General features: G+C 32.1%; 3 protein-coding genes across 5 annotated transcripts in view; 1 reads left to right on the forward strand and 2 right to left on the reverse strand.

Annotated features, from left to right (window-relative positions):
* Positions 1-3476: 3476 nt before the first annotated feature.
* LOC108906243 lies at positions 3477-32742 on the reverse strand. The gene is made up of 6 exons (XM_018709457.1): positions 32600-32742; positions 20684-20818; positions 15748-15875; positions 12229-12445; positions 11693-12171; positions 3477-4573 (listed from the first exon to the last, which is right to left on the reverse strand). Exons 1-6 carry the CDS (start codon positions 32637-32639, stop codon positions 4319-4321), a joined length of 1254 nt encoding a protein of 417 aa, XP_018564973.1. The 5' UTR covers positions 32640-32742; the 3' UTR covers positions 3477-4318.
* A 7193-nt stretch (positions 32743-39935) lies between these two features.
* LOC108906285 (alpha-taxilin) lies at positions 39936-49820 on the reverse strand. 3 transcript variants are annotated; one of them, XM_018709508.1, is made up of 5 exons: positions 49734-49820; positions 48036-48380; positions 46505-47362; positions 43605-44169; positions 39936-40612 (listed from the first exon to the last, which is right to left on the reverse strand). In XM_018709508.1, exons 2-5 carry the CDS (start codon positions 48372-48374, stop codon positions 40521-40523), a joined length of 1854 nt encoding a protein of 617 aa, XP_018565024.1. In that variant the 5' UTR covers positions 48375-48380; positions 49734-49820; the 3' UTR covers positions 39936-40520. The 3 variants fall into 3 exon arrangements, with proteins under 3 accessions (XP_018565024.1, XP_018565025.1, XP_018565023.1); XM_018709509.1 differs by lacking the exon at positions 49734-49820 and adding an exon at positions 48552-48698; XM_018709507.1 differs by lacking the exon at positions 49734-49820 and adding an exon at positions 48502-48698.
* A 21088-nt stretch (positions 49821-70908) lies between these two features.
* LOC108906238 (cannabinoid receptor 1) overlaps positions 70909-72089 on the forward strand; it is a 35188-nt gene continuing 34007 nt past the window's right edge. The window contains exon 1 of the mRNA XM_018709451.1: positions 70909-70996. The gene's annotated coding sequence lies outside the window, so the exon portion shown is untranslated. The remainder of the gene's footprint in view (positions 70997-72089) is intronic.

Genomic DNA, 72089 nt, shown 5'->3' on the forward strand with positions numbered 1-72089 from the left:
GTATGTATGTATGTATGTATGTATGTATGTATGTAGTGTATGTACAGGGTGTCCAAAAGTTCGCGTCTCAGGCCCATAACAGACAAACGAAAAACCTCTCGAAAAACATTTTTCAAAATTCGGAAAATAAAAAAAATGGCGCCATAAACTTGTTTTTCCACGATGAAAATATATTTTCGTTAGCACGCAAAATTCATTCCAATATGGCAAATATTTTTGGGTTAACAGATTGACGCTCTGGATATCTCTCATGATATAAGTTAGCAGCTTTTCTGACATTTTTTTGACATTCACCATATATTAAAATCACGTCAACTTTTTCATTGTTTGTGAACATTTTTTAATTTTTAGCAACCACTTACTAGTTTGTTTATCATGCAAGAAATAGCATTTGACAGAAACTAATATGTAAACAGACTTATGACAGCAGTTTCAGCCATTGTTTTCACAGCAATGTTGATTAAATCATGCCTAATTCCAATACAATAGGATACATTTTTGTATAATGTTTGTTATTTTAATTGTTTAAGGAGAAGAGATAGAAAAACATTTTTGCACAAAAAAAGTTGATGACATTTTTTTATTTTCCGAATTTTGAAAAAACGTTTTTCAAGTGCAAAATGGACCTTAGCGAGTCCGGATTCACGCCATCTAAACAGATTTTTACTGTCGTTTTTCGTTTGTCTGTTATGGGCCCGAGACGCGAACTTAGGGACACCCTGTACACCTGTACATACTTTTGATATCTTGCGTGCAAATGTATATTCATAATAACCAAATTTTCTGAAGTAATAATTAATCCTAAATGATAAGACGGTATTAAGTGAATCAAGTATAATATCTTATAGAAAATTTATTTTAATATATTTATCCCTTATCCCATTTGAGTTAGATTATTCTTTAACTGATAAATCATTACTTGCTAAGGACAACGCTCACTGGAGCGCTACGGTTCCGCTCCCAAGACGACCACTGGAGCGTCACGTCACGCTCATTGCACATACAGTCCCTTTTGAGGTATAAAAGGGCCAGAAACTCCTCAGTTTGACATGTACCATCTCCAGTGACTGAAGAAAATGTCTCGCCTGCTGCCAGTTGTTGACAACGCTCTACCGTTCCTGCCCATTGAAATTTGGATAATAATATTGAGGTATGTTTTTAACTGTGTTTTATTTTGAATTTGTTTTAATATTGTTTTTTTATTACAGGTTATTGGATCCTAAATCTCTCTTGGCGGGAATCAGGACTTACAGCCTTTGGATGACGATCTCCCAAGGCGACCCAGTCTTAAGAAAGACGCTCCGTCGTGCTGTTAAAGAAGAGGAGACGATGGTGAGGAACTTCATCTTGTACCCCAAGATGTCAGTACGAGTTTCCAGGACACCTTCTAGTATCTTTGCGACCAATGTTAGGAAGACAGTTGTTGCTGTTGCCAGACCAACAATTGGTGTTCTTCCTAACTTTACTTCCCACGCTAAGGACAAGCAGAAGGATGTTGGAAAATCTTCTAGACGCCATGGCAACAATAGGTTTTGCCCTTATCGTTTGTAAGTATAAAATAATATATGATAATACACAATACAATTATATGAAGATTATTGATATACTAGTAATATGTACAAATTGACTAAATCTAAAATAGATGTTCTTGTGATTTAATATTTGACTTATAGCTGACAATATTTAAATACACATTAAATGACCAATATTTATAGGTAGGTACGATGTAGGTACGACAACTTACCTTGGCAATATTTCTTTGGCTAAATTAAATTTTTTGTCACTAGCTTCTATAAATTTGTAGCAATAGTCAAAGACGTCCTGATTAGAACTTGGATACAGGGAGTAACTTCGCCACGGGTCCCATCATCCCACAAAAACAAAAATTTATTCCTTTTAAATAACATAAACTATGAAATAGTACCTAACAAGTAATATCACGATAAATGAAATACACAAAAATAAGTAAATAATCCGTATTCACCTAATTTTTACAGCATATGACATACTTGAAGTCTTGTGGCTAACACAACTCCACAAAAAAATCGAGAGAATTACCCCTGGAGTCTGACTATGTCTGTCACATGTTTTCGGGGTCGCTGAATCCAAATTCGGGGTCCATTTAACCCCATCACGTCAGGATTTTTCATAACCTCAAACAATAGGCCGAAAAACGCAATAAATCCTCTATCCATTGACCACTCAATCCCATTAACCCCTTAACCCTTTAATCCCTTAAATACTTAAACCCCAAAATCCCAGAACCCGGTAAGAAAGAGACTTTCATTCCGGGTTCTAAGTTTCTAACCCTCTGATTTTGTTTCCTTCCAACATTAGGATACTGACGTTCAAAGTTCCCATAATCTTAAATATTAAATCAATCTTACGAACATTTTCTTATTAAAGTAAAAATGTAACAAAATGAGGCGGTTTCGCCGACTTACAGTGGCAGTTTGTTTTTATTACTCATTTACCATCCCATCATATCATACCAGGTGTGAACTCAACTGGCCGTAGCGGCAATACGGCATTTTAACTGAAGGTTAATCTCCCTTGCCCTTCGTAAGCGTTCGGAACAGAATTGGATTCTGCTTAAATTTAAACTGTTAATTTTGTTGGCGTTTTGTTTATTTTGGATTCATTTAATCATCTAGCTTCGATTGGCTGCTAAAATGGCTATATAAGAGCAAAGTGTAAAAACCCTATTTTGTAACTTTTTAATATTAATTTAATTTTACTACAGCTTTTAATAACATTTCAACAAATAAAAGAGCAGACAAAGAATAATAAATTAATTTATTACAATATCAACAATAAAAATTATTTCGACACAAATATATTAACAAAATCGAAAATCTATACACATTTGGTAATAATACCTACAGAAGAATAGTATAATATCCATCAATATTATACAAGAAAAAAATAATACAAATCCCAAAGTCTACATTGACTATCAATATTTTAATTATTTATAGAAATCAATAATTATCATATTCACGTATTATAGACTATTGCTGCCTTATAAACTGAAAATAATAAATAAATGAGAACTTGTTCAACACGGACATTTAAAAAAATGTTAAAATAAATAGAAAAATTTCATTAAAAAGTATGCTATGCATTAAAAAGGTTTATACAATAAAAACGAAGTGCTAGGAATATAAATCCGTGTTATATAAATAAAGATAAAATGCTATGCCACTGGATTTTACGAGAAAATTTCGGAAAAATCTAAGATCATATTCGATGCAAAGTAGAGCAAACGCGTAAGATGAACCATTTCAAATTAATGAATGTAAAATCTGAAATACCGCATCATACGCATTGTGTTCTGGTAGTAGCTGTAGTCGTCCATGTGCATCGAGTGTACGAAATGGTCGGTTATACGTCAAATACTAACCTGGCGAGCTTGGTCGTAAATCAAAGACCGCCTCCATAACATGCATAAAGAAATTATTAAATTTCTAAACCACTTAAAACCGTACTGCACTGGATCCCTTGACAGGTAATGATTTATTACTTTGCATCGAATATGATCCTACTATATACTGAAAAACAAATTATGGAACAATTGAATTAAACTAATAGATTAAAAGAAGAGGTTGCGCAATCCAATCTATTCATCAACCGAGGCTGTGTATACAGTGTGTTAGAATCTGGCTGTCATATTTTCAATAGACGACAGTATACATCAAAATAAGCAAAAAATAAAAGAAGGCTGTTTGAATTACTGAGTTATCCTCCTAACACTCAGTATAAGAAAATATCCGTGTTGAACACGAAATTCCTAAAATGAATACAACGGCTCCACTCGGATATACAAAAAATAACCTTAATTAAAATACATTTAAGACTTAGTTAGATTGAGCTGAAAGTCACAAGGAGAAATAGTTCGAAATGCCCTTATTTTTATTCCTATGTAAACATCTTTCAATATCATTCTCTCACAGGTACATAGAACTTTCAAGTGCTAACATCCAAGGTCTCCTGTTTCTCGATAATTATACTTAATATTAATACAGAAACCTCGTATAAATAGCGCTGATTTAATTGATTAACGGATATATTCCGCGTGTACGGTTTACTTTCCATTCTGCAGCATAAAATTATATAATTTAGTATTTATTCTGTTACAGTTACGAACGTAAGTGGTCGGGAGAAGAAACAACCACTTTCTCGAACAGTTTCGAGAACAGCGATTGGAGGAACGACAAAGCAAATGTTTACAAGTTAAAATAAAAACCACACAACGCCAACTAGACCCCTTGCAACTATATAAATAAAAGGTTAAAAAGTCTATTTTTCACGGGCGATATCAGTCTTTGTCCTTGGTTTTCGGGGTGGTCGACGTACTGTCCTTTTTATAAGCTGAGAAAAAGGTGAGAGCCTTCATGAGTTGGTAGCTCTTCGAAATTGGGATGTTGGAGTCGTATAACTTTTTCGAGTTCTTACAGTCCACGTAGAACCACCAGTTGCACTTCAGAATCGTCTGGTCGAACAATGTGGATTCCGGACACAGGAAGCTTTTCATGATAAGGCCGTCGTCGGTCAGAGCGCAAACATGGAAAACCTGAAAACATAGTAGTATAGCGATAGATGATAGAAAATAATAGTTTATGTAACAAAATTTCATTTTACGCGCTACTCTCTAATTTCGTTTTGCACGCTAGTGCCCAACACTAGAACGTACAATTCCATGTTACGCACTAATGCCTATCACAACAGCGTTAAGCTTCATTTTCCACGGTAATGCGTAACAGCGGACCGTAAATCTTCAATTTACACACTTATGCACAATACTAAAGTTTGAATTTAATTTTTTGCGTCAATGTCTAACATTAGATGCCTAGCACTAGAGTCTAAAACTTCGTTTTACGTATTAATACCTAATACTAGAGCGTATAATTTCATTTTACGCGCTAATGCCTAACACTAGAGTCTAAAATTTCGTTTTACATGCTAATAGAGCGTTAAATTTTATTTTACGCACTAATGCTTAACATTAGACCACCAAATTTCGTTTCACGCCTTGATGCCTAGCACTAGAGTCTAAAATTATGTTTTACGTATTAATGCCTAATACTAGAGCGTATAATTTCATTTTACGCACTAATGCCTAGCACTAGAGTCTAAAATTTCGTTTTACATGCTAATAGAGCGTTAAATTTTATTTTACGCACTAATGCTTAACATTAGACCACCAAATTTCGTTTTACGCATTATCCCTAGCACTAGAGTCTAAAATTTCGTTTTACGCATTAATGCCTAATACTAGAGCGTTTTGTAAGTTAACGCTAACACTAGAGCCTTAAATTTAATTTTACACAATAATGCCCAAATTAAATATCATTTTATGTCCTACTGCATAATTTATTTTTTCGGGTTAATGCCTAACACTAGCTTAAAATTTGCCTAAACAGAGCGTTAGTACCTGACACTAAAGCGTTATATTTCATTCTGTATGTTAATGCCTAATACTAGAGCGTAATTTTTTTGACACCAAAATGCGAGTTAACGCTAATACTAAAGCGTTAAATTTCATTTTACACGGTACTAGAGCGCAAAAATTCAAATTATACGCTAATGCCCAACACTAAAGTGATAAATTTGATTTTGCGAAGTAATGCTTAACACTAGAACTTAAAATTTCGTTTTATACGCTAGTGCCTAACACTAGAGCGTTAACTTTCATATTACCCACCTAATAAGAGAGAGCCAAATTCCGTTTTGCGAGTTAGTGCCTCACATTAGAGGGTAAAATTTCATTTTACGCACCAATGTTGAACACTAAAGCTTTAAATGCCTAAGGCTAGGTGTAAAATTTCATTTTATGTGCTAATGCCTAACACTAGCGCATACAATTGCAATTTACATACTTATGCCTAATACTAAATTTCATTTTGTACGTCAACGCCTTACATGAGATCCTAAAATTTCGGGTTGCGTGCACTAGAGCGTATAATTTCATTTTATGCACTAATGCTTAAGAGAGATTTTCATTTCGTTTTAAGAGTTAATGCCTAACACTCGAACGTTAAATTTAATTTTACACACTAGTGCTTAAGACTAGAACGTTAAATTCCGTTTTGTACGTTAATGCCTAATACTTGGGCGTAAAATTTCATTTTACGCACTAATGCCTAACACTAAGCCTAGACACTAGTGCGTAAAATTTCATTTTTCCCACTAATAGCCAACAAGAGAGGGTTAAATTCCGTTTTGCGAATTAACGCCTAACACTAGAAATAATCTCTGATATAAGATTTTTAAAATAAATAGTATATCTATTAAATATCCTGCAACTAACACGAAATAAAGATATGAAATTTCGCATATATTTTTTCTAGTTCACTTCTGCATTAATTTCTATATTTCTAAGGCTTAAAAGTCTACCCAACCTTATGGATTACCGAGTTGGTTTCAGTAAATAAGTTCTGTCTTATAAATCACCAACAACTAAGTTGAATCACCTAGTATATTTACAATTTTGAATGTACAAACATTAGGAAGTGAGACACATGGCGTAAAATGTGTTGTATTGCTTAAACATATGTATAAGGAAGCTTATATAATAAATAATTAGCAATAGAATATGCAAAATGTCCAAAATAATGAGAAAATATGATGTTTCCGATCTCTTCGCTAATAAACTTTCGAAACCGCGAAGAAATGTTGCATGGCTTCGTAATTAAACAACGCAGCGGAGCGAATTTTAAATTTTAATGAAATCGCAATTAAAAGCGAAAATTAACAAAATCTAGCTGGGAGTTATTTCGCTTGCGCAATTTTCAGAAATGTAGGTCAATATTAATCGACGGCTGATTTGTTACACATTTCAATAAAATATAAACAACATAAAGATTTCTTTAGTTACCTTTGAGAAAAAAATGCGGTATTACCATCTATTACCAACTATTTAATAAATAGTTAACAAACGTATAATTAGATGAGGTGATTATTTAAATATATATTTGTTATACAATACTTCGTTTACATATTCCCAATAACGAATATTGATGCAGAGATTACAGAAAGGTCTTTCATTAATGTAAAAAACGGAACTATGATACAAAAATTCCCAAGCGCGAGAAGATATCTGGGTTATTAAATGAAAAGGTCAGAATTAAAGATCTGAAATAATACTATAGGCGTTTCGAGTTTCGATTCGTATAGACATTCGTTTGCAATAATTATATTGACACTTAAAGTGTGCCATTGTATGAATAACAACTGTTTTTAACGGGCGTGAAAAATTGTTTCTTAAAAAAATATTTGTCCCCATTACAAGTGCTTTGGGCAAATAGAAAATACGCGCATTAGGTAATGGGAAACAATGTATCAATTTTGTAATGTATGATTAGTTACGACATTGTTTTTAAAGATGAGATCCGTATTTTCTGTATCGTTTATCTCTTTAATCTTTGTTAAACTATCTGACCTTTCAGTTATTTTACACTTACAATGTTCCAAAAAGTTTCTTTGAACACGAGTTTTGGTGTCAATTTTATAAAAAAAAGGTTACAGGCAATTTTTTTGTAGCAAACAATCATCAAACTACCTACGCCACTGTAATGCATAAAAAATTGGTAACATTACAGCTATTAAGACTATTGTATATAATTAAAATGTCAAGAAGATACCATAATTTTGTTGTCATACCCAACATCTAAATATATATTTTATTAAATGTAAATGTAACCATCGTAAATAGGCAGGTAGGTACTTAACACTATTAAATACTACTTTTAAAAAATTATGCAACTTATAATTTGATATTAATTCAAGTACTGCACTTGAACTTGAGCAGATTCTAATGCCACTATTTATAAGAGTTATTTTTGTGGTTTATATTATTAGAAAAATAACAATTCAGTTACTTTTTTTTACTACTGTGCATAAAATATTAATTTTACGCATGCTGGACGATATGCAGAATCCAATTTTTCGCACTAGTGTGTAAAGTAAATATTTTATACACTAGTGTACTGACAAGTATACTGTTATTTGATGTCAGCTTGTAGCCATTTTTTAGAAAAATATGTGTGCAGCTAACGACTTTTTCTACCCTTTTCTAAAATATTACGGTACACGGACTCCAGTTTTCGCACGAGTGTGTAAATAGTTTATACACTAGTGTACTGACAGATATGTTGTTTGATGTTAGCTTGTCACGGCCTTTTAAATCGTCAAACTGATTAATAAACGGTAGTATTTTCATAAAATTATTAAGTACTAATGAGTAAAATGATACACTTTGTGCACTAATGCACTTATTTATAATCTAATTTATAACATATACTTTTTATGTTCGCAGAATTTAAAATTTAAATTTATTTCCAATAGTGCTTATCGTTTTAAAGTAATATCTCTGTTTTATTTATTATTAAGTACTAATGCGTAAAATGGAATACTTTGAGCGCTAGTGCACTTATTTATAATTGAATTTATAACATTTACTTTCTTATGGTGGAAAAATATGTGTGCCACTAACAACTGTAATTGCCTTACTATTCTATTAAGTACTAATGTGTAAAATCAAATATTTTGTGCACTAATGCACTTATTTATAATTTAATTTATAACATATATTTTTTTATGGTGCAACTAACGACTTTCTGCCACTGTGCGTAAAATATTAAGTTTAAGCACGCTGTACGGTACGGACAGTTTTTGCACGAGTGTGTAAATAGTTTATACACTAGTGTACTGACAGCTATGTTGTTTGATGTTAGCTTGTCACGGCCTTTTAAATCGTCAAACTGATAAATAAACAGCAATATTTTCATAAAATTATTAAGTACTAATACGTAAAATGAAATACTTTGTACACTAGTGCATTTATTTATAATTTAATTTATAACATATATACTTTCTTATGGTGGAAAAATATGTGTGCTGCTAAAAACTGTAATTGCCTTACTGTTCTATTTAGTATTAAGTACTAATGCGTAAAATGAAATACTTTGTGCACTAGTGCACTTATTTAATTTAATTTATAACATATATTTTTCTGTGGTGGAAAAACATGTGTGCAGCTAACGACTTTTTCTGCCACTGTGCATAAAATAGTAATTATACACACGCTGTATGGTACACGGACTCCAGTTTTCGCACGAGTGTGTAAATAGTTTATACACTAGTATACTGACAGCTATGTTATTTGATGTTAGCTTGTCACGGCCTTGTAAATCGTCAAACCTGATAAATAAACAGCAATATCTTTATAAAATGATTCACTTTGTGCACTAGTGCACTTTTTTATAATTTAATTTATAACATATACTTTCTTATGGTGGGAAAATATATGTGAAGCTAACTTTGTCTGCTACTGTGCGTAAAATATTAATTTTACGCATGCTGTACAGACGCGGAATCCAGTGTTTCGCACTAGTGTGTAAAATAAATAATTTATACACTAGTGTACGGACAAGTATGTTGTTTAAATGTCAGCTTGTACCCACGGCCCTTTAAACCGTCAAATTGACTATTACACAGCAATATATTTATAAAATCGAATTTAAAATTTAAATTTAATTCCAATAGCGCTTATTCTTACTGTTTCTGCAATAGTACACTTATTTAATTTTCAACTTACATTAAATAAATCTGTGTACAACTAGTGTCTAAAGTATCTCTTCGGAGTAGACAAAAGTGATGATATCACCCTGTACATAAAAACACGAAAAACATATACCGAAAATTGTGGGATTTTTCTATAACATCGTAATTTCCTCAATCATTTAAATATTTCGTAAGGCTATTAGTTCTCACTTTTATAAACGGTGCTTGTTAAATTTCTCAAATTTTAGTTGAGTCTGTGTCGAAATTATAGACTATTTAGTGGAGTAAATCTAACGTAACAGCAATTAAATTATATATTATAGTGTCGAAACTAGGATCGCCAAATACATATTCAAATATATGCCGTCATGTTTTAGATTTATATAGCTATTTTATTTTTATTACTGTATTAAAAAGGATTAGGAATTGCTATTTATGAATTTGGGGGTCTATATAATAATGCCTCCACGCCACTGAACTTGTATTGGTAGTAAGTTGAAATAAGTGTCGGAAAAATTTTGACATCACATATCAAACGAAAATGTACGTTACTAATAACTTCAGAGAAAAATGACAGTTACAAAATTAATAGACAAAGTAATACCATGTTAAATTACATCGACATCTGACGTGAAATGTAATTGCAAATAACTGTTTTCACTTATAAAGTTTAGGAGTTAAATTATGTTTAAATTATTAAGTCACGTAAGAAGTGTTGCCACAGTGATAAACGATTTACAAGCCGCAAAAGGCTCGGCTTTTTTCAGGGCAAGTGCCTTGTAGAAATCATTTACAGTTAACATCGAAGAACTCCTGAATTATAAATATAAACATTAAATATTTATACAGTCAATAATCACTTCCAAAATAACAAAGAATTTTGTCTAAAGTTATTGGTTTGTCAATTAGATCTAATTTATTTATACTTAACTGCCAATAGTAATCAATGACTCATTCAACATGAAGAGTGGCCCATTGCGACGAGAAAAGGCGTGCGGGAAATACGATCCCATGGGCGTGTCATTACAGAAGATTTCAAAAATTGTTAAATATAGAACAACAAATATCGATTTTGGTAAAAACCAGATTATCCTTACAAATTTACGCACACCAAAGACTAATACCTAAATTACAGCATTAAATTTCATATTACGCATTAATGCCTAACACTAGAACGTTAAATTTCGTTTTACGCACTAATGTCTAACACTAGAGCGTTAAATTTCGTTAACTGTCTAACATTAAAACTACTGCCTAACATTAGAGTGTTCAGTTTCGTTGTGCGCGTTAGTGCCTAACACTAGAACGTAATATTTCATTTTATTCCCCTAACCTAACACCAGTGCGTTAAATTTCATTTTTTGAGTTAATGCCTGACACGGTAGCGTAAAATTTGCCCAAACTGGAGGGTAAATTTTATTTGCCTAACACCTGAGTGTTACACTTAGTTTTCCGCTTTAATGCCTAACACTAGAGCGTTAAATTTCGTTTTGCGCATAAATGCCTAACACCAGAGCGTAAAATTTCATTTTATGTTACGCACTGAACACAATAGTGCTCATTAGTATCTAACACTAGTGTGTAAAACTTAATTTTACTCACTACTGCCTATCACCAGTGCCTTAAATTTCATTTTGCGCGTTAATGCCTAACACTGTAGCGTAAAATTTGCCTAAACTGCAGGGTAAATTTCATGTTGCGCACTAGTGCCTAATACTAGAACGTTACACTTAGTTTTCCGCTTTAATGCCTAACACTATAGCATTAAATTTGATTTTAAGCACTAATGCCTAGCACTAGAGCATTAAACTTCGCTTTTTACGCACTAAATACTAGCACGTTATATTTCATTTAGCGCATTAAAACCTTATATTGGAACGTAAAATTTTATTTTACGCGATAATGCTTAAGACTAGAGCGTATAACTTAATTTTAATCAATAATGCCTAACACCAGGTTAAATTACGTTTTGTCCGTTAATGTCTGACGCTAGACCGTTAAATTTCATTTTACGAACTAGTGCCTAACACAAGAGCGTTAAATTTCGTTTTGTGAGTTAATGCCTAACACTAGAGCGTAAACGTTCATATCTAGTGTATATCTAAGAATTAATAAAAAATTCGCTTACCATGCATCCGAGGTCTTCATCGGCATACAATCCAGGAAAATGTTTTTGATCCCCGCAATAAAAGGACGTTTCTGGCAGTTCCACCCTTGAAGCAAAATTGTCGTCAAAGTTCTTATCATAGCCCACAGGATAATACTCCTTAGGCGCGTTCATAACTTTACCAACGCTATTGGCATACTTCGAAGTAGATCTATACGTGGTAGTAGTGGTTGTAGTCGTCTTCATCTTCGCCAACATCTGCTGCCTCTGCAGCATCGCCAGTTCCAACATCTCTTCCGTGACGTTGTTGGCAGCTAGAATAGCTTGAATGGAGTTAGAAGAGTGTTGTGGTATGGATGCTGGAAGGTCGTTATTAGGAGTGGGTAGAGTTCTAACGGCGAAGTTAGTACTACTTATTTTATCTTGGCCTTGTACTTGAGTCTTTGGTACTCCTACTACAGCCATCACCTTAGCATCGGAAGGGCTAACTGGAAGGTTACCTACGGAAAAACGAGAGATAGAGGCAGGCATAGCAGAAAAGGCGGGAATAGCAATACCCATTACAGTAGGTTGACTAGAACTAGATTTAGAGATAGTAGGTCGTTCGTCTGCGGGTGGTATGGGTTTGAATGGAGGTATTACAGGGGGGGTTGAAGATGGCGACTTCTTCTTCGACGATTGCACTGATCCAGATGCCAAAGGTGTCACTACTTGCACCGGGACTGCTTCCACCGATGCTACTGGCGATGGTGAGCGCACTGTTAACGAATTAGCCTGGAAAAATGAAAAAATTACTTCATATAGCACACACTTTGACGGAAAGAGAAGAAACAAAGAAATAATATGATGACTATTGGTGGATGATGTTTATTGGGTACTGTTTGTTTCAACAGTACATTTACTACAAGGAATAAAATTAATTGTTTCTTAACTGTCTAAATTATAGTAATATTGGGTAAATGTATTAGTGATTCTACCGGGCAAAATGAAAGGAACAAAACATTTTCATGATTTTCGAAAACACGTTTTTCAAACATTTTTTGATTTTCCTTTACGCCTGTTACAATAACTATTCTTTTTCCAAATCAATCGATCAGTCGACTATTACATATAAAATGACTGCACGTTTATATAGTATTAAATATAATGTAGTAAATATTGCATGCACGTTACGTTTTCCAAGGGCGACTATAATTTACTGCAACGACTGTAGAAAACAATGCAATAAGGAATGTTTGCACATAGTATTTTTATATTTAACTAGTTTATATACTAATTAGCAAGACATCTGCAGTAATTAATTATTTAAATCTTGCTTAGTTGCTGCCGAGGTATCGATAAGGATAAATATACAATGTTAGTTTTTTTATAATTTAAATAAATATCGGACAGAAAGAATAGTAACAATTTGGCTCATTATAAACAAAAAATAAAACACGTTTTGGATAAGCTAGCAAAGTGTGTTTATAGTATTTCAAACTATTTTTCAAACATCCTGTAAAAAATTTAAATTTCATATTTTCATTAGCCATAAAAATAAAATGTATTGTTTTTCAATATAGATTTTTAGACAAAAAAATTTTTCCGCAGGGAGGAACATTTAGCTGTACTTTCAAAGCAATTATTAAGGCAACATATCCTTTATTTATGAAATAATGGATTGTAGCTACATTAAACCTACTAACACAAAATATTATCTGTCATTGTTGTTTACACAACTTAATTAAGCATCCATATTTTATTGCATAAAACGAAGTGGTACTCACAAATTATCTGTTTTGCAATTTGGTTTCAACGCGTTTATGTGCTGTTTGTGTTTGTCAATTATTAGATAGACAAAATGTGTTTTCAATTAATTTATGAGGTTCCTAACGAGAATGGAACTTTTTTCCAATTTATAGTTAGTTTCGCGTTACATAATGTTACTTTTAGTAACATGCATGTCATTCAAGTGTAAAGTAAACATTTTTTCTTGAAAAATATGTGCTAAGTATTGATTAATATTAATAAAATACTAATTTCTCTAGGACATGTCCTTCAATGTTGGTTTTTTAGTCACTTTTTACACGTTTACCTGTTCTACAAAAACTGTACAGTGTAATATTTTATAACAATGTTTACAATATTACTAATCACTAATCAGCTTAAAAACGTTTATACTCAGGATGTTAAAAAGACTGTTATAGTTTTCCAATACAAAAAAACAGCAAAAGAATTTGAAAGGGCACAGAAAATTTAAGAAACATACAAGTGAAGGCTTCTCTGTCTAAAATTATTGAATATAAAGGCATTTTTTAAAATTTTTCTTTTAAACAACTTTTACAGGTGCTCCAGATATTTAGCTGACTTGTATACATCATTTAATTTAATAAAATAAGTAAAAATTGATGGTGGTGGACTTGAAGTAGGTTCCATTAATAACGAAGATGATTGTTTATTACCATCATCGTTTACTGTCATTTTAAAAGAAAAAGTTCCTGAAATTGATAATAAAACATCTGCATACGTTCCAGAAATATTACGCTGCTGTCATAATAAAAAATAGTGGTTAAAATATTTTTTGCTAGCTTTTTATTTATTATTTCATTCTCATAACAAGTTTCAGCCATAATCTTCAAATTGTTAATGCCTTTCCGATTTTTACATCCGCCATATTGGATTCGTCATCTTTTATTCAGGAATTTTCGAATTCGGACTTCATATTCGTAATCAGCGACTCCAAAAACCCGCGGTAACAAAATTCAGGCAAAAAATACTGAATAGAAAAATGTGTGACTTAAAAGTTATATCATATAATTTTTTTATGTTATAAAATACAAGGCTATGGTTTTTCACATTGTTTTGCACTGCATAGCAAAACTTTCTTATTGCTATTTTCTTCAGTGTGTAAAAATTAGTGGAAAATATCGCCCTTGCGCAAATACTCGTACCATGAAACATTGCTCAAGTAAGTTGATACATCTGCTGCCGACTTAACTAAGTTAAGATAGTCTCATTTTGGTCCAAAACCTTATTTCCAAAATTTGACTAAACTGAAATTATACAATTGTCTATTTTCTGTCATTTTTTCCACTTTTTAAACTGTACATATCTATTTTTCATCCTCATTTTTAACGCAATTTTATGCATTTCCGACAAAATAACTAGTAAATCGGATTCGGAACGCCCTGTATAGTCATGTAAACCTTTCATTCCGAACAAGAAACGATTTATACGCAATTACCCTGCCCAAAACAAATGAAACCACCCAAAGCAATTAACGTCGAACAATTCAACATGTCTTGGTAAAAGACGGATGGTGATGACCTTGAAAGTATATGATCACTAGATTTCACGCCACACATTGACTTCTCCCACCCATGCTTGATTGACCGCCCTTCTAATAGCTCAGCATGACTGTCATTTCTTTTATACTAATACCTACATACCGATCACATTTTTATTGTAGTTGTAGAATTGCAGAAAATTCTGGTTGGTGGGTGGCACCTATTTATACAGAGAAATACAATCACACCCAGTATAAAAAACACTAACTGGCGTGCAGGAAATGTAAAATTTTCTACGTCTAGGTATCCGCCAGTCATTAAAATATGTTTAAATGCAGTTGCAAGCAATTTTTTAAAAAAGATGTTTCATTTATTATATTTTTTTTAATGTATCTTTGTGCTCGCGTATTCTAATTTTTGCAGAGTCCGTAAAGTACTGGATGTCTGAAAATCTGTTCTAATGTTAAATTTGTTACCTATTCTCCATAATTTTTCCGTCAATACAGGAATATATTATGAATGTTATTTCCCTTTGTTGTCTTACATATTTTTTTTCCTTTCAAAATTCTCAAAAATTTGGAAAACTGTTGATAAAAGTAATTTTTCAGATATAAAACCCCAAAACATACTTTTTTCTTACTGTGCGTAGAATGCGCGCGTAAAAGTTACTTTCTCACACTAGCGCGTAAAATAAGTACACTAGTGTAAATTCTTAATTAATTTATGTCGCGTTGACAGTATTGGCAGATGTACCAGTATCGTATATGCAGGAGATTTATATGACAGCAAAATAAATAAAGTAAGACTTACCTTTTTAGCTTTTTGTTGCGCTTGAATTAACTGCGCTTGGAAACCTGACGCTGGTGCTGATCTTCTTCGGTTTTGTTCCGTATTCGACAGTGACTCTTTAAATCCTAACTCATCTCCAACACTAAACCCTAAAAAAGTGAATTTTCAATGATATCTTCTCTCAATGATATGTCATAGGTTGAAACGTGTTTTGGTAAGAATTTTTAAATTTGAAATCACCATTTTTACCAGATCCGAGGTATATTGATTATTTAATTTCAACAATTAATGCCTTCAGATCCTTCAATGTTATCACCTCTTTATTTTTTAGATATTTCTAAATTTTAAAATGTCTCCTATTTCATTATTTTTATTTTTTGTTACAATTTTCAGTAACATGTTTCTTGAATATTTAAGTTTTAAGTAATACTTTCAATGTTGTTTGATATGACTTTCCATTGTGATATATAGCTCACAATTAATATTAACCATAGTAATATTTTCTTTTAATAAATAGGCAACTCTACTACAATCTCTTTGTGTCCGGGTAAAATTAATTAGTAGAGTGAAATAATAAAAAAATGAAAGGCATACTTTTATTCACAAAAAAATGTTATCTTAAGTTTTGTCTAACAAGTAATTTTTTTTTAAAGTACCAGCAAAGTGGGCGAAATATAATATATAATAAAAAAATCAATTGCTCTTTCGAATAACAGAATAACCTGTTAATTTGTCGCAAAATTTCAGTACTAGTACGTAAAATTTTTTACACTAGTGCGGCAGCCATCAAACTGACAATTATTCAGTAACAATTTATTGAAATTGTATTGTTAAACAAAGTGTATATGACTTCAATCTAAACGACTTGAAAATAAATCTAATTCAAATAGTACTTATTTAACTTGAAACTAAACCATTGGTAGTGCAGAGAAATAATCAACAATCATCTTACAGTCTTTATTTCATTTTAGGCACTAATGCGTAAAATGAAACACTTTAAGCACTAATGCGTAGAATGAAACACCTTGAGCACTAGAACGCAAAATGAAACGCTTGAAGAGCTAGTGCGTAAACTGAAACACTTTAAGTACTAATGCGTAGAATGAAACACCTTCATCACTGGTGCACAAATTGAAACATTCAGGAACTAGTGCGTAAAATGAAACATTTTAAGTACTAATGCGAAGAATGAAACACCTTAAGCACTAGAACGCAAAATGAAACGCTTCAAGAGCCAGTGCGTAAAAGAAACACTTTAAGTACTAATGCGTAGAATGAAACACCTTCATCACTGGTGCCCATGAAACGCTTCAAGAGCTAGTGCGTAAAATTAAACACTTTAAACATTAATGCGCAGAGTGAAACACCCTAAGCACAAGTGCGCAAAATGAAACGCTTCAATAGCTAGTGCGTAGAAAAAACACTTAATTAATGCGTAGAATAAAACACCTTCATCGCTTGTGCGTAAAATGAAACACTTTAAGCACTAACACGTAAAATAACGCGTAACTCGTGTTACTTTACAAACATTATGCCCAGTCGATTTCGACAATCAATGGAAGTCATGTAACAGGTGTCGTATAAGCTAATTTATTCTAAAGCTAACGCCAAAATCAAATTTTTTAGCAGTGTAAAAATCTTAACAATAAAGGAGTGTATTTCTTTGAAGTGTAGGTCACAGTGTAAATATCGCAACCTCCTTTACATTTAACATTCAAACAATTACTAAGCCCCCTTTCACTTGCAAGAAAAAATGTGTGTGCTTAAAAAGGAATAGTTAAATTAACGAAGATATTTCTTTTAGAAGAGCTAACTTATTTCAACATTAGGCATGTTTGATTTTCCAATGTCATCCACTTTTACAAATTTCATAACGAATTATTAGCAGCATCGTCTGTTGGGCAATGTATATGTCGTGGTGATTTTTTTGTAATTCCCAAACATTCAGTTGCTACACATATTAAATAACGGACTTTGCGCCCGTGAAAACGCTCGAGGGAATCGAGAAAAACGCCCCACTACAAGCGCCAAATGGAATGATCGCTGCGGTCATTGTGAAGGTGATTCTGCGAGTTGAGAGAACGTAATATCAGACGTTTTAAAAATCCTTCGGCTGTTCACAATCACTTACGTGTGTGATTATGGAAATATCACAATATTCCAAAGCCAGAAAAGAACAAAACAGAAACGGAAACATACTTCCAAAAATGTCCAGTTAAATTCGACCTCTACTTTAGAAGCTAATAATATCCGCAGGTTTTGGAACCTGAACAACAACGCTAAGGAAATTTACTAATCTTTCGATTTGAAATTGATTTGAAATGATAGGTTCCAAGGCAATTTACTCACTCAAACTACGGTCTAAATTTGATGAATGACTGATGAGTAATCAAACTTAGCACGCGCTAAGAAGTAGTTTATCTATGTCGTTGATTAAGCGGGTTAGTTTCTTTAAGTATATATTAGGCAACGCTTGGAAATAAATAGTATTCACCGTCTCGTTTTTGGTGCAAATTGGTAAATTACTGTCTCCTCGAGTGTGACGGTGTCGATTAACTGAATCTTAAAATTTAAAATGCAAATGACAGTAAGGAATACACAGTGTGTCAAAAAATATTCTATTCCCGTTAAAGAATAAATTTAAAAAGTCATTTTTGTGCAACTGATATCCAATGTAATTTTGTTTCACGCGTGAGAAAATGTGTTTTCACCTAAAAGTATATGTTATAAATTAAATTATAAACAATTTATTTTGCACACTAAAGCCAGTGTTTTGTTTTACGCATTTGTGCTTAAAATTAAATAAGACAGTAAGGTAATAAGTACGATTTGAATCGTAGCTAGTTATATAATGTCCATATTAAAGTCATACACATATTCTTCAATAAGTATCACTAGTGCGAAAAAAATAGACTACGTTCTGTACAACATGCGTACAATTTGTGTATTACTGAAAATAAAAAACACTAACATCCTGTAGTGCTCCATAAAGTTTCACATCGATCGAGCAGCTTATAATCGGCTTATTTTACATAACAAAAGAGATATTAAAAGCAATGTGACAAATGTTACTTCTGTTAGACGTCTAATATCTGAATTACATGACTTAACAAATCGTTTATGAAATATCAGGAATGTTAATAGATCTTTCGATATAGCAACGGAAACCGGTTTTGAAAAAGCTTATACTAGAAGCAATTGATCAGCGGGAAGAGATTGCAAGTGTTTATATCCTTCTTCCGGATCATACTGCAATTATTTTCAAATTAAGATGCAATCTTGAACCCGATTTAACTGGACAATACATAAAAATGCATTAGAATTATTTATGCAACAAATGTGTAAGTGACTTTAATCACAGTTTCATGAAACAATACAATGTACTCTACGAGCTTGTGCGTAAAGTACTTCATTTTACGCTTGTGCCTATAAAATATTTACATTACGCATCAAAAAATAAATACGCAGTTCCAAAAATAGTCAACAGTAAATATAATTAAAATAGTCCCAGTTCAATCATAACAATTATAGCTCGTCTCAAAAAAGTATCATCTGACATATTGTCTGTCTCGTTGTTTAAACAGCAATTTAATACTTACTTAATGATTTTCTTCAAATAATGTATTCGTTATATCTATCTCGTATAAATATGCCGTAACGTTTGTATGTTGCAACACAACTTTTACCTCAACATAGACATACAAGTTTGCGTGAGCACTTTTTTTTCAAGTGAATGGAAAATCGAGATTCATTACTCCAGTAATAGGTATAGGAAATATTAGCCACGACAACGAGGAAGGCAGTATACAAAAAGTATACCCATTGTTCTTATTATTTCAACCATTAATTTCAATTATTTACCCTTGTTAATTTATTGACAAAAGTGTCGACAATAAAGTAGTTTGTATTATGGTTTTCTGAGCAATATAGTTCCCTACATAATTAAAAACTTTTAGTGTGGTTCTATTATCTCTTGAATTGAAAGTTTTTAGACATTTAAATTCTCAGGATACAACACACTTATTAGCACAAAATCGTTGAGTCATATGTGTTAAAACCGAGTTACAAAATAGTGGTTACTGACATCTCAAATTTATTTGCGCTATTGCAAGGACATTTTATAAAATTAATAGTCAAAATTTTCGTAATTCACTTGTAAATGATTTGCATATCTAGTAAAATAACAAAAATAGAAAGCCAATGACATCTGTCTAACAAATTTGAGCAAAGAAATTGCATTAATGACATTTTCTCTAGTACATAAAAAATTGATGTTGAAATGTATGCACCAAGTGTTTGTGTACTTAAATCTAAGGTTAGAATTCTAAAATAATACAGACTAAAGAGGGAAGAACATTATTGTAAGACATTTTTAAAAGGAGGATTGAAAAAAGACATGATTAGTTTAAGTTAGTGAATTGATGATACTAAAATTAAAAGAGTGATATATATACATTTCTTTCATAAGGTAGTTTTTGATTGTTTGAACAGCATCCTTGATAATCACCAACATGTAAGAGAAGCTACTACAGAAAGATTTTACATGTTTCCTCAAAATGCATAAACAGAGATCTATTTCTCAAGCTACATTTAAGTAATGGTTTTGTCAACAGGAATAAAAGATATATTTTTAAAAGACTTTACTTTACATAATGATTCCAATTTGATTAAAAAGTTGAGCTATATTCATCCTAAAAACCGTTGCAATTCATTTTTTAAACAAAAAATAAAACATTTTAGCATCGAACTAAACTTACAGAAAGTGGTAATATTATACTCCAGTTAATAAACTATTAATGTTTCTACCCTTTTTAGTTATTAGGTCATGGTCATTTAAACTAAAATGAAGGTGTTAAATGGGTAACGAACAAACTAGCTACTTTACAACTACATGCGAAGGATGAGGTGAGATGAGGTCCTAGTAAAGGACACTTAAGCAAAGATAGATAGGATTTACCCAGGCCTATGTGAGCTTTCACACCACCAAGATTTCTAACTCGAAACAGCCCAGATTTCTTAAAAGCACAGTTGAGGATAAATCCGAAATCTGATTCCAACACGCAGGTCGGTTGGCCTGACCGCCACGTTCCGCCTGCAAGTAAAACTTATTTTAATGGGGAACGTACCATGCTGGATTACATACGCGTCAGTTAGTCCCGGAGGAGTGCTACTGCGTCCTGAAACTGTACTCAAACTTGTATGGGAAATATCAGGCTGGTTTCAAGGATGTCGATGATATCAACGGTAGAAGTGTTTTGAACTTTGTTACAAACAAAACAAAATCTGGTTAAAAGAAATATTAGTAACAAGGATATAATGTACAGGGTGATTACCTTACAAATAAATTGCATACGGCATATGACAAAAATATATTAAATAATTGATCAATTTATTGTAACATATAAAATTGTACCACAGTATAGCGAATTGTAACAATTCCTTGTCAGTGTCTTGTACAGTTTATCGAGTGACAAATTGCTAAATATTTCTCTTAATTTGATTGATTTTTATCCTAAAAGTTGATAGCTTTACGTTTTGCCAATGAACTGATCAATTTATTGTAACAGGGGATACTACAAATATAGTAAATTGAGACAATTTGACGATTCTTGTACAATTTATTGGGGAAAGTTGATAACTCTTAAACAGGTTTAAAAAGTTATTATATTTTATTTCGATTGATTTCTAATCTAAAATTTCGCAGCTTTACATTCAATCAATATACGATCAATTTATTCTAACATGTAAAATGGTCCCACAGATATAGCGAATTGTAACAATTTCCTGACAGTTTCTTGAACAATTTATTGAATACAAAATTGATAAATGTAAAATAGGTTTAAGTTTTACTATATTTTAATTTGATTGGTATTTATTCTAAAAACTGGTACCTTTACATATTGCCAACAAATTGATCAATTTTATGTAACGCCAATTGTAGCAATTCCTACAAAATAAATTTCTTGTAAAATTTATAGGGTGAAAAATTGATAAATGTAAAACGGGTTTCAGTGCTACTATATTTTATTTTGATTGATTTTTATTCTAAAAGTTGGTAATTTTACATATCGCCAATAAATTGATCAATATCTTGTAATATGTAAAATGGTATCAAAAATACAGCGAATTGTAGCAGTTTTTTGTACAGTTTATTGGGTCGATACAATAATTGATAAATGTAAAACAGGTCTAAGTATTACTAGATTTTATTCTGATCATTTTATTGTAACACATAAAATGGTACCACATATATGGCGAACTGTGACAATATCTTTTATACAACCAATTGGGATTGGTGAAAAATCTATAAATCTGAAAGTTTAAGTGTTCTTATATCCTATTTTGATTGATTTTTATTCTAAAAGTTGATAGGTTTATTGTAACATGTAGAATGGTACTACAAATATAGGAAACTGTAACAATTTCTTAACAATTTGAAAAACATGTTTAATTATTTTGATCGAATTTGGTAGTTACGTTTTGTCAATACACTGATCAATTTATTGTAACATGCAGAATGACACCACAAATATAACAAATTATTATAATTTCTTAACAGATTCTTATACAACTGTTTGGATGAAAATCTGATAAATGTAAAACAGGTTTAAATATACTATATTGTATTTTGGTTCATTCTTATTATAAAATGTAACGTTTTGCCAATAAATTGATTTTATTGTAACAGGTACACAAAAACATAGCGAATTTCTTAGCAGATTCTTGTACAATTAAATGGGTGAAAAATAGTTAAATGCTTTATTTTATTTTCATTTATTTTTATTCTAAAAGTTGAGAGTTTTATATTTCGCCAGTAAACTGATCAGTTTATTGTAACTAACTAACTGTGACAATTTCTCGTATAATTGGGTGGAAAATTGGTAAATTTAAATCTTGTGGATTGGTTTATAATATACTGATTCTGTCAGCGTATAGTATAAAATAGTTTTGGCATATATTCTGTAGTTTTTGAAACTCTGACTGAAATCTACACACAGGATGTTTTGGAAATAGTGTTACAACACTATGTTATATAGAATTCAAAGAAATACAAAGGAGAGTAGTACATGAGTTTTAAAATGCTTAGTTCACAATATACAGGGTGTTTTTTGAAGAAAGAATTAAATATAAAGTGGAAAAGACATTGCTTTGATAATGAAACAGAATAGTTTATAACAGAAAATAATGCATTAGAGACATTTCGACATTGATCCATTTGACTAGATTCTAATTTAATCAAACATGTATTTCATTAAGAATTCCGGTTAAATTAAAGTATCAATCAACATTATTTCCCGCAAAAACATAAGTAATACGTTTTTTTAAAGCGCACATTCTAGTTTCGCAACGTACTATGAACGAAATTGTATAGAATTTTCTATCTTTTAGGCGTTTAAAAGCCACTAATATTACGTATTAAATAAAAGCTGATATCACTTAAACATCATAAAATTTCTTTCTTACGACACTTTTATAAGAATATGATTTGCCAATCTCTAATAACGTTTTATAGAAATAAAAAATAATTTATTTAAACCATTAAATCCACCCACAGTTACTATATATTTTACCCAAATCTTAAATCAATGAAATAGTGGCAACAACTGCATAATTTTTGAAAAATTATTTCGTTAATATACCTACAGGGTGTTGTAACTTATATACAAGGAAACATCGATAATAAATAATTTAGAACTATTATGGCACCCCGTAGGTGATTATAGCATCACCTTTCACACTTCCTTTCTATCACTTTCGAACGTAATATTAAACATCGTATTATCTACAATTATTATTATAGGTATACGAAGATGTAATTAGCCATATTTTCTTAAAGCAACGAACTTCATACATTTCCTTGCTTCATTTCCTCTTCATCTACAACGCAATTTATAACATCTTTCCAAATGTGACTTTTTTAAAGTAAATAAAGTAAATTATATTATTCTTTCATTATTTAATTGACTGCCATGTCATATCTTGATACGTACGTACTACTAATTTTATTGCAGATTGATAAAAATAATGATATACCGCACCTCTCTCGCACTAGTTTAAAATAACTCTTGTAATTAGCGCTTGAAAAAATAGAATCATAAATAAATAAAATCCAGAAAGGAAACATTTTAATTTCTATTCTCTTATTTTAACATTATTATTTTTTTCATTTCAAATAATAATATCTTTTACTTCACATAAAGCAGAACTATTAAAGCACATTCTGTACGCCAATATTGACACAATTCTTTAAAAATGTCAGGCTGTTAACATTAGTAGATTTCAATGAATAAAAAACGCTTCAGAAGAAATTACTAGAAATAAAAATTCGATTAATACTAATTTTATAAATAAAAAAAAACAATTGCACCCACTTGTGGATATTATACATTACTATACAATACAAAATATCAAAATGAAGAATTATTAACTTAACATTTAATTTAAAATTTACGTACACCATAGCAAAGAAGTAAGAAAAGAAAGTTTTTACCTAATCTCAATATAAATTACAGCAATTAATTACACTTTAAACCGCCGATGAGCTAATAGCAGGAGCATCGATAGGAAACAAATGAAAAATTCATAAATTTATTGGTTGATCAAGACAGAATTGTAAATAGTTAAGCAGAAGCTAAACTACGTATTTTAAAATGGTGTCTGTTCGAAAACACATTTTTTTAATAAAGGAGTACATTCTGCCCATCCGCACGCTACTGAGGCATTAAATATTATAAATATTAATATGTATTAATTTTGATGTATATTATATTGTTCAAATACTTTCAAGTAATTAGTAAAGAATAAATTTCGATACAGCAAAGTGCGAGGTAAGGTATGTATAGTCTTTCCGATATCAATTGAAGAACTAAGAGGATTATAGTATGTACCAGGTACGCAGCAACTCGGCATTGAAATATTTAAAAAACTTGTTCCCATATTTATTTGACCATATCCATATACAGGTATGGTCGAACTAAACGTGTTCAACCCAGTTGAAGAATGCGAGCGCGGACAAACGAAATACAAATACAGTTGCATTGGACTACTGGGCAATAAATCTCAGCCGTTGTCAAGTGGTCGACAAATTGCCCAGCAGTGCAGTGCAGCAATGCGGAATTTGGTGTGATTCAGGTAATTTTAATTTATTATAGGCACCTTCTATTAATCATTGATATTATTACAACAAGACTATAACTGTATATACTAGTAAATAAAATGTAGGTACCGATATCTCCGTTATATCAAATATTAAAACCAATCACAACTTTCTTCGACTACAGCATAATTTTAAGTTCTTTCAAATACTGTCTCCGTTTATGTAAAATACTATAAGCGTAACACTAAAAATGCTTAACCTGAATACGTGATGGTTAATCATCCGGAGAAAGTTGAATTGATGACAAATACCAGATTTTTTATAAAAGCTTTTCGTTCATCGATAGCATCGTTTACTATCGAAATATAACAATAATTTTTAAATTAGCATATATATGATGCCCAACTTTTAGCACTTTTAAAATAATAATAATACGGGGTGTTTTGCAAAAAGGTGCTATCAATTTTGGGACTGATACATTTCCCAAAAAACAGTGTAATGAGTGCTATAGTTGAAACGCTCCAGTTTTGAGAAAAACCCTTTACCAAAGCCAACCAGTCTCTACTCAGTACTATACAGGGTGTCCCTACTGCGTTTTTATCAAAAAACCTTGCGTTTTTACCGATTTTAATAAGACTGCAATTTTTATGTAAAATTACATTGTGCATTATAATAAACAATATACAGCGTAAAAACCTAACCTTAATATATCACAAAATGTCAAAGTCAAGGTCGCAGCTAGCGCCCTCTAGCCCATGGTAAAAAATTTACAATAACGCATTTAATATCATTAAAAACTTACCTGTACTAAATTCCAATGCATTGTACTATTTTTTGAAAACTATGTGACTAAAATTTGATTTAAAACATTTTTATAACACTCTGTATCTCAAAAATAAGATAATAAGTTCATGGTACATAGGAATAAAACTTATTTTATGAAGTTCTATCAATTCCTGAATTTATGGCATCCTTTTCCAAAACGCCCTGTATGTAGGCATCTAAAATATTTTTTGCACGAGATTATATTCCTGTTGGCACTTTATATCAAAAAACTAGACTATATACTATTCAATTTTAATACCCCCATCTCAAAAAAGTATTTTCAAATTATTAATATGATTTTCTTCTTATTTTCGAAACATCTCGTATATCGATTTTGGTCAGTTTACAAAATAAAGAATGTTAGGAGTAAAATAATTTAAAATTTATTACAAGTGAATCAATTGTTTCATAATGTTTCAGCGGGGTAAAACGGTAGGAAAGTCCTAAATAATAAGAACATAGATTTGAAAATATATTTAGTTTGAAATATTTAAAATTCAAAGAGTATGCCTTGGAAAACAAGCGATTGTGATCGATGAAATTAACAAAATAAGTGAATATTTGTTCTTCTTTTGCAATAAAAAAGCCACCCTGTATTTTACGTCCTTTGTTGAAACATTTCTTTCATAAGATTTTTTATAGTACAAACTCATAGTTTTTATAGCAGTATAGTATAGTATAGTATAGTATAGTTATAGTAGTTTATAGTATCATTTTCGAAATCAAAACGATTTTTTTTTACTCAAATGTGTTTAATTGATTTCACAGTATAGTCTTTCCGAAGTCAGTTGAACATGTTCCATAGGCGTCCCTAAAAAAATTTTCTGTTGAAGATAAAAAATAATAAAAATTCGTATATAATGTGTAGAAAATTTCTATTATATGTTCATTTGGCCAACAACATATTTTAATTATTTATGTCCTCAATTTTCTTTACATAAATTATAAATTGTCCGCCAAATTTCGTCTCTCGTCATGTCATCGATATTTTTAAATTTTTGTTTTCGCTTCCTATTTACGCAATGATCTATAACACATTGTTTAATAATAACACGAAAAATTGTGGACACTGAAACTTTAGTTAATATGTGAATTCTATTTATAATTTTATTATCTGATTTTTCATTTTCTTCCTTTTTTAAACAATAGTAAATATTTAAAATGAGACGCTGACATTGAACATGTAAATCTTTATCTTTAAATTCTAAATATGTTTCATCAACAACCGGTTCTACTAATTCAATATTGTATGGCGGTATTTCGTTTTGTTCCGTTTCAAAAGGTCTCCAAAATGCCATGTTGTAAAAATATTAGTAAACAAAATATCCCTCTTATTTCTTCCTTTCGCATGCCTATAATAAATTAAAATTACCTAAATCCCATCATATTCCGCGTTGTTGCACTGCATTGCCAGGTAATTTGTCGACAACTGAAATTTATGGCCGATCGCCCAGTCCGACTGCGTTTGATCGCCGTTTGCCCGCGCGCGCATTCTTCAACTGGGCGACCTGACCTGTATATGCGTATGGCTAAATAAATATTGGAACAAGTTTTTCAAATATTTCAATGCCGAGATGCCGCGTAACATCTAAGCCTGGTACATACCGCCTAGCTCTTTAGTCTTGAGATCGGAAATACTATAACAAAAAATTTTCCCATATGTTATAATAAAAAATGATCACCCTATATTTTACATTCTTTGTTGAAACATTTTGTTTTAATCAGATTCTTCAGAGCACAACTCACAGTTTTTGTACTACATTTTCTAAAAGTGAAAAGTTACTTTTTCTATAAATATCATTTTCGAAATAAAAATGACATTTTTTTCTCATAAATGTGTTTAATAACTGATTTCATAGTAACAAAAATGTTCCCTACATATTGCAATAAAAAAGTATCACCCTGTGATCATTTACAACTCAGTTTTTGTAGTACAGTTTCGAAAAGCGCAAAATTACAGTTTCTATAAATATCATTTTCGAAAAGAAAATAAAAATCTGTACTTAAATACCTACGTTTAAGAACTGATTTCATAGTAACAAAATATTTTCCCTCGTGCTGCAAGAAAAAGGATCGCCCTGTATTTTACATCCGTTGTTAAAACATTTCTTAAATCAGATTTTTTAGTGCACAACTCACAGTTTCTAAAAGCGCACAGTTACTTTTTCTATAAATATCGTTTTTTTTTACTTAAATTAGTTTAATAACCGATTTCATAGCAGCTAAAATTTTTTCCACATGTTGCAACCATTCTGGCTATCCTGTCGTGCAAAAATTAAATCGTCCGATAATCGATATTGCAAACTGCATTTTTTCTCAATAAATTTGGTAAATACAACATTTTTAACCTTTTCACATATTAATTCGTTATATAACTGCCCTTCTACTTTTTTTATGCAATCCTGTACCTGATCCTTATACAATTAAGAAAAACCAGTTACAGTTTCTTCGGTTTCACCAAAAAGAACCGCAAACTTGGACTGGACCTTAATATTAGTAACACACATACCCACTGACCCAAATCTCCAGTAATTTCATTCTACCATTGATATCATCTTATTTAAATTGACAAACAAATAAATTCTACTGAAAGAAATAAATAAAATTAGCAAAAGAAACTAAGTATTTTACATTTAATTAGTGTAGACTGCACAGTACGCTCAAAGCATATTTTTACATGCTAAGTATTTTACAGGTGGACGAATGAGGTTATTTTAATATGGTTTTAGAATTAATTACAAGGTATCTTCATAAAAATGTGCGAGGATTATTGGTACGAACGCACAGTATGTGGCAAGCAAATTAATCAGTATGTACAGGGAGATCTGTATTAATATGCCTAAATAAATTTAAATAACATAAAATGTTAAAACATATCTAAAGTAGGTAAAATAGGTACAGTGTCCCGGTTATACTTAAAAAAAAATAGAAATAGTTCATATAATTTTTTGTCGTTATAGTTTTTTTATTTTTTTGGAAAAGAGCATTTTTCTTAATTAGTTTTAAATCAGCTACAGATAAATATGTCAGAAATTTGTATACAATTTTTTTATATCTACTATTTGTTAAAACATTGAAATTAAAATGACGAGAACCCCTTAATAAGTTAGATTTTTAACATTAAATAGTAAAAAAACTATATTATTGTTGCTAATATGGTTATTAAAATACCAATTTATTTTCATAGACATATTTTTAACAGTTTAATATATTTTCAAGAATGACAAAATACTAACCAAATAGTTATTGACTCAAATTTTAAACAGTTTACTCCGATTGAGAAAACTGCTAACCATAAAAAATAATTTGAGGCAAAAACGATGTTTCATAATCTGTTATAACATCACCTCTGCCTATTTCGTTATTTTCTTTATAGTTCTATTAGTATTCGCATCCCTGTATAGCAGATTTCGTCTGAATTAATTAAAATCAAAGTTATTATTATCATACAAATTAGAAATAAAAGTTTATTTAAATAACCACATTAAGATATATCAGTAAACCTTTCAGTAATAGTTACCTCAAGGTTGACGATAATTATTACGTTAATTTATTATAATATTATTATTATTTTCTATGGGCATGACTCTGCTGTAATTGATCATTTAAAAATCAAATACTTATAAACTAACAAGAAGGCTTTGCTTTTTGCAGGCGATTTGAAATCTGATAACGCGTCACTTTAATGCCGACAGAGTGACCTTGAAATGGGCTTTTTCTAAGATGACTAGGATTGTAACTTTAATAAGACATAATTTTCATATTTCGGCATCAGTTTGTCATATTTTATGAATGAGTTCTTACTTTTTAACAGAAAAGGATTTGTTTTGCTATATTTTAGAAAAATCCATCGTTTTATTAAATAGCCTACATGCCTAATATGAGAGAAATATAACAATAATATGAGAAAAATATAAAAAATTACATTTTTTCTATAGTTTCAAAAAATGTAAATTGCCAAAAATACAACAGATTAAAGAATATATTGCTATCCACAAAAACGCTTTTAAAAAACCTGGATTAAGAAAAAGGGTCTGTAAATTATGAAAAAAAAAGGGATTTACCGACATAGAAATCTGTATTATTACCATATTCAACATTTTTTGTTAAGTTGATTTATTTTCCTAAGAGATTAGTAAGATCTTATAGAAATGTCGTTTCTATTTTAAAAATACGTTACTGACTTCTATTTTAAACAACACAATAAAATTTTAAGTCTAGGTATTCATATACAGAGTGTCTTATTGAAAGAGTAATGGAAATTTTTCACTAGGTTTTCCTAAATTAAAACCAAAAACTCTGTGAGATTCGTTTACTCGCATTTAGATTAAGAAGATTAAGCTAATCCAAACAAATTTATTCTTTTTTTTAATTGTCAGATGAAGTGAAAGAATAAATAATTATTCAGAATAAAAACTAAAAGTGATATGTCTAAATATAATTAAACTACTACAAAGAAATATTTTCCTTTCTACATTTTACTTGGGATTGTTTCATCAGATAACGTCTCTTCTCAGAAATAAATATCAACAGAAAAACAATTTTAAATAATTTTCAATGGACAGTGTCAAAAGCCATTCATTATAATTGTTTTTCTCAGGAGTCTTGTCTGTGGGTTTAGACATCTTTTGTGTACCTTGATTTCTGGTATCGAAGAACACTGATGTTTATATATTTTTTTCTGTTAATATTTATAATTAGATGCGAGAAGAGACGCTACCTGATGAAAGAATCCCAAGGAAAGTGTAGTATCAAAAAGATCTCTTTGTAATAGCTGTTTTTTAAATAATTAGTCTTTGTTAAGGGTGATAATAGAACAGCAAGAACCACAATATTAATATTTTAAATCTACTTGTTGCAAATCGTCTAGATATTGGGCCTAAATTCAATATGTTACTTATGACATCAATACTGAGGCCATATCTTGTGCTACTGGGGTTTGAAACTACTTAAAGGAAATAATATTTCATAAATCTATCCACAATAATTTTTAACTATTACAATATTTATGACATGCGAAACGTAGAAAAACATATTTAATGAATTAGACTGAAAATATGTGAATTTTTCTAGTCTATATTCGTCATCCAAGGTTAGGCATGCCTTTGTCGTACCTTTCCTGAGGTTAAAACCAAGACCAATAATTTTGTTATTAAGAATCCTTTCTAAAGTTAATAAATAATAATATATATCCACGTCTTTTCCATCAAAATCATCACACGTCAAATAGCATACATAGAAAATTGCTAAACGTATATATGAAGACAAAATCACGTTTCAACCGGTAAAATTTTCGAAAACAATCCAGACAAGTTAAATAATTCATAGACATTGTTTAACATCCCGGCAGTTCATAACTTCTAAATACCCATTTTATTGTCGATAGAACATATTTTGTGTATATAACAATATCAAAATCACACAAGGTTACACAGGAACTTTTTTGACACTGTCAAGGTTGAAACTAATACAATTAATTCTGTTAGATTGTAGAATAAGTTGGAGAGGTCTATAACATATCCAAATATGGTATATGTATATCTAAACTTTGGCAATGAAAAATGGTATAGCAATTTTTTTTATAAAAACATGTCTATAGCTATTTCTCATTATCTGGTATGATTCAGATTTGGTCTGAAGAATTAAAATGTATCGTTATGACTCAAAAAACAGTTTGAGAATAGTTTTCAGTGAACTCCTTTGAAAAGATCAAAGTCAAACAGGTGCCAAAATCAAGAGAACAAAGATGTTATTAGTGCACGAAATGTGAATACCAAATGAATTAGAAACCTATAAACATTTGACTTTCAGAACCAACATGTTATTCGATCAGAATGTAATGGTATCATTAACATAATGATACGAGAAGGTGTCTAAGTAATGTAAAAAAAGAATTATCCTTATAATTGCAAGTTTTGTCCAAAATCTGTCAAAATGAAACAATTTTAAAACGCTAATCACCTATCGTCTGAAATAATGTACCTACTTCTTTCTTCCACTCTGATTCAAGATGATGGAGAAAAGTTGAAGGATTTATTCGACAGATTTAACAAAAAATGTTGCAAAGATCACTGTGAATGAGACAACAAAATTTAGGTGTCTAGCTAAAGCAAGTGTACTAGTTCCTGTTCATTCAAAAACAACAAAACCGTTGCGTGACCTTGAACAATTTTTACAAGTTCCTTCGAATTGCACATAATGACAAAAGCTTTTTATGTCAGATATCGTCTACGATATTGTTTGATTTAAGATTATATGGCCAACTAAACCTCCAGGTCTCAGTCTGTTAGACCTTAGTGTCTTTAGATTGGTATGTCAAATTAAAGGATATACTTTAAATATCTGATATCATTTTCGATATTAGAACCGCAACATACTTTCTTCGATATAACTTTGGCACAGGTCAGTGCATATCTGTAATATTTTATTTGGATAGGAGCGCAGCAAATGAAAGTTTGGAAAGTTCTATTATTCACAGAATGCGACAGTTCTGATTGCAGTAATGTTCCGAATTATACTCAGGAAATTATTCATTAAAGATAAACGTTATAATGGCATTTAAATCACTTAAGCCCTTAGTTTCAAACGAATAATGTACCTAGGAATGTTTGAAATATTTGTGTTTGATTCTAAGATTTAGCAGTTATTTGTAACTTAAATTGTAGCTGGACCTTGAAAGAAATACAGTTTTTAGTAAGTTTCTCTTACAATTTAAATATGTACAGTCTCTTATGTATTGTTAAATAATTTTCAAAGAATGCTGAAGCAATTATTTTCTTAATATTATTACCAAACACTAGTTTGTCCAATAAAACCTTATTGCAGTTAAAATAACCTCATTCGCGCGGATTTTTTAATAAAATAAACAATACAATATTAAACTAAATCAACCTGAAACCAAACTGACATTAAGTAGTATATACAAGTGTCCAAATCGCTTATGAAACTCACCGAATATAGTTAAAAATAAGAAAACACTAATACACTTCATTATACACTTATATAAACAACCACAAGCGACACTTAAAAACAAAACAAATGCGGACTGCGTTCGTTTTAGAACGTGCGCGGTCAAGTCGCTCTCGACTACTTGACTAGTTAGTTGTATCTGCTGTTAACACTAAAGAGTGAAGGAAATGTGACCCAGTCTTCTTCTCACCGACTAACGGTATCAATGATAAAGTGTGAGGTGGGTTTTACGTCTTCGCGACGATATGAGGTCAAAACCAAACCAGCAGGTACATCGAAATGCACTTGCATGATCGATTTGAAGATTAAGTGAGGAAAAAATTATGCCGTGCTCCGCTTTTTGGGATATCATCATTATAGAAACTCACAGAAAAGGATTGTAAAAGTGTTTTACATGTTTGTTTTTTTGGTACTGAAATTGGATACCTGCACAAACGTGCTCAGATTGAATAAGTACAATAGTCCTTTGTTTAGATAATCCGAATGCAAAATTTCGTGTTAAGTATAAGTTTTAAGAGAAAAAATATGATAAAAGAGCTAATCAAGTTACCTTTTAAGAAGTTTCTGTCCAAAAAATTGTAAAAAAATCTATTGAATCTATGCTACTTTTGGAGTACCTCGGGGTTCAATTCTTAGCTCGTTATTACTCAGTGTGTTCATGAATGACATTTGTAAGAATCTTCTAAGATTGTATTAAATGCAAAATACTTCCAACTAGTTAATATTCCAATATTTTGCACTAGCGTGCAAAATATTTACTTTACGTAAAGTTATTAATTTGCGCATAGTAAAAGAAAATACGACTGTAACTAACAGTAGGACTAATAGTTTGTTTCGAAATACAGAATCAAAAAACCCAAATTATTAACTCGAATTAGGTGGTCATTAAACATCATCAAAAACATTTGTTGGTGATGTTCTCAACAAATTCTACCTTTAAATGATATAAACTGGAGATTTAGTTAAAATTGTTTGACATTATGTTCAAAAAGCAAATTTCTGTACCACCTGCCGTAGAGCACTACTTTTTAGTGTTACTTTTATTGACTAGCTATTCGCTACGAGCCCTATAAGCGAAAATTCAATTATTTGAAATAAGATAAACTATGAAACAGTACTTAACCGGTAATCTAACAGAAAACTCAAGCAGTAATAAAAAGTAACTAAATAATCTGTTTGCTTACCTGATTTTCACAGCATATGGTATACTTGAAATCTCGTGGCTAATCTTCGAGTACTGGTACCAGGATCTTCCACGGCGTTTAAAATTTCTGGTTTTTCTGTGAGATTATTCCCGTTCAACATTATCGAATTGGGGTTGAAAACTCCCATACTCTCTTATAGCTGTTTCACATTGACAATTTATTATGAATAAATTCACGAAGAATTCATGAATTAAGTCGCGAATTTGGCTTTACACTGCTACAGACTTCGTGAATTAGCAAATAAATTTCAAATTTCATTTATAAATATTAGTTTTTTGTAAGCAACTCATCAGTAAAAACAATACAATTAATTTTGTTGGTGTTTTTTTTATTGGCTGCTCAAGTGGTTAAGAAAAGCATTAGATTTAAAACCATTGTATGAAACGTATAGTTTACGTTGTGTAGGATATGATGGAAAGAGAGTGAGTAAGCTATCACAAAATCCCAAATGATCGAGTTTGACAAATAATGAAGAATACAATACATAACGTAAAACAAAACTGTATTTAAAATGCACTTAAATAAATAAAAAATTAGCAAAATTAACGTTGAATGTTAAATTCATGGCCTTCTGGACCTTGACAATGGCCGCGGTAGACTACAAAGGCATTCACAGCATTATTATAGTTCGGAGAGCGATGAGAGTTGTTGCAGAATTGTAAATACCTACTTAATAACAATGATGTTTCAATTACACGTCACAAACAGCAGTATCTTCAAGTATAACTGGAATTGCATAGGTTTCCTTATTTTTTAATTCTATCTGTGAATAAAAATATGCAAATAAATACACTTCAAGGGACCAATGAGAGACATTATTTTTGTACAAGGACTGTGGAATTAAAATTCTCTAAATATTTTTAAATCGATAAAATATGAGTTTCTTTCTACAAATTATATGTACTTCCTATTGTCAAAGTTTGTAACAAGACTAGCGAATTACCCTGTATAGCATAAGTATTAATAGGTATTTTTGAAAATAGGAGACTTTTTCTTCAGTTAATTTAACATTTATTTTCCATTGCTAACAAATTTATCAACTGAACTATTATAACGTAATACGAGGCATTAACTAAAAAAATGTCTAAACGAGACTACAGTCGTGTGCTTAATGGGACAACATTTTCTTTAATATTATCATTAATTTATCAAATTAGCAGGGTCAACGAAAGTTTATATTTGACAATTAACTCAACCGAATTATCGTGTACTTGCACAATACCACACCTTGCAAAATAATTAAGAAATATTAGGAAATACTCCAAGACATCCGATGTGAGGGACATTTAATTTTATGCATTTTCGTTTTACATTTTAATAATATATGAACACTGGTACAAGCGCCAGATGTTCTGATGTAACCGTATGTCTTTTTTTTCTAAATTACCAAATACATCATCAGTATCATGGGAATTTTGCAAGCTTCTTAATTAATCGAGTTAGTCGATTTGTAATGGGTTTATTTAATTGTCAATAACTTAATTCAAGTGTAGGCATTACTTTACATTTCATCATTTTAATTTCTTAGATCATACAGCCTCAAACAATTATTCATATACAGAGTGTCAGGTCCCTTTCACAGTCATATATTAGGTAACAGGACTATTTTTTCTGGGGAAGAAGTACCTGAAGTTGATGCCCTTATTAAAAATAATACTACAAATAAACATAACATAAATAAATTCTTTAGAATTATTTGTATACATTTAATAATCTTTGAATAAAGAATTGGTGACCCAACAGACAAAGATTCTAATCGAATATAAAATCGTGCAACTCAACGAACATATTTCTCTCCCTCTTGACGAACGGCCCTGCGGCCATCATTGAGGGGAGGTGAGATTTCCGGTCCTCCACCGAGTTCAATATACCTAGGTGGAGATTCCACGATCTGTTTGTGTTGTTTGTTGCGACCGAATCGGCCGTCGGAGCACTTCACTAATTTGGTTTCTTAGAACTTTGGAAACGTGTTTCGGGCTTTTGTGTCACCCTGTATGCACTTGGTTCGACTCTTATACCCTAGTGTCTAGAAATCACTGTCTTTTGTTCACTACTTTTTAATTCACTGTGTACGAACTCTTTGGAGTGCCGGTACTGAGGCTTGAATAAGCTTGGTGCAGCGTGGAACTGACCGAAAGTGTTAGAGCTCGAGGTTTGTGTATTTTTTGGCTCAGAAATAATAACTCGAAGATGTGTAAATATATATCGTTTATTTAAAGGACGCTGATAGTACAGAATGCTTGGTATAGGATCGAATTCTTTCCGTACTGCGAGTGGTAGACTCTCACCAGGAACCGCGGGTGTGCGTTCAATCGCCGGCAGGGTGAATCCCGGTAGAACGGCTGCTGTGTGGATAGGTTGAGTGACAATTCGGTTCGGCTCGCGACGTTTGAATTTTACCTTGGTCTGGTCGCTCGGCCCTGGCTATATAAAACTGAATGCATTAATTCCGACCCGAAAGTCTTGCGGGAGACCGCTTTGGCGGTGATCCATCCTCTTTGGAAATTTCGAAAGGGTGGTGAAAAATGTATTTCCTTCGTCCTTCGTCGACGATGCCAGGGAGGCTTCGGCGCAGGACGTGGTCATCATCCGATAACGCGGGAATACGCCGATTCGATGTCGTCCTGGTGGCTCGACGGTAGAAATTTCGAAAGGTTGGTGAGGTTTTTCGAAAGATAGGTGATTTTGGTAATTGTTGTCTGGTGCCATTCTGCTAGTGTGGCGATCGTCTAAGTGCCTTCATGAGTTGTATTGAACGGCTTGTTGATGACAGAAGATCGTTCGTAGCGTCTGAGAAGTTTCGAGCATACTTTCGTAACATACGCGATTTTCGAGGAGGATTTTCGTCAGGCATTTATTTTCTGCTTGTAATGCTGCTTAGGTGTGTTGTGGTAACCTGCCTTTGATACATTTGTGTGAGTAATATAAATTTCGAGCGTTTTGTTGGTTGGCTTCGAAACATCAGTAAATTTATGTTCTACGAAACTATTCTATTACAAAAGTGTCTAACCCAATATAAAATTATCTAACCCAATATAAAATTATCTAACCCAATGTAAAACCATCTAACTTTACGTAACATCGTAAAACTCAACGAGAAATTTATAAAGTATCCAACCATCTAAAGCAACGTAAACCCGTCTAAAGGTACGGCCTTAACGGAAAGTCGAGTGGTGCACCGATGTGGAGCATAGCTGTTGCTCGTGTCTCTAGCCTCTGTCTGGCGCTGAAGACTCGACTCTCCATTACAGCCGTACTCTAACCCAAAGTGGTTATCTAACCTACTGAAAAATCCTGTACTTCAAAAAAAAAATAGTAAAATAGTTGAAAAGGTTTCTAACCCAACGGAAAACATAGAACGCAAGGAAACATCATCTATCCCAACAAAAAAAATTGTCAGGCGAAAGTTAATTTTAATTCAGACAGCGCACCAGAAAACTTTTCGAAAGCGCCGAGATCTACAGCAACCCGCTGGTCCGGAACCATGGACGTAGCTAGGGAGGGGAGCAGTTGTGTGCACGGCCCAAAAAGAGAGCTCGGTGCGCACCCCAGAAAAAAAGATCTAATATTATCATTGTCATATCGGTAAATCGGTGACCTTAAAGGTGTCGGTCGTAAAAGTTGCTGATTGCGATTTTTTTTAGGGGCCATCATAGAGCTTGCAATACCCACCCCAAGCAAAAATTGTCCGGAACGCTGTGGACTACCGACCCGTAGATGCTTCCAGCAGATGCAGGCAGTGTAGACGTCAACTCCTGGACGCAGGATGAGTCGAAATTTTTCTGTTTGTTTCAGGACCGCCAGGATCAAGAAACGAAAACGACATACGCACATCGCACACCCTCCACCTACCTCGGAGCACGACACCCCTGGAAGTTTACACAGACGAGCTAGCAATGAAAGGAGCACCAGGAGAAACGGCCTCAGCCAGGACAGGAAGAGGCCCCACGAACGGCTCGAACCTAGCCAATGATCCGGGATGACAGGGAAAGGACCTGCCTCTATAAGGCATCCGGGCTTACAGAGATGGCGTGGGTAAAGAGAGATAGTCCCACTCAATGCAGCCCCATCCAAGATCATTTTTCCTGCAAAGGCTTGTGGTAAACAAAAACATTTAACATTTTATAGGACTGGCAATATTTGCCAAAATATCGCCCTTTTTCAAATTTAGCCAACTTCATTTTTTAATTCAATTTAAAAAATTCTTGAACCTCCCTGGTGTCATTTTTTGTTCTTTTCATCATAGTACATAGTTTTTTTTACCATTTTCAGAAAACAACGTATTTTTTTTGTATGGGTGCCACATTAGATTTTATTTAACCTTTTTAATACGTCTCTCTTTTCCTGTGTTTCCTTCGGTACTTACGTCAAAAAATAAAACACCTTAAAACCAAACCCAACTGTTTGATGTGCACTGTTGGCTATATTAGAAAATAAGTGACTTTTCCCACCGGAAAATCTCGAGCGAGTATGTGTAGTTTGACATCTAACAATAATATGGGAAAATTGTGTCAACAAACCCTCATAATAAAGTGCATCCTGCTCCATTCACTAAGCTTTTTAACTTTCTTCAAATGTTGTTTTTGTCCCATTTATTCATACTTAATGTTATATACATGTTATAATCTGTATTACTCTTCATGTACTACCAGAAAGGTTGATTCACACGTTTTATCAGAACAAACTTCTCATTTTCAAAAGGAACTTTTATTTACATGCCCCCTCTCTATTTTTGCTCTTTTTCCACTACTGAATTTATAATAAAGTGTAGAACATTGGTAGGATGCCTACTAGATGAAATTACTGTAACACAAAAAATTATTTTAAAAAAGTTTATTCATGGTTTTATTCCTGGTTTTACCTTCTATGTATCATCTTTTCGCCGAACTCTGTGCTTAATACATTCCAATGAACAGAATAAGGTGGCAAGGATTTTGGAGACGGCCAACACAGAAACGACATTCACAACCTGAACATCAAAGGTCAACTGAAGGTGTAGAAACCATCGGCCAATGTGTTTCAAAGCTTGGGGAGAAGTGGGGATGATGTGCAAGGAGCAAGTCTCACTTGACGTAATTAAAGAGTTAAAACGAAAACAACCGTTATTAAATTATTAAACAAATTGTACATTTAAACCAAATTCAAGAATCTTTTCAATTGGACTGCAAATAACAGGGTTATAGTTAGATTTCCAATTTTTTCTTAATAAAATGCAAATAGGATTATTTTTTGGTGGTGCATTGAAAAGTATTAAATTCTGCACTACTTTCCAGAGCTTTCAAAATCCCTGTTGTGCAATATGGGGTTCAGCAAGTATTACAAAATGCAAATAGGAATATTAATAGCATAAACTAATAATAACTAATAGTCCACCAATAAAACATGACAAAGTTGCCAGAAACACCATAAAACTAGTAGTAATAGCAAATTTAGTTTTCAGTGTCATAGCAACACCCTGTATATAGAAACCGATTACAATTGGAATTTGACAAAATACCGTTAAATTCGAATTCCTTCATATTTCCTCGACGTTTCCAGAGTTATGAAATTGCCCAACAATCCCAGGATTTACAAGTTTTCCAAATTAGTACACTATTATTTGTCAGTCGATAGCCGCACGGTTTAAGGCGTCAGTACTTAAATCGTGTGCAAACTTCTGCCCGGGTTCGATTCCCACGGCCGGTAGACCGTAGATTAGCTATGCTTGTACGGAGGATTGGCACCCTCTGTGCAGGTATGGTAGGGTGGAAGAATGTTGGCTTGGGTCAATGTGAGAGATTGACACTGGTTGGCATTTGACCACCCCCCTAATTAATGAGGTTTTCCACGTTTCCCTCATTCCTGCACTGAATGGTGGTTAGGGCCGACCAACATGTCGTTTCTCGGCACAAATATGGTCTGCCTAATGATATGCCGCCTCCTCTCCCGCACAAGTCTCCGACTTATGGGCTAATTCTCGTAGTTAGAATGAGTAGATATTATTATTACTTAAATCGCAACTTAGTATAATACAAAAAATTATTTAATTCATTTTAAAATTTTAAACCAGAAATTTTTAATAGTCGAAGAAATTAGTTATTAAAAATGCAGTTAATAGAAATAAAAACAGTAAATAGTGTTAAACACATTTTTATTATAAACTTTCAGAGAACATCAGAATACTTACACTAAGAGGATTTGGTTCCAATAGTAACTGCACGTTTAAAATACTAAAATTAAAGACATGTAATAATAGTGCGTAATTGTGAGAGCCTAGCGACTAACGTTACAAATTTAACTCTGAATCTTGAGAGTTAAACAGTTTAGGACGTGGGTTTATATGAACTTATCTTCTCAAATTTATTCGAGGAATCACCTCAAATATTTTTGTTTTTAAGTTGCACAGGTATATTACATCGTATACATACTTACATTTTTTTTTAATATATTCCTCCACATCGCTGAAACTCGTACAATGAGAGAGCATAACTTAAAATTTTTTTCTGAAAGGTGAAGGATTGTCTACGAAAACCTGCTGGACTCTACATCCTTTATGAACTCTTATTACTCGGATAATTTCGAGTTTAAAAAATATTAAATGAAATGAGGAATAACTGTGTATGCTTATACTATTGGAAAACTTAACATACAATTGAACAAAATCTGAACTACAACTTTAAACAATTTGAATTTAAAGAAAATGAACACAAAGTTCTGAACTACTCCTGGCTAAATTCAGTCTTTCCCTCAGATTCCTTTAAGTGGATTGTAGCCGAGGACTCGGTGTCTTCGGATGGAACACTCTGTTCCTCTGTAAATTAAATAGAAGCAATTAAAAGAGTAGAAAAACGGGTGAATAAAATTTTATTTCAAATTTAAGACTAGAATTCAAGTATTGGGGTTACCTATATATTTCACATCACAAAGAACAAAAAAAACGGATCAATTTTTATTTCAGTGACAAGAATTTATAAAATACACAGTTTTGGACAAAGGATAGACAAAGTAAAAATAAAATAAAATTAGAAAAACAATTGAAAACTAAAGCTGTGTATTTAAAATTTTTTTGAAATTGATATCAACATTAGATATTTGCATTGTCCTATTATTACTGTTAAACTGTAATAAAGGAAATTGATACTTTAATTAAAATACAGGGTGGCCAAATGAAAACGAAACAGAGCCATTTTCAAGAACTGCGTTAATTAAAGGGGGACATTCTTTGCTGGTATTTTTGACTCCACCACTTTCACTCCAAAATATTTAAATGGCATTGGGGGTTGAGTAATATTTCTTTTGAAAGCTCTTACAATTCTCTTTACAACAGACTTTAAATTTTATAATTCCGCCCAATACTTATTAAGAATTTTGATTTTAAAGTTGAAACTTATGTACAAACAATTAGTAACGGTAAAAATGTCAGTCATTCGAGTTAAGTACGCCAATGGTATAAATTTAGTATTTCTTGCGTTACATTGGTTTTTGGCGATTTGTTATCACTTTCGTAAAAAAAAAAAAATTGTAAAAAACAAATGAATGCTATACACACACAATAAACGTAAAATTAGTAGATTCCAAATTATTTTCTAGTATTATTTGGAAGCGTTGGTTGGTAGTTTATTTAATTGTGTTTTTGAAAATTAAACACTATGGTTTATTCCATTGCGGAAAGGGTAGATATCATTTCGCTTTACTTTATGAACAATAAATGTGCGAATAGAACAGCTCAGCTATTTAATGAACAACATCAAGATCGACATGTCAGGAGGAAGTATGTTCTAGAGTTAGTAAAAAAATTTCAAGAGACAGGGAACGTAGCCAATAAAAAACGAGAAATTGAAAAACCTATAGTTAATGAAGCTAGTGAAGTTGCAGTTTTGGGACAAGTTCATCTTGATCCTACATTAAGTACGAGGCAGCTGGCATCTGTGTCTGGGATCAATCGAACTAGCATACAAACCATTTTGAAGAAGAATAAATTCCATCCATACAAAATACATTTAGTCCAGGAACTTCATGAGGATGATTATGACCGCCGTTTGCAATTTTGCGAAATAATGAGTGAGCGAGCAGGGAACGATCCACAGTTCCTTTTTAACATCTGTTTTTCTGATGAATGCAGTTTTTTCTTGAACGGGACGGTAAATCGTCACAATTGCCGCTATTGGTCCGATTCAAACCCAAGAGTTTTTCACGAGGTGCATACACAGCAACCGGAAAAATTAAATGTATGGGCTGGAATTTTCGGTGACCGGCTGGTGGGTCCTTTTTTTCTACCTGGTAATTTGACTGGCCAAATGTATTTGCAATTACTGGAAGACGCTATTGACCCTGCCTTGACTGATATTATTGAAAATGTTCCAGAGTATGATGAAGATCATTTGATTTTTCAACAGGACGGTGCTCCTCCGCATTATGCGTTAATTGTCCGTCAGTATTTGGACCAACGTTTTCTACGGAATTGGATTGGGAGAAGAGGCAGCATTGAGTGGCCTCCACGATCACCGGATTTATCGCCCCTTGATTTCTTTTTGTGGGGATACCTAAAAAGTAAAATCTATAAAACACAGCCAGCGTCGCTGGAAGATTTGCGTCAAAGAATCGTCGACGAATGCCGTCGAATCACTCCGGAAATGCTTCGGAATGTGCGCGAACGTTTCGAACAAAATCTTTATTCTTGTATGGAAGCGGGCGGTCATCAGTTTGAACATTTAATCAACTAAGTAGTAAGTAAGCAACTAAACATAATTTAAATTTTAAAATGTAAATTTTTTTCAAAGTATTGGGCGGAATTATAAAATTTAAAGTATGTTGTAAAGACAATTGTAAGAGCTTTCAAAAGAAATATTACTCAACCCCCAATGCCATTTAAATATTCTGGGGTGATACTTACCCTTGCTTGGGGGGTAAAAGTGGAGAGTCAAAAATACCAGCAAAGAATGTCTCCCTTTAATCTAAAATCGACGCGTTTTTCTACAATCTTGACGCAGTTCCTGAAAATGGCTCTGTTTCGTTTTCATTTGGCCACCCTGTATAATATACAAAATGTACATATATGTATAAAGCACGTGGCACTTAAGACTGACACAATTACAATACCTTTAGTTTTTGTTTGATGTAATTCTTTTGAAAAGGTAATGCTAAATGAATTTCACTTGCGAGAAGAGATTAACCTATTGCCATCAAACCGCAGCTGTTTGAGAAAAAACTTCATGTTTTAAATATGACAATTTTTTTAAACAAATCGGAGTTTAACAAATTAGTTTGCTTTACAATTTAATTTAAATTTAATAATGATATGACAAAGATGCAGTTAGAGTGGAATACTCATTTGTAAAGAATTAAAAAATCTTATCTAAAGAAAACTACTGAACTTTAGTGAAGTAAACATGTCAACATATCAACTCTAGGAAAAATGTTTCCTAATTACAAAAATAAAAATTTGTGCATTTAATGTTGCTAAAAGGATACTAATTATCATTTTGGTAACATAATTACCACAGGCCTGTAAAATATATAGACACTGCAAATAGCCATATATTTATTTGACAATATTGATTATGGGGAAAGGGATTGGGGAATCAAAAGATGTCCGCAAATGTCGAGACCTTAGATTGCTTAATGATCATACATTCTACACAAACACCGTCTTACCATTATTTTAATAAATTAAATATTATTTCCATAAATCAGCAAATTCAACATTTTCATTATTTTTATCTCAAGTTTAATAACTTTTAAATGACTCGAATATTACAAAATGCCTTATTTATTAATACACTTCTCAACATAAATTAACTCACCCGATTCCTCTTCAGTAGTCGGATCCAGAATGTTAGTGCGAGCCTCCGACTCCTTGACAAGTGTAACATGACCCCCCTGAGTCGGAACGTCGGTGACAGCTATTGGCTTATACAAGGGAAGAGTTTCCATACTGAGATCTCCATGCAAGTCTCCAGTAGAAGATTGCAGCTCTTCAAAATTGTTTTCATCGATCGCCTCGTGGTCTTTTTTAGTAATAGGAACGCTCCTAACTTCCTTTACCAAGATCTCGCTGCTGGATGACGGCTGTTCCAGGTTGATAACGGTGTCGTCCAGATTTTCACCCGAAGTATCGCTATCAGTGTCGGCGATAGGTACACTGTAGTGAGCTTCCAGCTGCGGTATTGTCCCATCACCTGCTGCGTCCATTTCTACATCTGAGAAGTCCATTACATGCGGATCGTTATTCTCCGCGGTAAGTAGTTCAGGATCTACTGCGCACGGATCGAGGAGTTGTATTATTTGTTCCTGCCATGCCTCTTGTTGGTAAGCTTCATCGTCTGAGGGCATAGAGATGAGCTCCTCATTCTCATCATACTCTTCGCCCTGTCAACACAGTAATTTTAAAGAAAAATGAGGAAAACTAGGTGTTTTTTTTTAAATTTATATCCAGGAATTATGTCGATAACTTAAAAAACAATATAAAAGAAATACAACAAATTCATAAAAACAGTGCAAATTATATAAAAAAGAAAATTAAAACAGAGAATAAAGTATGATGCTATCCAGTGTATAGTAAAAAATTTTGCAACTGTCCTTTTATTCAATTTAAAAAAAAAAACAAAAGTTTGTGTTAACACGTTAACTGCTAACAGCTTCTTGGTATATTTGTTGATCGGGCCAAATTTTTTTTTTTTTCGATTTTTTACGGTGATTTTGAGTTGAAATGTTAAAAAATTTGGTACAAACTAGTTTTAGTTGGTTTTTATAACTAAATTGTAGAAGATATGACGTCGGTCCCAGTGCGAACATTTGTATCGTCGAACCAGAGCGGTCCTTACCCGTCCGTGCCATACTGCTGTAAAGAACAAGATGCTAGTGCTAGCGTACCTAAAAAAATAGTGATGACGCTCTCTGAAAAGCTGCTAGACCAGGGAAGAACAGCTATAACAGACAATTGGTATACTAGTATAGATTTAGCTAATAAATTGCTAGATCGTAATACCCATCTTTTGGGAACGCTTGGGTCTAACAGGCGGGGAAATCCCAAAGATGTAATACAAAAAAAAACTAAAACGAGGAGACATAATAGCCAAAGAAAATGCACGTGGTATCATAATAATGAAATGAAAAGAGAAAAGAGATGTGTTGTTACTTTCCACCAAACACACAGATCAAATGTTAGACATTCATGTACGGGGAGAAACTAAAAGAAAACCACAAGCTGTATTGCATTACAATAAGGGCAAGAGCTCTATAGATCTCTATGATCAGATGGCGAGTTACAATTCGGCACTACGGAAGTCTATAAAATGGTATCGAAAATTTGTTATAGAAGTTCTTTTCGGTACCTCTATGGTCAATGCGCACTATTTATATAAAAAAATCAATGAAACTAATGCGACAATAACAGAGTCGCCAAAGTGTGTACGAGAAAATGATTTTTCCAGAGCTACAGGACAATATGGAATTGAATGAAGAGGAAGAAAATCATGTTCCTAAAAAACAACTCAGAAAGCGTGAACATCATCCTTCTCACAAAACCCGAAAATACTGCAAAGGATGTTACCAGAAAAAAGCAAATGGTGAAATACATAAGAACAATGTGAAGAAAGTGTCTACGTACTGCGCTGATTGCTATGATCAGCCTCATTATTGCCTAAAGTGCTTCAACGTGTTGCATAAATAAGATTAATTATAAATGTTACTATCACATTTTTTATTTTTTTTTTTTCAAGAAATGAAATACATACCTATATGTATATATATATATGTACATTTTACTCTTAGTATTATAATAAAAAGTTGATCTTTTACTTTTCATCAATAGACAGTGTTTAAATTGTCATAAGGCCGTTATTTTACTTATAAAATAGGGGTTTCCGTGAATTAGGCTATAAAAAATTTTCCAGATTTTTTTTTCGAAATTACTGTCTCACCTACTTTACTAGGCCGAGCGGTTCCATATATGCGGTAAAACGTACAGCATAAGCGGTCCACTGGCCCAGCGATAAGGAAAACTAACTTTATTTCCGGCGGTCCATATGGACCTCCACGGCCCAGCAGTCAAGGGCGGTATCGGTCCCTAAGGACCGCTCCGGCCGCTAACGTGTTAATTGTTCTTTATGCCCGAGCGTGATTCGGGCATGTGCAAAACAGAACATCAAACAATTTTGAGTCAACTACGGGCACAAAGCATAAAAAGGTTAATATCTAACATAAGGATAGTTAACTTTAATTTTGTTTTGTTTATAGGATTAATGAAATGGATTTTTCTTCTAAATCCGTCAAAACTCAATTTTTGCGAAAAACTTGTGGAAAACTACACAAAATATTTGTAAATATAAATTTAAGCGCTTCAAAATCATAAAGGTAAAAGTCATTTAAGTTGTAATATATGAATAATTTAAGTACGAAAATAACTGAACAATTGAAGAAAACAAAGTACATTTACTATTAAAAAAAAGACACAATAAATCAAACACTGATTATAGAGTAAAGGTTTTACAAATAAAAACTGCGTAACAGAACAAATTTCTGAAATTTCCAAAAAGCGCTGCCACCTCAAAACTACCTACTTACCTTCCCACTAATGAATTTTTTTTAACAAACAGCAAACATGCATAAAAATGTTAAAGCAATGACGAAAACACAAATTAATAAAACAAATGTTAAACATCTTGCATTAATAAGTAAAAGCTGTGTAAACCAAAATTGTTACCCTGAGCCGATTTGTTGATTTCACATCTCCATTTAATGATTCTTTTGGTTTATCTTTACTTTGAACTTTTTTTGGTGCAGATTCTTGTAGAGCTGATCTAGAAGAATCAGCATTAGTAATATTTTTCTCCTCGATTTTTTGAGAAGTGTCAATCGATTCAATTTTATCCTGTAGTTGTTTGTGCAAATTAGTTCTCTCGGCTTGTAATTGCCGGCAAAGTTTTTCAAGAGTCGCAACTTTCTTTTCACTCATTTCTAACTTCTTCGCCAGCTGTTGGTTCTTTTCGGATATTTCTACAACGGAATTATGGCAGGATTGCCACTTTGCTATGTATTCGCCCCGTTCTTTTTCCAGAGTTGTATTAGATTTTTGTAATTTGTTAATTTCACCGTGAAACGTTTTAAAAACTTCATTACTCCTTGACATAGTTTGCTCAAAGTCGCTATACTGATTTTTATAAACGTCTAAATTTGCTTGCATGCTTTTAATGTTCTCTTCTAAAAGGCGGTTAGTTTCGTTGCTTTTTAACAGATTAGACAACAAAGCTTTACTCTCTTCCTCCCAAGCCTTACGGTCTGCCTTGTATTCCAACTCCATTTTTTTAATTTTAAATTCAAATAATTCTTTTTGTGCATCCAACTGACGGTTCACGTCAGCCAAATGACTTTCACGTTCCTGAAACTTATTATAAAGTTCTGTCAGTTTGAGTGTCATGTTCATGTTTTCTTCCCTCAATCTGACACTTTTATCTTTGTTTTCATCCATCATCGAACTCAGGGAGTTCAACCGTTCTGTGAAGTTTGTAGCAACTTCACGGCGCTTCTCTTCTTCTTCTTTTACACGAGTTATATTCTCGTCCTTAAACATAAAACAAGAAAATGCAACACCGGTCTGCAATGGAACTATAAATGAAACAACTAAAATATCAGGAATGGGATAAATACCAAATGAAGATGTAGGTATGACTAAAAATATATACAAAATAGCAGGCATAGGATAAATATCGAATACTATTATAACAGATGTAGATGTTTAGCTAAAAAGATAAAAAAATCAGAAGTGCAATAAAGAAAATTGAATATTAATTTAAGATTTATTTATATGGAAAACGCACCAATATTAAAACATCGTGAAAATGAATGACAAAAAAAATATAATTTCTAAAATTGTACTAAACAATTAAATATGTAAAATATTTTTGACCCAAATTTAAATGATTTTATTTTCATATATTTTTTTGGTAAATTTTTTTTACTTGCCACTTGAAGCAAAGTAGAGTTAATATTGAACAAAAAGGAAACCAAAAATTGTAAACTTTTTTCTACATGAGCCACTCTTTATTTAGTATGCATAAAAAATATATGTATTTCACACTGCTTAGAAAAAATGTTTCTCAAAATAATTTTGTTTGAGTAAAATCATTTGAAGGTGGAAAAGCATCAGAATACAGTTTCTCAAGTTATCGAAATATTTCCCGATGAGATAATGAAACGATATACATATACATAAAAGGACAAGATTATGTACTTACTTTAATTGCTTTATTCTGCTTTTGCAATTCACGGCAAAGGCTTTCCAGTTTGGCCTTAGCCAAAATATTCTTGTTAAGCTCAGTTCGAGCTTGATCACGCTCCTTTTGCAGAGTAATGAACTTCTTCTCCAAGCTCTGATAGTTAACAGCCGTATGTCTTAAATCATTATAAAGCGAAGTGTACCTTTGTTGAATAACACCTATTCTCTCCGCTTCAGGCATGTCGCCCATACTTTTCATTACATTTTCCCAGGACCTCTGGTCCTTCTTCCTAGCTTTTTCCTCCTTCTTTCTTGCAGCACTGCTTGTGCTCGGAGTTGGAGGATTCTCATCACCCATTTCGATCTATAACACAATTTAGGAAATAGAGACAGAACTTACAGTGTGAATTAAATTCTACAGTTATTTTGAACATTTAAAATGCAGCAATTTGTTATCTACTTTCAAACTTTCTGTCCAACCTAACCTATAAGTGTGAAGCGTTAAAAAACTATATATATTTCATCTAAAAATTACAGTTTCACATCATATAACAGTTAGTGCCATGAAATAATTGTTCAATTCCATTAAATTCCTGCTAAAAACATGTAAAAGATGCCAGTTTCAAAGGCAGTTGTAGAACAATCATAAACAAAATGTACAATCAAGTACAAAAGTATTGCTATGATTACAAAGTTAAAATACTTATTGCTATGCTATTGTAAGTATAAAAAACTTTCAATAAGATGCATTTAAGAATTTTCCAAGGATTAAAAACTGTTAAATTAATAAAATTTAATAAATTTTTGAAATCAACATATCGGTAAAAGTGGAATCTTCAATGCCAACATGCGAGACGCATGCTCTGTAGTTGATTCGTGGTCTCATGTAATGTAAATAATAAAAAATAGTGTCTAATGTGCTCTGTGTGTCTAATCGACCGGTAACGGAAACTAAATTAATTTCCGTACAGGGATTATGTAAAAATGAAAATTAAAAAAAAATTAAACTGAAAATTAAAAAAATGAGACGCTACAAACCAAACATCTAAAAATTTTTGTTTTTCTATTAACACCAAAACTTATTTATTTTTACAGTGTATTGAAACTGGTATGAAGTATGTAATATAAATTCATTATATAAAGGTCATAATAAATGCAGGGTTGATCAGGTCAACAAAATATACAATTTTCTAGTTTCCCAACCGAAATTTTGAAAATAAACAGCATCATTGTTTTCTATGGCTAAAAGATGTTCTAAAAAATGATTAAAATTACGTATTGAGTTCATAATATCGTATCTTAAGCGGTATAATGTCTGTCAAATTTAATTTGAATATCCTTTTGGTTTGAAAAATAAAAGATGGCAAATTATTTTGTCACCATGAATCTCGAAAATAGGGCAATTTATATTTAATATAAATTTTGTTCCCTCGAAATCCTATTTATCGGCGCCTATGGCCTGATTGTTAAACTATATAATTATATTCAAATACTGGTGCAAATTCACAAATGTTAAGCTATCCCTGTTAATTCAAAATATACACTCAGGCACAAACTTAAAACAATATATTTAAAAAAAAATATCTCGACTAGACTGTTTATTTATAAGGTTATGTTATTCGTCGTCACGTGCAAAATTAATGGAATTTGAAGATAAAATTGTAGTGAATTACTGTCACTCAGCAGTAGTGTTACAAATTTTTGTTTATAAACTCACCACAGATTTTTTAAAATCCACTCAACTTTTAAGGGGAATAGCGTAATAAATGTTTAAACCATTTGTCTTAGAAATGTAACAGCGGGCCTCAAGACTATAATATCTACTGCATTCATTATAGTACATATTTATTTTTGGATTCGGTTGCTAAGTTTAGAAATTTGTGTTACATCTATACACGAATTGTTGGTAGAAGCAGTTTTGATTTTTTACCGCCAAATCTCTGATTAATCGATATCTATGTAGTGACCCTAAATAAATGAGAATCGACATAAAATTTCACTTTCCAGAAGCAAAAATTAAATTTATTATTGTCCCTAATAATAAAATACAGTTTTATAAAAATGATAAATTTAAATTCTATTTTATTTAACTTTTTTTATATATAGGTTGAAAGTTGTTGATTTAGATATACATTTCACAAAATAGAGAAGGACTTATTGGAAAATTTGTCTCAAAATTTTTACACTGAAATAAAAAAATAAAGATGTGGTCTGAACGTTTTTGTTGTGTACTGAATGTGTAAAGTTACATTATTTTTATTTATTGTAGGTACTCTTTTGTTTTTTTTATTTGAATATCAAAGGTGCGTTATATTTATTACCTAGAGAAGCGTCTAGAATCTAGATAACCCGCATACAGATGGTACTGATTTGTTATTGTAGGACACTGTATTATCTTCAGAAGTGTCTAACAAACTCCACATACAGATGGAGCTGATTTAGACCATAAAGCATAAAATAAAGAATGGAGGAGAAAGTCAGAACCGTACTTAGGTTTATTAAGCGAAACATAAAACTTAAGACAAAGCTTACTTACTCAAAAACATTAATTTAATACATTTGAGTCATTCTCGGCTCCGGCGAACATTACAAAGAATAATAGCATAATTATACAGAGTGTCCCAAAAATAGGTAACAAAACTAACCATACACGGAGTATACTGGGTGTCTCCTAATTAGTGTCCAATAATTTATTTAAAGGAGCTACGCCCCCGTAAATAGGGACCCAAAAAATTATTTTTTTTTATATTTCCAAAATGGGTTGAAGTAAAATTATGAATTTTGACCGTTCATTAAAGGTCGAAATAGATTATATTTTTCAAAAATTTTAGTCAGGAGCCGCAGTTGGGGGATCGTCGGCTAAAATTTGCCCCATTTTTTTGCTTGTCGAAATTTTCAAATTCAGATGTCAACATATGGTAGACTTTCATTTTCTCTACAAAAAAGGCACTCTTATTTCTTTCGATAAAATGCTCCATTTCCGAGAAAAACGGATTTAAGCATTTCATTATATTATCTTAATAAATTTAAAAAAAATTCTTGAATAGTATACCGAAAAGTAATGCGTTTTCGAGAAAAATTGGTTTAACAAACTTTTCTGAGCACTTTTCACGTTGTTTATTACATTGGATTATGATATTATATCAAAATTAAAATTAAAAAATGAAGGTCTATCATATATTGGCATCTGAATTTGAAAAGTTCATGCAAGCAACAAATAGGGGCAAATTTTAACCGACGACCGCCCCTATTGAAACGCCCCTGACTAAAATTTTTGAAAAATGTTTATGATGATCTATTATGAGTTAATGAGCGTTCATGGTGTCAAAATTTATAATTTTCCTTCAACCCGTTTCGGAAATATTAAAAAAAATATATATTTTGGGGCCCCCTTTAGGAAGCATTTCTCAACCCATGTTTATATGAAAAAATATTCTTATTTATGGCAATAGAATCAAGTGGTAAATTATTGAACACTAATTAATTATGAGACACCCTGTATATACAGTTTTGATCAAAATATTCCCTAATAATTCTAGGTTTTCAAGAGAGATTTGAAAATGGCTAGATATACCGAGGCATTTTTAGTTCAAGAAAAAGTGGTATTGTTTTAATAAACCAAAATTGAAGATATATTATAGTTTCGAGATACGAGGTGTTCAAGTTGAAATTCCTAAAAGCCTATTTTTTAATAAATGCAAAACGTCTACACACTTATAACAAAAAACAATTACTACTAAAGCCTAGTCCAGACCTATTACATTTGCTCGCCAACAGTTAAACATTTGTATAAAAACTGTATAAAAGTTGTTTAAAATGTGTTTGCAAACATTTGTTTAAAAACATTTAAACAAATGTTTAAATGTTTTTGTATTCCCGTCAGAATGGGACACCCGTGTTTTTATACTCGCCAAGAAGGAAATCTGGACGCGTTTTTTGAAGCAAATGTTTGTTTAGTGTATTGTAAGAAATTATTGTATCAATGGTAGCGCTAAATTTCGTGGTTCATTGTTTATTGCGTTTATAGATACAGGGCTATATAAAATGTGGAATATATTATATATCCAGCACAAATGGTCGCCATTGCCTCACTATTCACCGTTATGTTTTTTCACTAAAGACATGTTTTTGTCTTTGGTCTGGACTCAATTGCTACCTCGTTTAAACAAATGTTTATGGAAATAAAACACAATACACAAGTGTATATAAATGGTTTGTTTGCAGGCAAATGTTTGCAAACATTGGTTTGTGGGCAGCGTATGTAGGTCTGGACTAGGCTTAATACACACACACACACACACACACTACAGGCACACAATAAAAAATGTCAAGACCCAGAAAGTAGCACCCCTACCCCTCCGTTTTTTGGGTCGCTGAAACCGAATATGACCATAAAATAAAAATTTTAACCAGCCATTCCCCGTTACCACCCCCATACACCCCTTTCTGGGAGTTGAAATGTCAATTCTCATACAATGTCGAGTAGGGTGTTTTCTGGGCCACTAGCATCGAAGAAGACTACCAAAAATGAATAAGACCCCCTCATTACCCCCTAGCGTCACTTTACCACCCCATACACCCCTTTATGGGGGGTTGAAGTGTCAATTTTCATACAAAGTCTAGTGGGTTGTATATGGCTACGTTTTCTCGACTTTGTATGAAAATTGCCATTCCAACCCTCATAAGGGCTTGTATGTAGGTGGCAAAGGGTGCTGAGGGTCATTTTCAAAAACGAAGATTTTTAAACTAAATTGAACGCACATTTTTTTTAAATTACAATAAAAAACACCAATGACGTTATGTCTCCTAGTATGAGAATTTTTTAAATTTCGTTTCATATACAAAATTTAATCCAATTTAGTGACTCTCCATGTTAGGGTACGAACATAATGGAGGCTTTAGATTCACACAGAGGCTAGAAACACGAACAGTTACGACCGCATGTCGCATGTCATATAACAATATGGCCGTGCAGACGCTAACGATCCTACAGCTTTTGCTGGTGCCTTTAGTAGCCTTTATCTGCGCATTGCATTGCCGGACATTTAAAGAAGCGAAATAAAGCTTTCGATTGGAAACATAATGTAGATAGCGTTTTATAGTAATTTGGGTATCATCCATTTCAAACCTGAATCTTGATCAAGACAGAATAAACGTCCATGACCATGACAAAATAGTTGTTTTATTTATTAAGAACCAAATTCCCAAGAAATCCATATCTAATATTAAATTAGTAATATAATAAATTTTAGTATGTATTTTTGATGTTTATTCCATGGCTTACTAATAATAAATGTATCTACTAAGTTTTAAATTAAACACTAATTATAACCCTAGAAATTTTGAAACATGGCTTCTATCAGAGAGTATCTGATACTACATACATAATTCAACCAAATTATAAAATAATATATTTATAATATAAACGGTTGCAGTACAATATATGTAATACATACAAAACGGCAAAAACTAAAAAGTTAAAATAAAATCATTTTAAATTAACAAGAAGTGCTTTTGAAAATGATATTTCAAAAGCATCGATCGATTCTAGAAAAATCGATGGCGCCTAGATCGGGAAGGCCATGATTGAAGACGTGTGAAAATGGCGGAACTGGCGTGGCCAGCCAGTAAATTGAATATTCACCAAAAATTAAACATTTACGCATTTATTCATGCAAGACAATAATATTAAATGGATAAATATGAATAACTTACTACTTTTTGAGACAGCAACGACGAATAATTGCAGAATTAACCGCTTCCAATTGTTGCTTATTCCGCGCCAAAAGTACCAAGAATGAAACTCTCGGAAATTGATAATTCCCCGAGTTAATCAACCGTAATTTTCACCAAAATATCGCCGGTACGCACGTAGTGAAATTTTGAAATAGAATTCCAAAAGTTTTATCAACTAAATTTATTAAATCAGCTACACAATCACGAGGCCAAGCCAAGCGTTCGCGAGTCGCGTCGGTTATAAAAGTTATACGAATGGCCGCTAGAGGCGCTGCTCCAAGTGCACCAAAAAATGCACCAATAGGAAACAACCCAGTTATTGCGGTAAAATATGAACATTAATTAATTAGTAAATTAATTTCCAAATTCCTGTCTGCTAATTTAATTGAAAATATGAAAATGCGCACCAGTACTAAAAATATTAAAAATACATTTATGTAATACGAATACCAATGAAACATGTTAAAGACTTCAGTGGAAATAGTAAAATTAAAACTGACTATATTTTAAAGTGGCTGCAAGACAATGTTAAAAAATATTTGAAGTTTGCAAACTAATACAGTAACACAACAAGATAGAAATAAAGAAGATGTAAAAGTATTACTTCTTCAGTAATCGTTTGATGCAACAGATTTTCTTTATATACAGTGTGGTTCTCTTTCATTGGGACATAAATTATCAAAAGATATCGATATATAGATATCCAAATAACTAGATCTTTCAACTAATAAATTCGAATCCAGTCTAGTGTGATTGAGCTTGCTAGGCACTGTGGGTGTAATTCAATACTAGACAGAGCAGTTATTTCTCATTACGTCATTCATTATAAAATCTGATATGTTTTGAATCAATGTTTCTGGTATCATTAAAAAACAAGCGTTTCAGAGTAGCCAAAAATGAGCATTTACATAGATACATTAACATAAATGTATTTTATTTTTAAAAAAATTATAAGAAAATAAATGTGCTTGTTTTAGGGAAACTAATTTTTGTAGGTAATCTATAAGTTTTGTATTCGACATTCGTTCTATTATTTTCCATATCAAGGTGATATCTCCTTTTGTTTTGATATAAGTCATCAATGACAAAATAATTATGCACAAATATATAATTTGCATATGGTAGGTATCAAAAATTTAAAAGCATCTGCTTATACGAGCTTTCTTTCAATTCAAAGGTGATCTATCTTGTATAGTAATTTCCAACAGTTGGATTCAATTTTCTAAGACGTTTATACATATTTATAATCTGCCTATTTTCACAGACAATTGTGTTTTTATAAAGATGTTGTTAAAGCATGCTGAAAACATAAATATCTCTGACATACTGTATAGGTGGGACAATTGGACAATTGTCACAATGTACCCATTGGAGCAGATCTATTTTACTTAGATTTTTAAATATTTCATTACTTGTAATTTTTAAATGTAGTTCAGCGAACATCTGGTATAAGAGGGAATAACAACTCCAAAAATTTTGAGAAGCACCGATTTTTAATAACATGTCTCTATTCGAATCACTATTAAACTGCATTCTAAGGGTACTACTTGACAATAAGAATTTACATTTGGATAGAGACAAGTCAGTATAAACCTTAAAAAAATATTTAGAAGTTACAAATTTAGCGAAAAGATCAGCAGTGGAAATGGTTCATTTTAGTGATATGCAACAAGTTAAACTTATTTTTTTATTGTAAGGTTCATAATTTCTATTTCCTGGATGCTAGCAACAAAAAAAAATGAACAAAAGACTGTTTCAGCGACTTCTATGTTTTGTGTAAGAAATATGCTTTCCTTAAAAACTTCCTACACCAAATTTCGTTCAAACATGAAAAAAGACAAATATTTTTAAAGGCATGTAAATTTTTAATGCAAAAAGATCTACTTACTTGATCAAGCTACCCTTGAATCATAGCCCCTTTGCTTTCAGACACCCTGTATATGGAGTTCATTTTTATTATTCAAGTACTAGACTCCCTGAAATTTTGAAAATGGATTCTGTCTAAAATTAACAAAATAATGAAGAACCGTTTATTTCGAATTATAAAAAATTTGAGAGAAGTGGGAAGTCAATTTAATTCCTAGATATCTAGATTACTGAATAATCTTTTTGATATTTTAACTCTTTTAGCAACAATTACCTAGGCAAGGTCTCACATTGTTCTGTAAATGTCACCAATAATCATTTAACAAATAAAAAATAAAAGTTTATGAAGACTTAAAGAACCTTCCATGTTTTTTAAAAAAAAAGAAGTATAAGTTTCATATATTGCACCAATTTAATCATTCGAATTTTAAAAATAGGAAGTTAAGCTGAAAAATGAAGCGATTCTGAACAAATTTTTAATTAATTGGTCGTAAAAAGTTGAACAGCATTTCAGTTACACTATATTAAATCTTAGTTATTTCTATTAGAAAAAAAAATATTTATCACTTTAGCAATCTTTAAGTAGTCATAAAAAGAAAAGTTTTAGTCGCCTAGAATTTTACTATATTAAATTTTTCTTAATTCAATTTTTGAGTGGCAAAAAAACAGTTTGATTTTTAGGAATCAAAATATCTTTATTAAACGTTACAAAATTGAAATATTGAACTATTTTAAATGACAAGTTACAAACAATTTAAAAATTAACAAATCACATAAACACTAAGAAACATTGGTGTAATATCAAAGGAACAATTACAAGAACGTATATAATTATAAAAATTAAAGTGTACTAAATGCTGTCTTCAAGAACTTCACTCCGAGTCCTCATCCTCAGAGTCCCGGTTCTTGGATTTCATGGCTGAGAACAAAAATCAAATCGATTAGAAATTTCAGCATTAATGTTACCCAAGATGTGGTTCGAATTTAATATTTGTTCTAAGTAAGTCAACTTTCAAACCTAGCGTTAAGCTCAAACAGGGTGTATACTAAATTTTGACAAAAAAGAAATTAAATGACATTTTCATATGCGTCCGGAATGGAAATAACTCAATTAAAAAAAATCTGGCAAAAAGCATTCCAGCCTAACACATGTAAAATTTCCATTGGCATATACTTATGAATGTACTCCTCTTCAAATTGAATATCCATGGCCACAATCGTTAACAGATACAATGATCACTCAGATCTTTTCTAATTTTTACTGTTTACACATAGCTTTTCACAAATTCACAAAATGATCACAAACAAATTTATTGAAATTTGGACAGAACAATGTCTGTCGGGTCAGCTAGTAAGTAATAAATCCAGCATTACTTTGCTGATATAAGCTTTTCTGTATATCTAATAATTTGCATGATCCCTGTTGTGCAAAGATAAATTTGATTTAGTAAGGATATAAAAAATGGAAATAAGAATAGTAATAGTCAGCGACAGGACATCCAATAGCAACACCTTGTAAGTAATGACCAAAAATTTCCTGATAATACCTCGACATTTCAAGATTTGTGAAATTCCAGATTGGTATACACCCTGTCGAGGCAAAAATTGGACAAAATTGAAGCAGAATTTAACTCTCCAAATCAAAATATGACGAAATTTAACAGCTGATTCAAAAACTTTTCACGCTTTATTCCAATAAGTGATTTCAAAGTTACTTTTTCAACACGAGATATAAATAAAATGAAACTCACCATAATGAAGTGCTTTCATGATCATACCAGTCATTTGCCCTGCAGAGAAATGTAAAATTAGTTAAACAGCTTTTAGAAACATAATGTATGATTGCACCTTTCGAATATATTTAAAATGTAGAATAAAAAACAGTTTTAACATTTTTTTGAAAATAGGCATCAGTTGAACTTCAGTTTTTCATTTTTTCTTACCATTTTTCTGTGGCATTTCTAAAATAGCTTTTCTTTTTGCGAGACTAAATAATTTTTTTTATTAAAATTTGTACATAAATTAGCATATGGAGTCTTCAGCAAACTTATGTTTACTCTTTTTTATTCAATTGGGTTTTCTTGCCACGCTAACAAGAAAAAAGTCTCAACATATACACATATTAGAGAAACATCGAGACCCTTAAATGTTGGAATCAGAGAACTACATCAGAAAGAATTTGAAAACACTAAAATTTGTGAACATGTGTGACACAACGATCATGTTATTCGATGGAATAAAACAAACCATTTGGGAAAAGAAAGTGATGTGCTAGAAAGAAAACTAAAAGAGTGTCAGTTATTTTGCTAAAAGGTGATAGATGCTTTTCAAATTAGAATTTCGATACAGACTAGACGCTCAGGTAGTATTCAGGTTTGAAGTGCAACCGACGTACATTGAGCTCTATTTTTATTTTAATAACACTGACACACTCAAAAAAAAACTCGAGTGCGAAGATGTACATTCCAGTAGTGCTACTCATTTTGATGTCAATAATCGATAAAATTCACTCTTAGTCAAAGCTTGGCTCCTAATATTTTTTTATTTATTTTAATTAATAGAATATCAGGCGCACAAACAAGTCCAAACTTAAAGATCTGACGTATCATTTCTGATGTATTTTGATGAGCTGAAAACGATACCATAGTCAGAATTTAATCACAACCGGCCAGTATCTTGTAAATTCTATATTTAGGATGAAAACGGACTCAAAGATTTGCTCAATAATAGTCCAAAATTGATTTTGCTCAGACATATAATTCCCGAAGTATTTTGACCAGCTAAAAACGATACCATAGTCAGAATTTATGGACAACTTTACTGTATCTTGTAAAAGCTATATTCAAGGTGAAAATAAACCCCAAAATCACTCAATTTAGCTATACGAGTCTTCGCTTTACTCAGACTAACAAGATCATAGTTAACCTTTGTTTGTAGGGTATCTCACTCCTGTTTTTAAATGATCTGCGAAGAGGATCTCTTTTTATTTTTTCTTCTTTTTTTTTGGGTATATCGCGTTTCAGATTCTAATAATTCCCTCTTCATTGATATCGCTTTTCCATTTCTTTGAGGTCCAGATGGAACCTTTCGCCCTGTTTTTCACATTTTACAAGATACTGGCCAGTCGTACACAAATTCTGAGTATGGTATCGTTTTCATTTGGTAAAAATACGTCAGAAAAGATGTGTCTGATATTATGTACAGTAAAATTAACTTTGGATTATTATTGAGCAATTTTTGAGGTCGTTTTCACCCATCAATATAGATTTTACAAGATACTGGTCGGTTGTGCATAAATTCTGACTACGGTATAGTTTTTAGCTGGTCAAAATACATTAGAAATGATATGTCGGATATTATGTAGGGCAAAATCAATTTTGGACTATGATAGAGCAATTTTTGGGTTCGTTTGCACCCTAAATATAGGTTTTACAAAATACTGGCCAGTCGTGCATAAATTCTGACTTTGATATGTCAGTTCTTTGGGTCTAGACTTTTTTGTGTATTCTATTAATTAAAATGGCCAACCTTAAATATTAGGTGCCAAACTTTGACTGAGAATGTTTTTTAACGATTATTGGCAAAATGAGTAGCACTACCCGAGTCTAATTTTCGCACCCAAATTTTTTTTTTGTGCAAGTATAATATGCATTTACGCTCAGTCCCTCAAGTATGGTCAAAGACTGTAAGCGTGTGTGTCATGTTCTAAGTGTTTACCCTAAGCAGAGCGTCAGCGGACTATGGCTTGAGCTACAGTGTGAATTGATCCTTATATCTCTGTAGAAAGTACACATAAAACGAAAAAACTGTCATACTTGACTAAGTCAATTTTGTAGCAAGTTTGAAATATTAACTGAGTGATGTGTTTTGGTGGTTATGGTGTGTAATCGTGAAGAAGTATTATCTACTTTCTTGGTGCAAAATATTTCTGATTTGGCAAAAAGTTATTTATTGAAGAACATGTTCCTTTTTATGTCCTCTTTTATTTTTATGGTGCAAGGCTTTATTTTAATTTTTTAAATTTGTATCCTCATTAAATATGAAAAAAAATGCTACTTTAGAAATACCAAATAAAATACTTTCAGATACCAAAAGGGATAACATCTAATTTCAAAATATCTTTAAAACTGTTTTTTCTTTTTGTCTTGTATTTTATTTTTAAAAACTCAATCAATTATAGAAAACAACTAAAAATGTCACAAATAAATAATGACAGGTAATATTCTAAAAATCATTTTTTTCTACTAAGAGGCCTCGAGAGGCACTAGAAAAGTTTTTCCTCAAACAGTGAAACAAAATAAATTTTTTTGATCATTAACTTGAAAGCACTTGCGTCACCTGTCCTGAAACGACAAAACAAACACACAGAAATAGTAAAACTATTTAAGAAATGCTACAAATAAAAACCTTTTAAAATATTTTCACTTACCTTTAGTACGTGACTGGCTTGTCGAAGAGTTTGTCTGTTCTTCCTCTGTCATTTCTGTTACTACTGCAAAACATGAAATAAATAAATTGAGTTTATCAACACTGAATTTGAAATTACAGCAGAGCAGCTTTAATTTTACAAAATTTCACAAGACAGGAAGTTGTAAAGAGTAATTTATAGTCTGAAAATCTGTCAAGTTCCTGTCAAAACTTTACGCAACTCCTAAAGATTAAAAAAAGTTTTAAAAATTAGTTTTTTCATTTTCAAATTTTTAAAACTTTCCCAGTGATGCATGAACCTTTCGAAAACTAAAAGATTTTAATAATAATAAGTTCAATCGAAGACATGTATATTTTCAGAAAGTCTTGCAAACAGGCAATATTCAGATTACAAATAGAAGGGTTTGCCACCGTCTGCGCGAGACGAACGCCAGCCTTTGTGGACCGCCCACAGGGAAGGCTGAGCACCCAAAAGGTATGCCACCTTCCCAGGCGAGCCCACCAGCTAGGAAGGAAGAGCAGCCTCACGGGGCGCCACCTTACAAAAAGAGGAATAGGTCGGGAACCTCATCGGACACTACTCCGATGAGGCACAAGAGGGCAAAACAGGCCTCCCCCCACCACTTCCACCTATAGTGATGCAGCCCTAGGGCACCTTAGAGTTGCAATCATTGATAAGGACAAATTCTCATGGATAGAGAGGCCCTTATCAAAAAATTACTGCTGGTGAAGTTGAACAAAATCCTTTCGACTCCCGACGCTGCTATTAAACCACCTGTGTTTCGTTCGTGGACGTACTCTGGTGAGGTCATCAGGGTTGTCTGTGAAGACGAGAATACAGATGCGTTCTGACCAGTTGCCAAGACTGACGAAAGCCACTCTCTGAATTCCTGTGGAAGCCGGAAGCGACCAAGGGGAGGAGGTGGTGATACGTCACCTAACAGGTCAGAACCCCACGGCGAGTGTGAACAGGTGGTACCTGTTCCACCACGAGGCCACTTACTCGTCTTCGGAATCGGAGACGAGGACTTGAAAACTCTTGAGGCGAGGTCGATGAAGATGCACTACATAAGGCAAAAATAACAAGATAACACTCAAACTGGGAAATATACAAAACCCACCAGAGACTTTTGAAAAAACTGGTGAGGAAAAGACAAAAGGATGCATGGAGAGCCTACCGCGAGGAGATTGAAGACTACTCTCAGGCTGCTAGACTATGTAAGATCCTTGCAAAAGAGAAATATCACGACTTAGATGTAATACATCAGAGAGAATGGCGAGAGAACCACCAATCTAAATGAAGGCCTGGAACTGCTAATGCGGACCAATTTCCTTGGATCCACATTAGTGGAACGGGAAGATTGGCTAGACGAAACTGGAAATCCACCTGCGGTCATGGATTGGCAAATCACCAACCAGACTGTAACCGAAGACAAAATTAGATGAGCAATGCAAACCTTCTCACCCTTCAAACCACCAGGCATTGACGGTATATAACCAGCCCTCTTACAATGGGGCATGGAAGCTTTAATGCCGCACCTGGAACGGATGTTTAGATTGTGCTTTGCACGCCTTTACATTCCAAAAATCTGGACGGAAGTAAGTGTTGTATTCATTCCCAAAACAGGTAGGCTGGATTATACCTCCCCAAAGCCTGACCTCGTTTCTGTTGAAAACGATGGAAAGGCTGTGTGACCAAAATATAAAAGGGATAGTGTGCTAATGAATAGACAGCCACACCCTAACCAACATGCATACACTCCAGAGCGATCTACCGACACTGCCCTCCATCAGGTGGTGGGCAGGATTGAGAAACCTTTGGACAACAGAGTCCACCCTGGGGGTATTCATTGATATAAGAGGGGCGTTTGATAAAACGACCAAAACTCAACTCAGCTCTTATGGAGAGAGAAGTTTCTCCGACCATCTGTAAATGGATATCAAATATGCTCACTAAAAGAGCTATACAAATCAGTGTGGGGGATGCCTCCGTGAGAGGAATTGTTGCAAGGGGCTGTCCGCAGGGAGGTATTTTTTATCACCACGGCTGTGGAACTTAGTTCTACACATATGCATCTATACCTTCGCTTACGCAGATGACCTCACTATGCTGATTAGCGGAAAATTCGAAGGTATTCTTTGCCTAAGAACTATTGAAAAGTGGTGTGAGGACCATGCTGTCTGAACGTACAGGCCAGTTAACAGAAACATTATCCCTCTACCGATCCATCGACGAGGGAATCTTTGGTTCAGATACTGCCGGACATTTATAGTGAAATGTGGTGGAGCGTTATCATGCATAAACCACATGTTAGCTCTAAGTAATAACAGCACATCTTTCAATAACTCAGGTTTTGCAAAAATTCTAAATAAATTTTCCCATTCAGTCTATTGGGTAGAATAACAGAGCCAATAATAATGCTATCAATGATTCTAGACCAAACATTGATGCAAAATTCATGCTGATAATGTTTCACTTTGATAGCATGTGGATTTTCTTGAGCATACACATGTTTATTGTGAATATTTATTATTCCGCTTCTAGTAAAACAGAATTTGCAGGTACAGTGATTTAAAGATCAAATGAAATTATAGTCAACCTACAACATCAGAGAATACTTGCACTTTATTAAATATTGTAGTATGGTAAGACAATGTATACATTTAAAAAATATTTTTTTGTATCCAAACCGTTCATTTAATCAAAATTTTACAAGAGACCCAAAAATCTATCAAATAAAAAATAGTTGTTATTATTGCCCGAAAAAGGATAAAGTTATTAACGTATATTCTCACCATACATCAATTCTGTAGGAGTTGTAAGTTTTAAAAAACACTGTATGACACCAAAATGTGTAGATTGAAAGCAAAAGTCCATGCCCCAAAAATAATCAAAACCGAATATTACATATTCGAGTTATTTACAAAATTCAAAAAAGTTTCACGTATTTTGAGGCCATCTGGTGGCCAAACGAAGCGATTTCGAATATAGGTGAATTGGCCTAAATCTGCCTATTTAGAGTCCACGAATCTGTGGACTTTCGTTGTACACGTTGTTCTGGGACACCCTGTATTTTTGTTTCTTTTTTATTTAATATGTTAATGATCTGAACATAATGTGACAAAAAATTAATTCTTAAACTTATAAAATTTTTGTTTAATATTAATCGAAAAACGTTTTATTTTGTCCTTATATTAGTTTAGTTTATCTAATCTTACCTCGAACTCTCTTTTGGCTCGACGGATCCATATATTCGACTGTAACAGAATAAAAACAATTTTAAAATGCTAAAGAGCACAAACTTTTTAATTAATTTTTGATTTGACTTGCTTGTAGGCAGAACAAATTGACAGTTCCCAATTATAAACAATTACTTTAAGATATGAAAACATTTTGATAAACTGAAATTACATCGGGTACTATACAAAAAATTCATTTTTAATTTTTTTGTTGCATCAATAAAAGCTGGTCTTACCTCTAAAATGTGCCCTGCGCTTTCTAGAACTCGCAATGCCTGTAAAACATTTGGACAAATTAATTTTATGGATCAATTTGTCAGATTAAAATCATGAAGTTTACAAAATATGAAGATAAAAAAATGAACTAAGCAGAAAGTGTAAATGGCAGTTCTCAGAACCTTCATAAATGTTTACAAGCCACGTGACTGTTGAGTTTAAGCAACCAACATTGCAGGGCTGATACTGGTAACGTAAACTCCCTAAATCTTCTTGTTCACAATGAACAATGACAAAAGCTTACCTTTTTAAATGTTTTAATTAGAAAGAATAATGACAGGTATGAAACAGATGTATACAGGAAGCCAACAAATACTGATACGTGTAGGAATGGTGTAGTTGACTTGATAAGAGTAAAAATAAGTTTATCGGAAAATTTTGGCAAAAGTAATATGGTCAAAAGAAAACTATAAGAGTACATACATGTTTATTATTCTAAACGCTGAAAGAATATTGTGTCTATAAACAAAACAAAAAAGTTGTCATATTTCACTTTGCAATTTGAACACAGAATTCTTCGAAACATTAACTGAATGTCTTTCGATGATTACTGTGTTGTGAAGATTTATTATCTACTTTCTCAATGTGATATATTTACAATATCTACATTTATAAAATCAACCCATTGACTACCCTTTTTGGCAAAAATTGTTACATATTTAAATTGTTCCTTTATGGTAGGGCAGAAATACCCATTCAAATAAAAAAATATAAACGAAAAACTTTATATAAAATTCCAATACACTTACTTGTCTTTCTTTGTATTTCTTTAGTCTCTACCTTTTGCTCTTCTATCGCTAGTTCTTCTTCATTGTCCTCTTTATCTTCTTCACTGGAAGATGATTCTATTACGATTTGCTGGAAATAAAACACGGCATTTCAAGTACCTTCTCAATAACTAATAAATTTTTAAGAAAACTTACATCTCTCGATCTATTCATCTTGAGAGTTTTCAACTCTGCTTGCAGTTTATCGTTGTCCTGTTTAACAAATAAAAATTTTTCTTTTAAACGCTGATATTTAATGTTCAATTTTTCTAATTCTTGCAGGAGCAATGTATATTTTTGTTCTAGAATGGTCATTCTTTCTTTTTCGGATGAGCTGTTAAAAATTCTCCTGACGCAGTTGTTTTGTTGGGCTTCGTGCCCATTTTTTGAACTACCAGAACTGCTGCTGTTGCTATTTTCCATCTCTTCAGAGGAGCTGTTAAGAACTCTCACGGTGCTATTGTTGAACCTATCGCTTTGTTGGGATTCTTGTCTTAAAGCGTAAAGATCACTTCTACTGCTGCTTGGCATATTCCGTGGGTCACTCATTTTTCTGGGTACCTAGAATTGAAACATTTCATACATTCTGGTATCTAACATTAAATTTTTGTATAGTAGTAGTATTAGCATAACAAGTACAAAACATATTGATTTTGGTTTAACAATCTCTTTTTTTTCAATAAAATAACCAGTTTCATCTGTAATCATTTTATGTGGTATTATTAGTACACTTTGTTACTTAATTATTTTTATTTTGAAAATATTAAAAATAAACATATTTCTCAAAATCAACAGTAAAATAAAATAAAATATTACTTCTCACAATATTTTAAAATAACAAAACAATAATTATACAAGTTAAAATATGATGTGAACAACTACAAATGTTTTAAGTTTATAAAAGTTATATTTTAAAACAGCAAATATGAGTTACGTTAGTGAAATATTCCTATATTGAGTTTGTCTTGTTCCTGGTTTCACCTTCCATCAAACGGAAAACTTACTAAAAATGTTGGAAACTGCTTGGAGTATGGGCACTAACAATATTTCAAGGGAAAATTTTTAATGCACATATTTCAAGCAGTTCTATTAGCTTGCTAAAATAAACCTTAAACCTACTTCAACAACACAAACTGCTCTTAGAGGGGTACTATGCAAAACAAATTACCCCTAGAGGGGTAGCCGTGTATAGTACCTTTTATTGATTTTCATTCGATATTGAATTATAAATCGTATATAAAGCATTTCAATGATTTCAGTTTAGTTCGCAAAAACGTGTTTAATAATTACAAAATGAATAATTTTTTATTGGATCAATATAAATCGAGATCTACAGAACATGGTGAAGGTAGGAGCTCTAAATTTTACACGTAAAATAAGGTTGCAGCTTTAAATTTTAAACGTAAAATAAGAGAAAAATTTATTTATGAAACATAATAAAATTTATTTAACTTACCCCTTTCTTAGACATTATATGACTTGTAAGATAAAATTTGTGATTCCAATACGGCGTAAAGTGAAATTCTTATAGTTAGCACTTTTTGGCTTGAAATATGAAATTTACCAGTTCTTCTTCGAAGAAATACCGCATACGTATACGTATGAACTTTGAAAATGTTTTTCTACTAGAATTACAATATATTTAACAATAAATAAATTATAACAGGCACACGCCAGCAAGTACAACCTCAGTACCACATCCATAACTCATTCAAAAAGAAAAAGGTCGTTAGACTTTTATATTTATCTTTAATATCTTTATCTTCATATCTTCGCTTTCAGTTCCTATCCAGCGTTGCCAGCTTACTGTTAAATGTAGTTTCCGCCAAGTATAGACTTAAAATCCAAACTAGTAGATGCAAACTTTTATTTTTAGAAAAGATACCCCTTATTAAGATGAAATAATTATATATTAATTTAAAACAAATATTTTATTAAGCAACGTTTTTATATACTATAAATTCTCAATTTACTGATAAGCTAAATTCCGCTAAAAAAATCGCATGATCCGTTAAAAATTCCGCTATCCGCAATTGCACATTTTGTCGGCCAACCTTGAATCAAATTCCTCTAAATCTACCCGTTGGCAACACTGATCCTACCTCCAATCTCCAGATTTGTGTTCGTTCGTGTTATGGGGTGTAGACAAGGAGCGAAGACTTTTGTGTTCCTTTTCACACAGGCGCCAAGACGCTGAAACGAACACCTCTCTACATAATATGCTTTTGTAACGATGCTTGCAGCTAATCTTGCATTATTATAGCGTCAACGTCAACGCGGAAAAGTTCAAACGGACCAACTTTCCCGCGTTGTAAAGTCTGCTGTCATACAGGCGGTCAGTTTGAATTATTGTGCAGTAAATCTATTTATTTGTTGTTACAATTAATTAATAAATATGTCCGAAGTTACAGCAAATGATTTTGAGGTTTGAGGTAAAAATATATTAGTAGCGTTCGGTATTGACATCTGGATGTTTTTGACATGTTTTATGAAAAGACAAAGAGACACATTTAGAGGTAGGTGTGTGTTTTTCTATTAATTATTTGAACATTTCATTTTATTTTGAATAACTATTTTTACCAACTGTGTAGTCGGTACTAGTGTGGTGTAATTCAATAATGGTTGGGGCATGTAGCCCATATAAGGGTAGTTATTTCCCGCAGTACCAGCAGTTGGCAATCTTGTCTGTGAGGTTTGATGCCCTTTGCATGCCTAGATTTTTGGTATCGAAAAATATTGTTTGACTTCATTTGATGGGATTTGTTTAAATTAACTTAATACCCTACTAAAGAGTAAAAAAAAACAAAGAAAAAAGTCTCATTTATACTTCTTCGTGGTCACTATAACTATTTATAGTTTCTGCATATAGCAATATATAAAATTTCCATATGATCAAAAGTAGACACCCTGCAATGCACATGTGTGTAGAACGCTGCCTAAAACACAAAAATCAACAGAAATTTTCATTGGTTCAAAAGTAGGCAACAGCTCAACGCAACTATGCATAGAAGTCTGCCTAATCCACACAATATTCTCCGGAACAGGTTTGTTGCGTAAACCCCTCCCCTTTAAACACATACGTCATATTTTCTTTAAAACTGACAATTTAAAATTTAATATGATAAATTTTAGTAAAATACTAATGATAACCTAGTAAAAAAATCATTTGTTATAAACCCGCTTAGTTAGTAATAAACACTACCCATTATGGACGGAGTTTATACTCAACCTATTGGGGGAAAGTGAACAGCCATATTATACAACTATGTATAGAAGTTCCATTGAATATGAGTTCATTGATGATTGATGTCTATATGCTACAAAATAACTGCATACTGTTTAAATCGACTATAGTCATAGCTGTGAAAATAGGATACCATTCGATGCAACTATGTACAGAAGTCTGCATAACACACAGGATATTAATAGTAAACTACCAAATTTTTATAAGTTCGAATACAATATACAATACAATATATACAATACAATACAATTGTGTTGAAAAATAAGTAAAACAGTATTTCTAATAGGTATTAATTCATTGATAACTAATGTTATGCTGTGCAGCAAAATAATAATAGAATATTTAAATCAATTATAAATTTAATAATGGAAACACATTTTCAATCAAGGGTTCAAAACTAGGCAACCGCTCAATGCAACAGTGTATAGAAGTCTATCTAATACTCGACATCGACAATCAGCTGATTTCATCCATACCACTGAAAAATACGAGTTCTTCTTCTTCTTCTTCTTCTTTTGGCCTTCACCCATAGGGTATTTAGCCAGCAATACGAGTTGTTTACATTGAACTTGGTAATAAATGAGTATACATTGGTTTAAAATAGCCAACCATATATACCATAACTGTGTACAGAGGTTTGCATAATACATAAGAATCAATTGATTAATTTAATCTTCACATAACAAGAAAATTATTTGAAAATAACTGAAAAAATGATTGTGCTCAATATGCTTAATTAGAAAATGTTTTGTTGTGAACATTATTAGGGTCAAGATGTATTTTCTCGAGATATATTTCCTTTATTAATTTATAAAATCGTTTAAAAACAAACTCAATTTGTATATGTTGCGCTATGTATATACTTTTAACAACCAGACCATCTACAAGCTACCATCTACAAAATATAATTTCATACTTTATTCTTTATTGGCATTGTTTCTCTCAAACAATAATTTTGATTTTTAAATTATCTTGTAGTGTGTTGCCTAACATACTCTAGACATAAAAAAACTGGATGGTGGGTTCCTTTTGGAAAAATAGTCAAAATTCAAAATTTGTACTCGTGAAGTGTATATTTTGTTCTTAACTAGTACATCTTTCTTTTGTACTATCCTTTGGGGTTTGCACGATTTTCTTAAAACACTTGATATTTATTCGTGCACAAATTTTGATATCTTTATATTTTACCGAGTTAAAGATAATTAAGGAAAACCCTCTTCAAAGTAACATCCTGTATCTCGAAAGTGTAACGTGAATGGGAAAAACTACCCCCACTATTTTCTGTAGAAGAATTCACACCCTAACTTTTTAAGAATAAACAAGACACTCTGTACTCTTGATCTAAGGACCTATATTTATTTTATAACTGTATTTTGTGTTGCATACTACTGAAGTAGTTAATATAAGATATAATGATTCAATATTTGATACAGATTTTTCGTTTTATTACAACTGAAAACTAAAATCAGAGTGCTGAAACTGTATGCTGCAGAATATCAAAAACAAAAAAAAATTGAATGCAGAATTAATCTTAGAGACGCACATTTTATGTCATATTTTAGATGTGTACGTATACGAACCTATAATGGGTGTCTACATAGTGTTGTCAATCGTCTTGGAAATTAAATTTAGGGGAATTAAAATAATAAGTTCATTGTAAACGATCAAATTCTTCATTTCAATATTGCGAGAATCGCATAATTTAAATATAGGGGGCGGGAAAATAGAAACGGTTTCTATTTTTGGCGGTTATCGTAATAATTTTGACTAACTGCGCATGTGCAGTCCGTCCAATTCCGTCATTCGCAAGTAATTAAAATACTTATTAGTGTAATGTAATCTCATTTACATTGCCAAATTATGATAAGCGCCCTGAGGCCTGTTTTTGCAAGTACTTTTCAACTTTTCACTCCTTACTTTTCAATTTTCTGTTTTCAAAATTAATACACCTACAACAAACAGTTGGTAATCTGCACAGAGAAAATGAACAGTAGCTGAAGCTTTTTAAAACGCATAACAGTTATGTAAAGTACGTTTTTTATGAAAGAGAATTATTCTTCGCTTTTCTACATTTGTAAAATGAAAAGTGAAAAGTACTTACACAAAATAGGCTTCTAGTATTTCCTTTTTAAAATTAACTCTCTCACGGTACATGATCTTTTCTGACTCCTTTTTGTTTTCCTCATAAAATATACCAAGCGATTAAAAATCTTCTACGCTATTGACAATAAATAACATAATGATAATCACTGTTATTTATCACATTCATCGTTGCAGAATATAAACAAAAATATTTTGTGAGTTTAGATTATGTTGTTTAATTTTGTTTACTGTGAACAAATGAACAAATGTTAAATTTTTGTAGCATAAATCGTAAAATCGTTAATCGCAACTCGCAAATCGCTGCTGCATGAACTTACTTACCTTAAGACTTACGGATTTTTAGTTGACAATACCAGCCGTGTTGGGTTGCCTAAACTCGAGATAGTCTGTGTATGCATCCCTTTTTAATGTAGGTACTCTTTAAGTAGGTACAGCTTTATTCACATTACATTCTACTCCTCTTATTTTTTTTATCTTTCTATGTAGAAAAAAATTTTCTTGCGATTTCAAAGAAATATATAAAGAACAATAGATTTTCTCATTTCGAAGATATAAACCCCATTTTTGTTATTTTTAATGTTAGATTGTTAGTTAATTAATAGGTACCTACCTGATTTTAAAGCTTTTAATATTTTTAGATGCACCCTGTAAAGAGGATCTGGAATGAGAAGCATCAGACTTGGTATCTGAAAATCTTCCTTTATGTGAATTTATAAAACAATGTTTTTTTTCTGAGCTCCTTTTGATTTGGTAAAAAAAATACTCTTATGTTGTTTTTTTTTAATTGCAGAGAAATTAAACTTCTTTCTTTTCTTCGTATATTCGTGGAAAATTCAGATTTTGCTGTTTTAAATAAAATACAAAATTTTTGTTTTGTTTTTATGTCGAGTTTCTCCAATAAAACATTTTTCTCAATTTTTTTTTTTTGGAAAACCGAATTTTTTTCCGAGTTATTACACCTAGATCTTTTTTTCCGAGTGATTACATCTAGATAGCAAACAACCGTATTTTTAATGAATAATCGTTTAATATTTTATGTACAGATATTCTAATTTGTTGCGGTTATTAAAATCAGCATTATTCAGGGAATGAATTTCCAAGTTTGTTCCTGTTTTGAGTCAACTTTAATTATTCGCAATGCGTCACTGACCTGTGGAAGTTATAATAGGGTATCTAGTGAAAATCTAAATAGTCCACGACACGTGTCACATGTGCTCGTTTGTTTTTGATTTTCCACAAGTACCTAGAACCGCACAAACCTCAAAATGTTTCCCTCGCCTGCTTGATTACTTACCAGCCAAAGACAAACACCAAGTCGAGGTACGTAATCCTTTAACATATATTACTTTCAGTTTTTCGCTTAAATTGCACAAAATTAGAGTTTACTACCTCACATCGCTTGCTCATATTCATTAGAAACTAAAGCATTTATTTTTGGTTATCTAAAAATCCCACACAAGAAAATGGTAAGCGTTAATAAAATGAAAAAACATATTTAAGCTATTCTAAAAATAATCGGGACTATTTATTTAAATTATTTTTTGATCCTATAATTTATTTATAAATTTACTGTTGTAATTTTAAAAAAAATTCTGTTACATTTGACTGAACTTCTTGAAGATAAACAAAGATTCTAAGTTTTCAGAATGAATTTCATCCAATATTTTCATCCTATCAACTTTCGCTTAATATAAACACATCAAAACTGTCTCAAGTTCAATAATACACCATTAGTTTGTCATAACATTTGAATCGACAGTGAATTTTGAAAATGACAAAGTGGTTTTTAATTAATACCACATTTATTTGTCTCACGAGGCATCAAAAATGCTTTAATAATTGCTAACTAATAGTTTCACTCTTAGTAAGGCAACTTGAACTGTATTGTAAGAAAAAAATAGCCACACCGGCTCAACAATTGATATCTAACAGTCGGGTATTATTTTAGGCTCAATAATTGATGGACGTAATTAAGCTAGTTGCTCTAGTGTCATTTTTAGTACCGTTTTGGTCGTGATTGGCAAGCTAACTGTAAGTACTTCGTAGAACATTTAAGTATAAAAAATAATAATCGTAACACATTAAAATACCGATAAGCCGTGATCGCGTCCCAATTTCCGTTTCGGAAAACCAAATCAGATTTCTTGGAACGATGTGATTTATCATATGCAAATTAGTCACATTTGGATGATTTTTAGACTGTGTTTATTTCTGGAAAGTATTTTTAAACTTGTGGATATATTTAATAAATTATTTATCAAACCATGGACTGCTGTAACATATTATTGCTAAATATATGTTAAACATATTGAAATAAACAAAAATAAACTGAAAACAAATTAATAGAACCATTATTCACTGAAATGGCTACAGTTTTTGCGAGTGAATAATAAAAATTAATCATTGGACACAG

The sequence above is a fragment of the Anoplophora glabripennis genome, unplaced genomic scaffold, assembly GCF_000390285.2.
Source record: "Anoplophora glabripennis isolate ALB-LARVAE unplaced genomic scaffold, Agla_2.0 scaffold32, whole genome shotgun sequence".
NCBI lineage: Eukaryota > Metazoa > Arthropoda > Insecta > Coleoptera > Cerambycidae > Anoplophora > Anoplophora glabripennis.

Excerpts from the sequence above, each read along its gene's own strand:
- LOC108906243 (XM_018709457.1), bottom strand. The coding sequence starts at position 32,639 with ATGAAGTGTATTAGTGTTTTCTTATTTTTAACTATATTCG. Across the intron at positions 20,819-32,599 it reads CTTATTTTTAACTATATTCG|GCGGAACGTGGCGGTCAGGC; the intron begins GTGAGTTTCATA and ends TTTTACTTGCAG. Across the intron at positions 12,172-12,228 it reads TAGTCAACCTACTGTAATGG|GTAACCTTCCAGTTAGCCCT; the intron begins GTATTGCTATTC and ends GTTTTTCCGTAG.
- LOC108906285 (XM_018709508.1), bottom strand. The coding sequence starts at position 48,374 with ATGGGTGATGAGAATCCTCCAACTCCGAGCACAAGCAGTGCTGCAAGA. Across the intron at positions 47,363-48,035 it reads AGCAGAATAAAGCAATTAAA|GACGAGAATATAACTCGTGT; the intron begins GTAAGTACATAA and ends TTTATGTTTAAG. Across the intron at positions 40,613-43,604 it reads GACTACTGAAGAGGAATCGG|AGGAACAGAGTGTTCCATCC; the intron begins GTGAGTTAATTT and ends TTTAATTTACAG.